Genomic DNA, 71623 nt, shown 5'->3' on the forward strand with positions numbered 1-71623 from the left:
ATAGTTCATTACAACCTTTTCATTAATAATTTTTAAAAATTATATAAGTTACAGCTACAAACACATTATTAAAACTAAATGACGTTTAGTAACGAACTGTGACTAATATACATTTGGTTAGGAAATTATGCACACCCTTTTCCCACTTTTTCCCTTTACGTGTTTGTTTATTTCTAACATTTAAATTGAATAAATTAAAAAAAAATTAAAAGTACAAATATAAACATAATTGTTCACAAAAAAGTTGATATGATACGGAAGTCATTTTCCTAATAATTGTTCCACTACATAATAAATAATAATTGAATAAATTCAAGAAGAATCGAAGAACAAATATAAACATAATTGTTCATATAAAAGTTGATATGATACAGAAATCATTTCCCTAATAATTGTTCCATTACATAATGTATAGTCTTCATTTTTCTACAACGTGAATTCTGTGTCGATGTACCGTATAACTAAGTGAAGGTTTTCCTAGGTAGAAGAATAGAAAGATAAAGGATAACGAAATAAATCTGAATTTTCTTGCTTGAGAAATTTGACCGATTATTTTCTAATTATATAATTTTGCGTTTGTTCTGGTGATGTTCTTCCAGTTGATTGTACTGTTTTTTAATAAAATACAATCACTATTGTATTTAATTATATTTTTCTTTTTAAGTAAAGTAATATAATTGAAGTAATAAAGTCAAGTGGTATAATTATATTACTTTGACTTTAAATGCAGTGTCTTTGGAGCTCAGCAGCAACACTAAAGAAGATGGGGCACCATCACTGCAATACGTCAATGGTTTTACAAAGATGGTACAACGGCTTACCATTAGCCACACAATTGCGGTTCTCCTTTTAACTTGCATCTTGCCACCGACCTGAATAATATTGTCGGATTTTTATCGCAAATAATCCTTGAAATTGACTCTCACCATCAAGATAGTCTCTGAAATTGAAAATCAATCAATATAGTCCCTGAAAATAAGTGTCGTAAATCAATATGATCATTTCGTTACAAATCTGTTAAAAATTCCGTTAAGTGTTGATGTGGCACATAAATGGGTCTCATAAGTCATTTTTCTCATAAATGGTCCTTCAAATTAACTCGTGGCATCAAAATAGTCCCTGAAATTGACATGCAACATCAAAATGGTCCTTGAAATTGAAAATCGATCAATGTAGTTTCTCAAGTAAGTGTCCCAAATTAATGTAGTCATTCCGTCACAATTCTGTCAAAAATTCTATTATGTGCTGATGTAACACATAAATGGATCACACAAATCTAATTAAATTTAAAAAATTACAAATAGGTTTAATAATTTAATAGTTAATAAAAAGTTATGATCCCAAAACCCAGTCCTGCAATCACATCCAATCCCAGTCCACATTCCTCTACCTCATTCGTTGTCTATTCTCTAAAAAATCTCAATACACCCATCTTTACACACTTCGACACCCTTCACCGAATTGAACCTAGATCAAGATCACCTTTGGTGAGGGTCAATTTCATTGTGCAACCTAGACCGACACATTTCGACACTCTATTCGAAGTAGGTCCTACTATAAGGAAAAAAAAAATCTATTGTGCAAAAAGGTATTTAGACAACTTTTTAAATTATTTATTAAACCTACTGACACATAACGTTTTTTTTTTACAGAATTGTGGCAAAATGATCATATTGATTTATGACACCTATTTTCAAGGACTACATTCATAGATTTTCAATTTTAAGAACCATCTTAATGGTGTGGGTCAATTTCATGGACTATCTTGATGTTGTGAGTCAATTTCAGGGCTCATTTATGTGTCACATCAGCACTTAACAAAAATTTTAACAGCATTGTGACGGAAGGACCACATTGATTTGCGACACCGGGACTACATTGATTGATTTTCAATTTCAGGGACCATCTTGATGGTGAGGGTAAATTCTAGGGACCATTTGTGATAAAAACCCTAATATTACTTATTAGAAGTGGAACCACTCAACATATATTGTAATTTTAATTTTTTTATATGAAATTTTGGTATTCTTCAACACACTCCCTCATGTGAAACCACCAAAAAGTGGATCACAAGTGACATCAATCATTCAAGCACAAAATCTAGGCAATGTAGTAAACACGATAATTCAGGCAAAACAAAATAAAAATCCAATTCAAGCCTAGTAAAAAAAAAAAAACCCCCCGCATTGAGATCATGTACAACGAATATAGTTTTAGTTTTTGCATATTGAACATTGTTCTAAAAGTCCCGGCCTAAAGCGGTTTAGTCCCCGCCTAAGCGCTAGGCGGCTAGCCACCGTCCCGATTAATCTGTAGGCGTTTGAAAATCAAGACGGTCTAGGCGCCAGCCCAGCCTTCCCAACCTGCCCAAAACCGCCTAAACCCCCGCCTAAGTTGCGATTCTCACTTAACGGAATATTATTAACTTTCGTTTTACATTTTATTATTTTCAAAATTGTAAAAAACTTGTTGAATACTTAGATGAACACACAATATATGTTTGTTCCCCATGTTTTCATTATGTTCTAAAACTTTATAATCTATGCCATTCTATTTTGTAATTTATGTATCCCAATATAATTATGTATTTTTTAAGTATAAGCAAACACTCATGTATACGATTATATAATAAATTTACTTACATCCACCTAATCTGCCTAGGCCCTGCCTAGCTGTCTAGGAGTTAAAACCAAACCCGTCGACCGAGTAGCGCTAGACGTCTTTTAGAACCTTGATATTATATAATAGTTGGTAATGTGTCTTGAGAAGTTGACCCAAAAAAATCATTAGGGAAGAAATGGAGACCCATGTTGTAGTGTTATTTGCTTTCTCAAACATGTTAGGGGGAAAGTAAGGGAGAATTAAAGTAGGCAGTAAGTGACTTGCATGATTGTAATATAATTGCATGTGTGTCATGTCAACAACATTGATAAATCCAATTATCATCTTTGCTGCTTGAGATTAGGGTCACAAGTCCTTTTCATGGTGTGATAATATGAGGGAAAGCAGAAGTTAGATGCTTGAGATTAGGGTCACAAGTCCTTTTCATGGTGTGATAATACGAGGGAAAGCAGACGTTAGAGCCCTGCCCATAAAAATTGCTTTTGGTTACAGCAGCTCTTGTAGTTTACGTGCATGCGTACCGAAAAGTTAAGCCACATTTAAGGTAATGAAAACCATGAAATGTACATACCCATTCTAGTTAGTGAGTAAGCTGGACTATTATAAACGTATATACATGTTCTTGTGAAATATTTTTGTTTTTTATATATTTTGAATTATACAGATAAATAAGCAATTTTGTCACATACACAGTCATGGATGGAACCAAAAACATTTTTTAGTGGGGCAACTTCAAATGATAAAATTAATGTAAAATTTTGGTACAATGCTATTAGCTTATTATCAAACCACATGATTTTGGGGAAGAGGTATTTAGAACAATAAAATTGTAAACCATTAGCTAATAAAAATTACATGGCTTGGAAAGGTGAAAGAGTAGGAAAAGTATATAATATGAGAGTGTATTTTGAGTTGAGTGTTTGGGTTGAGACTTCACTTCTGAGTACATAAGTAATTTATAGTTTTAATTAGAGCATTTTTCATAGAAAAAAAGTTGAGTGCGGTGGGCATATATTACTAACGGATTATAGTTAGTAAATAATGTTTTATGTGCCTTGTATTTTACTAACGGATTATAGTTAGTAAATGACATTTCAACATATCCGACGTAGGACTAGGACTGCAGCTCAGATTGGCGAATTCCAGCATAAATTGTGTTTTAGGAGTTTTTGCAGCTCGTTTTCTATCCACGATTCTTTCTATAAAAGAAACGACTAGATGAAATCAAATTCTTTGCTTTGCTACGACCTAAGATGAATTTCAAACGTTTGAGATCGTTTAGTGGGTCAAAAACATATTTTAATTATTTTTCGGACGTACTTTCTTGTTTTATTTCCTTTTGTTGTTATAGGGTTGTGGCACTATTTAAACAACTTTTGAAATTATATTTAAGTTATCTTTTAATTCTATAATCAATTAAAATAAGAGTAAATTGTAGCTATGGTCCCTTAACTTTAACTCAATTGGAGCAATGGTCCCTCAACTAAAAATCCATTACCTTTGGTCCCTCAACTTATCAAAACGTGCAGCTATGGTCCCTCAACTAAAAATCCATTACTATTGGTCCCTGAACTTTAATTCAAGTGGAGAAATGGTCCTTTAACTTTAATCCAATTGTAGTAATGGTCCTTCCAATATAACTCGTTTTGACAATTTTTTTGATATAGTTGACGAAAAGAACCATAATCATACACTTTGATGAGTTAAGGGACCCTAATTATATAAATGGTCATTCCAACATAGCTTATTTTGACAAAATTTTGGCAAAATTGATGAAAATGACTATAACTACACATTTTGATAAGTTGAGGGACCAATGGTAATGGATTTTTAGTTGAGGGACCATTGCTCCAATTTGATTAAAGTTGAGGGACCATTTGTACAATTTACTCTTAAAATAAAAGCTTCTCTCAATTCTTTAGTATTCCAAAACTTTATCCAAAAGTAATCATTCGTGATCCCTCAACCTATAAATTGCGCTCACTATCCCTATTGAAAATGGTTCTTGAAACGTGATAATCCCAACATAGATTTTCAAAATTTTGCCAAAATTACCATAAAAATACCTAAAATGATTTATATATTGAATTTTAATTGCTGAATTGATCAAAATTAATTTTTTATGACATATCGATCAAACATTAATAACATAGCAATAAGATATCGACATAATACTTAAAATATGATTATTTCATCAATTAAGATTTTGAAAAAAAAAATTCATGTTAATAAACAAATTAAAATAAAATGAAAAAGAGAAAATCAGGTAAGCATACAATTTGCTAATTGATCAACCCCTTTTCCCACGTCGATAAAAACATGGCCTACCTGTTTGAGACCGCAGCAGAATTATTTCAGTCCCTCAATTACTTCCACCGAGGCCGGCCTAACTTGGTTGCTTGCTTTTATCTCCCTCTGAAACTCTCAACCAACCGACTTGGTCTTTCAGTTTACTCTTCTCTTCACTATTGTCCAAATCACTTGCTTCTCTTCTTCATTGGTTCCATCAACAACAAAAAACAATCTTAAATTCATCACTCTTTCTGTGGTTGAATTGAATTCCCCGTTCTATAAAATCCAGACATGTCCATGTTTGAAGTTTTAACCCTCAAAACCAACATGTTTTCTTGGTTTTTCTTATCCTAACTTCTCTCTGAGTGATTTTCTGGCTTTGGCTTTCCTTGAAATTCAAGTAATCTTAAGAGAAAATGGTAGTTGAGCTGTATTCAGATAACCCTAGCAGTATGGAAGTGATGAGTCCGAGGATTTCATTCTCCTATAATCTCTGCCAATCTGATGTTGCAGCTGTCGAACAGCAAAACCACTCTCTCAGATCCAATTCTTTATCCTCACGAAGTATGAATTCAAGCATGGAGTTCGACTTCTGCGTCAGCGAGAGCTTCGAGCAGGAGTCCTCCTCCGCGGACGAGCTTTTCTCGGACGGGAAAATGATCCCAACTGAGATCAAGAAAAAGTCTTCCCATCAGCCAAAGCAGTTGGATCAAATCATGCCTCCATTGCCAACAGCACCGGCTACTAATCAACGTGACCCGAAAATAACTACGGCGAAAGAGAGCAAGATCATGACGAATAGTAGTAGTAGTAGTGAAGGTGATGAGAAGCAGAGTTCAAAGTCTTTCTGGGGTTTCAAAAGGAGCAGTAGCTGTGGCAGTGGATATGGCAGAACCTTATGTCCATTACCGCTTTTGCCAAGAAGCAATTCAACCGGTTCTTCGTCAAGTGCGAAGCGATCGCTGTTTTTGAAAGAGGGTCAGAATCAGAAGCAGAATTCCCATAAATCTGCATCCAAAAAGCCCTCCTCCTCACAATATTCTTCTGCTCCAATGAGTAATTATCAAAAGCCTCCACTGAAAAAGGGTCAATATGGTTCATATGGGGGCAATGCTGTTCCATTTAGTCCTGTCCTAAATATTCCTACGGCTAATATGTTTGGTTTTGGATCAATCTTTCCCAATGGCAAGGATAAGACCAGGAAGAAATGAGGATATGCATATGGGATTAGGTCATTAACTTTTTTTTTTTTTTTTATTGTCTAATTTAATTTCTTGGGATTTTTTTAATGTGATTTGTGGACATTATCTGTATGTCAAATGTAAAGGGCTTCTGAAGGGTCAAGACAAAGAGATAAAAAGGTGCATGAAGGGAGGGGACATACCACAAGGCATATGCATAATTCAAGCCACATGCTTTGGAGTGCTAAAAGACAAGGTCACCGTACTTTTTCTTGGTTATTCCACATGCATGCTCTTTCCATTGGTCTTTGTTCACATATTTAGATTTCTGTGACATGGTTTGTATTTTTAATCTTTTTCTCACCCTGTATTAGTGAACAGTAGAATTTAGAGAGGTATGATCTTTGTACTGGAGGAGTCTTTGACATTTTCTTTGTACTTGGCTTGGAGTTTCATTATGTTAGCTTGTTAATTTTTATTTTGATGAATTCTACATTTCTGTGTAAGATTTTGTATGTGCTTATTGATAAACATTATAGGCCCAACATGGTCTACCACTTTGTTCTAACTTAACCGCCTATTACTAGGTATTGGGTTTTACCACAAAAGGGATTGATAATTTTAGGGATAGAAACCCTCATATATTAATTTTATAATGCTAATTGGTTTATGGTAGAATCTCAATTTTCTTCATGATAACAGAGAATGTTGTCGCATGTGTGAATCCCAAAGGGCACACGTGCTCCATGTCACCCGATTTATGTTACCCATGTGCTAGAATTGAAAATTCTCCACAAGTGAAGAAGTGTGTTGAGAGTATAAATCCCATGTCGGAGAAAGAATGGATTTTGTATGTGCTTATAAGTAATTAGTCTATTTTATATATTACCAATTAGTTTTATAGAATCTCAAATTTTTTCATGCACACACAAGGTGCATTATATGAATGGGGTTCTCATTAATTTGTGCATTATTTATTCCGAGTTATCGTGAACATGATAATTAAGTCTGATAATCATACGCCTTTTGTTGATCAATCTTGTAAAATATATGAAGGAAGGGTTCCAACGGGAAATCCATTGGCAATAAGAGTAAATTTTCTGATAGATTCCAGTTTCTTATTGTTTTTAAGTAAAACACTTACGCATGCTAGGCATTTGAATAAGGCACTTATTGCAGATAAAGAGAGTGATGAAAAGATAGAGAAGTTTTTTTTTTTTTTTCAAACAAATAAATTCTTGTTTGGGCCTTATTTGTTTGAAGGCGTGGCTAAGCTTGTTTATTGTTGGATTTTTGTAAAAAAAGTGAATAAGTCATTGTATTCTACAGTAAGCGAACTAGGCCCAAGGCATCTGGAAAGAGAAACTAGCCTTATGAATATGCTTTGTTGTTGTTCCAGCATAGGCCTGGCAAACGGGTCGTGTCAGTCGTGTTCGTGTCGTTTTCGTGTAACACCTGTTATCTTAACGGGTCGTGTCGTGTCACACCCGTTATGACCCGTTAAGAAAAATATAATTTTTTTTCTTAAATTTGCACATACCACACATTGCCACATAAATATTACTTAAAAACATTAAAACACATTTGTCGTTTAAGTACTACATCTACACTCGAAAATAAGAGCCTAATAAAAAAATAATACATACACTAATCTATTACAAATTTTAAATGTGCAAGGATATGCAAAATGAAACAGTTTTTGTTTTCAAGGTTGTGAAATCTTTCTCAAAAGTTTAAACCTCAATTTACAAAATCCTCGATTTACATCGATCATCATGAAATTGCATTGGAACTTTGGCTTGATCTATTGCCTTCAAGAGTTATGTTGATGATGTTTTCAGTAAGGTTTTCCACGTCATAACTATCTTCTGCATAAACTAAGCACAGAAAAACCAAACATTAAAAATCATTCAAATTATGAGAAGTTTACCAAAATAATTATGAAAAAAAATAAAACAATAGTACTATACCATACTTTTATTAAGTATAAACATAAGATTTTGTGGTATCCACTAGTGTAAATATTTTAAATTGAAGATCGAATTCAATCATTGTATTCATATAAGGTCAAGGAGTGTAGTTGTAAAAAATCATCAAAATCGGAGTTAAATTAACCGTTAAATCGTGATTTTTCGTTTATAACCGTTGAAAAGTTTTGTCCCGTTACGTGCTCTCTGAATGTTTGTTTTTTGCAATTTTTGGCGTATGCGATCTCGAAATATATACAAACATGTTTGACGGTTGGATCATTGAAACTAGTTTCGTAGAATGAGTATCCCATCAAAACAATAGATTCACTAATACTTAAGAGTTTATTCATACTTTTATTAAGTATAACATAAGATTTTGTGGTTTCCACTAGTGTAAATATTTTAAATTGAAGATCGAATTCAATCATTGTATTCATCTAGGGTCAAAAAAATCATCAAAATCGGAGTTAAAATGACCGTTAAATCGTGATTTTTTGTTTATAACCGTCGAAAAGTTTTGTCCCGTTACTTGATCTCTGAATGTTTGTTTTTTGCAATTTTTGTCGTATGCAATCTCGAAGTATATATAAACATGTTTGACGGTTGGATCATTGAAAATAGTTTCGTAGAATGAGTATCCCATCAAAACAATAGATTCACTAATACTTAATAGTTTATTCATACTTTTATTAAGTATGTTGATGCACAAAATCAGCGAAGACTTTGGTACAACAGAAAGTGTCAGGTTTTGTGACCTTCGCTTGGTTGCTTCGGTCACTAGTGAGGATAAGTACGTAAATGAATAGAGACAGAGAAGCAAACACAGGATGTACGTGGTTCACCCAGATTGGCTACGTCCACGGAGTAGAGGAGTTCTTATTAGTAGTGAAGGGCTTACACAAGTACAAAGGATCAAGCTCTCAATTTAGTGAGTTCTTGTGAATGATTTAACACAAAATGGCATTAGGCAATATTGTGGGGGAATGACCCCTATTTATAGAAAAACTTGTAGCTTTGTCACATTGACATGTGTCATGTTGTGATTGGTTCTTGATGTCGACACGTGCTGCGCTCTGATTGGCTTCTAATCTTGACACGTGTCGAGTAGTGATTGGCCTCCTGGTCGGAGGGGAACTCTTCTGGGTCCTTGACAGTATAGCGTTGGCCGATGCTCGGTAGTTTCGGGATTGGTCAAGTATGGTACAAACAGTGCTCCCCTAAGTTCCCGAGTGAGGGAAACTCCTCGGTTGGGGACTTGCAAGATCCAATCCCTTGAGTAATCACGAAACTTCTAAGTACCGAAGTGTGGTCTGATCTTCATCTGCCCTTCTCTGGAAGTACCTTTCCTCCATCCGGGAATGGTGTACTTAGCTGATGTTGACGCACAAGGTAATGTATCAATTTCACTTGAAGCTTAGTTGTAGTTTCGGGCTTAGTCAAGTGTGATACAAACCCTATAGTAGGAGTCCCCCAAGTCGCCGAGCTAGGAGATTTGCCGAAAGAGGTGACAGACAAGGTAAGCAGTCAAACTTCCAAGTAAGCAACCCAGGATCAGAGGTTTGACGTCGGCTTCCGGTTGATTGTTCTCATTCTCCTTGTCTCTCATTCAACTGCCAGGATAAGGAGAAGCAAATGGATAAGAGATGATATGAGATACTTTTGCTTTTGAAGAAGTAACTTTCCACAGGCTTATTCTTGAACTGTGCTGGAGGGTTTTCTGGTGCCCTTCAGAGTATAAGGCCGACTCAAAAATTTGAGGGTCAAAACAAGTCCATCAAATCTAGAGTACGTTCGACCTTGATGATATGGGATACTTTTGCTGTTGACGGAATAATGAATGTGGTATGGAAAGGTGTCGTGCTGTAGTGATCTGTTTCAGCTCACCGTTGAACCTTCTGCTTCAATCTTTTGCATGGCAGAAGTGGTGTGCAACCTTTGCATTTAAATGGTCCTTCAGAACATTCCTTCATAGTGACTCATCCACGCTTGGCAGCTTCAGTGTAAAGAGCCAATATCTGATCAACTGTCATGAGGTATTTGCCGGTGGAATTCGTGACCTTGACAGCAGTTGAGGATGAGTACTCGAGAGCAATGCTAAGTAAGCAACCAGGCAAAGGCTCCAGGCAGTCAGTTCCAAATTGGAGGTTTGATTTCAGGTTCCGACTGACTGCTCTCTTTCTCCTTGTCCTGCAGGTGTGGACAAGGACAAAGACAAAGATAGGGAGAAAGCATGATATGGGATACTCTTGCTTTCGACCCTGATGATATGAGATACTCTTGTTCTTGGTGTGGCTTATTTGCTGAGGTATTATCGGGGGGAAATAAAGCTGAGTATTTCGAGAGGTTATGTTGAGGGTGCCTTTTCGAATGTGAGAAAGGGTTGAGCATTTTTGCAGGTTTGCCTGTCCGTTGAGGAGGGAGGTCAATGTATATAAGGATTTCCCAATAACAAGTAGTAATGCTATTCCTTTACCCTTCTTGGTCACAGCAATGTAGTGGGAGCTGCCAGCTTCACGTGTTTTAATTTTGTCAGAGCACTTTGAAAAAGTGGTATGTGGTATCTGGAAAGCTGATATTACGTGTGGAGATTACAGACAAGCTTTATCTAAGGAAATCTGGCTCTCGAAGTTCTGAGAGTTGTGCCTCTTCGGTTTTCGAACAAGCAATCCCGTCGAGGATCTGACTCTCGAGATTCGGAAAGCGGTGCTACTCCGGTTTTTGAGAAAGTAATTATGTTGGGAGTCTTTTCTCGAATGTGAGTAAAGGTTGGTCGTTCTTGCCAACCTGTCTTGCCACAAAACACGGAGGTCGACACACATAGGGACTTTCCAGTTGTCAAGCAGTGGTGCTGTTCCTTTACCCTTATGGGTAATAGTAGGGTAGCTGGCACTTCGAAATTCTCGTGCCTAAACTTTGTCAGAGATCTTTGACAAAGTTATATGTGGTACCCGAGGAGTTGATGGTGCATATGGAGAGCGGTGATTGATCAGTAAGATTCACGTGCTTTCTACTTCACCAGAAATCTTCGACAGATTGCCCGTAATTTCCGCAAAGCTGATTGTGCATGTGACAGGTGCTGACGAGGCTGCAAAAGCAGGTGCTTCTTCGATTTCTGAGATCGGCCCTCGTGGTCTCTGAGCAGCCCAGCTTTTGAGAAAGCATTCGCCTCTTCGATTTCTGAGATCGGCCCTCGTGGTCTCTGAGCAGCCCAGCTTTTGAGAAAGCAAACGCCTCTTCGATTTCTGAAGCTCCGTCGAGTGCAGATTTTTATAGAGGCTGGCATTAAGTTCCACAGCACACTTGAATCTCTACCAGTAGAAGCTCATTTCTTGCACTTCTAAGATCTTGATTTGTCTGACCTCTTCCTTCTTCAACACATTTGATAATGTCTGGACCCTCCGACCGTCGTTTTGACTTGAACCTTGGAGAAGAGACAGCCACGCCTTCTCCAGACAACATATGGCGCCCATCCTTCATATCCCCTACTGGTCCTCTTACCGTTGGGGATTCTGTGATGAAGAATGATATGACCGCTGCAGTGGTGGCCAGGAACCTTCTCACTCCCAAAGATAACAGACTACTTTCCAAACGGTCTGATGAGTTGGCTGTTAAGGACTCTCTGGCTCTTAGTGTTCAGTGTGCAGGTTCTGTGTCTAATATGGCCCAACGCCTATTTGCTAGAACCCGCCAAGTTGAATCATTGGCTGCTGAAGTGATGAGTCTCAAACAGGAGATTAGAGGGCTCAAGCATGAGAATAAGCAGTTGCACCGGCTCGCCCATGACTATGCTACAAACATGAAGAGGAAGCTTGACCAGATGAAGGAATCTGATGGTAAGGTTTTACTTGATCATCAGCGGTTTGTGGGTTTGTTCCAAAGGCATTTATTGCCTTCGTCCTCTGGGGCTGTACCTGGTAATGAAGCTTCAAATGATGAACCTCCAATGCCTCCTCCTTCTGGGGTTTTGTCAAGTACTGAGGCTCCGGATAACCACCCTCCGGTGCTTTCTCTTTCTGGGGCTCTACCGACTGCTGAGACTTCCCCTAAGCAACCTTTGTGAAGGCTCCCTTTTGTTTGTTTATTTTGACTCATGTATATGTACATATTTGTGGCTTATCGAAAATATTAATAAATAAGCTTTGCTTCATTTCAACATATTGTGTTAAATACACCAAAGCCTTCTTCATAAAGTTCTTTGAATTTTTGCTTTTGTTGAAACCTGTATTGTTGAAGCTTTGTGAGTGAAGCATGTAGTTTGAGGTAGTGTTCCCTTAATTTCCCGAGTGAGGAAAACTTCTCGGTTGGAGACTTGAAAAATCCAAGTCACTGAGTAGTCACGAACTTTTGAGTACCAAGGCGTAGTAGCATATGGTGGGAGTCCCCCAAGTCTCTAGTCGAGGGAGTTGACGAATGAGGTGTCTTGCTAATAGTCCATGTCGTAAGTACCAAAACTTCATTCTTTTGTTTTCTAAGTGGTAGCCCCGGACTTTTTCTTCATAGATTTTGTTGATGAAGGTTGCTAGGCCCGAATAAGTGGAATTGCAGAAGGTGTAACCGTTGGTGCATTAACATCATAATGGAAGCATCACAATGATGGAAGCATCACAATGATGAAAGCATCATAATGATGAAAACACCATAATGATGAAACATCATAATGATGTTTCTTTGGTGGAATTGTTTTTCATTTCCCCTAACAACCGGAATTGTTTTTCAACATAACACCATCATCTGTAGGTCGAATCACAAAGTTGTCTTCATGAAAGTTGTTCGTTAATTCCTTAACTACAACATATCCAAATTGGAGAGCCATCGGAGCAGTACAACTCCAGAAATCCAGGTATGATGAGTGACTGGTTATTATTTTTCTGTCAACCCGTCAGATTTGTTGTGAGCTTCGAAACTCCATTTTCTCTTGTTCAGATCGGTATGCTTTCTTCATTGAAGTTGTTCCTCAGCTTGTGAACTACAACATATCCAAATTTGAGATCCCTCAGAGCTGTATAACTCAAGAAATTCAGGTATGATGAATGACTGGTTATTATTTGTCTGTCAACCCGTCAGATTTGTTGTGAGTTTCGAAACTCCATTTTCTCTTGTTCAGATCGGTATGCTTTCTTCTTTGAAGTTGTTCCTCATCGACTCTTTCATAACATATCAAAAATTCAGGATGAACTAACGGTTAAATATTTCCAGATCTTCGAAACATCACAACAGCTTCGAAATCTGCAAGAAGCCGACTATCATGTTTGGAGCTTCAACACTTTAATTTCCGTCGCTCAAACAGAAATGGTTCCTTCTTGAAAGTTGTTCATATGCTCAAGAACTATAGGGTGTCCAAAATTCAGCTCCATTGGAGAAGAGCAGAGGTTGCAGAAATTTGATAGATGAAAGGAGGCGGAAGAGGGAGAGAGAAAAAAAAGTCTCTTGGGTTGGATTTCTATTTTGGGGCAGATTCCAATTTTTGTAGCACCTTCATTATTGATGAATTGCTTGTACTTTTGTCCATTATGAAATTTGGGACTTTGGCTTGTTGTTGGATCTATTATAATATGTTTGGGAACATATATAAGTGAATAAATAAGAAGGAAAATTTTGGGCCCTTGTGGGTGTAAAACAAAAAATGTTTATGTTTACCCAAGTGTTTTTGTACAAGTTCAAGGGCATCTTGGGTTTTGTGAACAAAATTTGTTTATTTGGAGCAAGGTTTTGTGTTGAAGCTTTGTAGGTGAAGCTTTGGTGTTGAAGCTTTGTGGGTGAAGCTTTGGAGGTGAAGCTTTTCGGGTGAAGCTTGTTGGGTGAAGCTTTTTAGGTGAAGCTTTGTGGGTGAAGCTTTTTAGGTGAAGCTTTTCGGGTGAAGCTTTTTGGGTGAAGCTTTTTAGGTGAAGCTTTTCGGGTGAAGCTTTTCGGGTGAAGCTTTTTGGGTGAAGCTTGTTGGGTGAAGCTTTTTAGGTGAAGCTTTGTGGGTGAAGCTTTTTAGGTGAAGCTTTTCGGGTGAAGCTTTTTGGGTGAAGCTTTTTAGGTGAAGCTTTTCGGGTGAAGCTTTTCGGGTGAAGCTTTTTGGGTGAAGCTTTTTAGGTGAAGCTTTGATGGTGAAGCTTTTTGGGTGAAGCTTTTTAGGTGAAGCTTTTTGGGTGAAGCTTTTTAGGTGAAGCTTTGATGGTGAAGCTTTTTGGGTGAAGCTTTTTAGGTGAAGCTTTTTGGGTGAAGCTTTTTAGGTGAAGCTTTTTGGGTGAAGCTTTTTAGGTGAAGCTTTGATGGTGAAGCTTTTTGGGTGAAGCTTTTTAGGTGAAGCTTTGTGGGTGAAGCTTTGGAGGTGAAGCTTTTCGGGTGAAGTTTTTTGGATGAAGTTGTTGTTTTTTTTTTTTTTTTTTTTTTTTTTTTTTTTTTTTGGCGCTTGACACGGTCTTCATTTGCTTGTTTTGTAGTGACTGTGGAAGACAGATTGCTTTCTGATTGAGAAGGGTTTCGGCATCGCTTGCTATGAATGTAAAAGAGTGAGGGCTGAGTTGGCTAAATTACCTCTTTATTGAATTCATTGCCAAATGGCCTTCATTACATAGGATGCCGAACGGCTATAGCTCAACACTTGTACATCGTGAGTCTATTTGTAGTAGTACTTCAAGTGATCAGCGTTCCATGGATGGCCAAGGGTCTTGCCATCGGAGCTTCTAAGTGTGTAAGAGCCAGGGCGACTGATGCCAATGACTTCATACGGTCCATCCCAGTTTGGACTAAGTGTGCCTTCACTCGGGACTCTGTCGCAGAGTAATCTTTTCTTTAAGACCCAGTCTCCTATTTTGAAAGAACGAGGCTTGACCCTAGAGTCATAATAGTTGGAGATGCGCTGCTTGTAGGCGACATTCCTCAAGTGAGCTTGGTTTCTGTGTTCCTCGACTAAATCCAAGTTGAGGGTGAGTTGTTTGTCATTTTCACTTTGAATGTAGTTCTGGACTCGGAATGTTGCTTGCTCGAGCTCAACAGAGACAACCGCCTCTGTGCCAAAGGCAAGTGAGAATGGAGTTTCTCCTGTTGAAGTCCGATATGAAGTGCGATATGACCAAAGAACTTGGGGTACAAATTCTGGCCAACAGCCTTTAGCTTTGTCCAAGCTGGTTTTCAAAGTGCGCTTGATTATTTTGTTGATGGCCTCAACTTGTCCATTAGACTGGGGATGAGCTGGAGAGGCAAAGCATAAGTTGATGTTGAACTTAGAGCAGAACAACCTGAACTTCTTGTTGTCAAACTGTCGCCCATTGTCAGTGACTATCGCATTGGGAATGCCGAATCTACAAAGGATGTTCTTCCACACGAAGTCTTCTATCTTTGCCTCAGTAATGGTTGCCAAGGGTTCTACTTCGGCCCACTTTGTGAAGTAGTCCACTGCAACGACTGCGTAACAGACTTTGCCCTTCCCTGCCGGCATTGGGCCGATCAAATCAAGTCCCCACTGGGCGAAGGGCCAAGGGCTGATCATAGGAGTAAGAGGCTCTGGAGGGGAATGAGGAATAGCCGCATATCGTTGACATTTGTCACATGAGCGGGATACTTTGATGGCATCCTGGTGGAGTGTTGGCCAGTAATATCCTTGGCGAAAAGTCTTGTGTGCTAGGGACCGAGATCCAGCATGATCTCCACAGACTCCCTCATGTATTTCCCGAAGGACGATTTCCGCCTCGGCAGGCGTAAGACACCTTAAGTATGGCAGGCTAAAACCTCGCTTATAGAGTTGATCATTGATGATCAGGTAGCGGGTAGACTTGTATCGAATTTGCTTAGCCTGGACTTTATCATTTGGGAGGGTGCCATGAGCAAGGAAATTATAGATCGGGGTGATCCAATTATCCCCCCGTTGTAAGTTGCATACTTCTGCGGCCATGGTGTTTGGTGTTGCCAACAGTTCGACATGAATTTTTCTTCCAATCTTGTCTTCCACAGCTGAGGCGAGGCGAGCCAGGGCGTCTGCATGACTGTTTGCCGCTCGAGGAACTTGGGTGATCTGGTAGTGGAAGTGCTTGAGCAAAAGTTGTGTTTGCGCAAGATATGCTGCCATGGAGCTGTCCTTAGCATCAAAGTTGTTGGTAACCTGGTTGACCACTAATTGGGAGTCACTGAAAATATCAATTTGTTTAACCCCGAGGTGTTTGGCCAAACGTAATCCTGCTAGAAGGGCTTCATACTCGGCCTCATTGTTTGATGCCTTGAATTTGAAACGAATAGCATACTCCATTGCTACTTTGTCGGGCGTAGTCAAGACTAGTCCCGCTCCACAGCCCTGTTGGTTGGATGAGCCATCAACATACAGACTCCATGCTGAGGTCGTTGATTCTACCTTCTGAGCTTCCGGGGGTAATGAAGCCACTGCTTCAGGTGTAGAAGCAATGTCAACCGGATATGTGAAGTCGGCAATGAAGTCTGCCACTGCTTGGCCCTTCTCAGCTGGCTTTGGTTGGTAGGAGATGTCAAACTCACCCAACGCTATTGCCCATTTGATCATTCGCCCTGAAGTGTCAGGACTTTCGAGTATCTGTCGAAGAGGATAATTGGTAAGCACGATGATGGAGTGCGCTTGGAAGTAAGGGCGGAGTTTTCGAGCAGACATGACCAATGCCAGAGCCAATTTCTCAATGTTAGAGTACCGTGTCTCCGCATCTTGTAAGGCTTTGCTAGCGTAGTAGACAGGTCGCTCAATATTCCCATCCTTTCGAATGAGAACGGAACTTACGGCTGAAGCTGATACCGATAGGTAGATAATGAGAATGTCTCCTACCTCGGGCTTGGAGAGTATAGGGGCTTTACTCATGTACTCCTTGAGGTTTTTGAATGCCTCGGCACATTCATCAGTCCATGTAATGTACTTCCTACTTCCCTTAAGTGCTTTAAAAAAGGGAGCACATTTGTCTGTGGCCTTAGAAATGAACCTGGTTAAGGCTGCCACCTTGCCAGTAAGGCTCTGGATGTCCTTTGAAGTTACCGGTTCCTTCATGTCGAGGATTGCTTTGATCTTCTCGGGATTAGCTTCAATGCCTCGTTGGCTAATCATGAAACCTAAGAATTTGCCAGAGCCTACGCCGAAGGCACATTTGTTGGGGTTTAACCTCATTCGATACCTCTTCAAAATAGTGAAAGTTTCATATAGGTTGGTGATGTGTTGGTCAGCATGTTTGCTCTTGACTAACATATCATCAACGTAAACTTCCATGCTCTTCCCAATCTGCTCGGCGAACATTGAGTTGACTAGTCTCTGATAAGTCGCTCCTGCATTCTTTAGGCCGAAAGGCATGACTTTGTAGCAGTATAGTCCTCTGTCGGTAGTGAAGGCTGTGTGTTCTTGATCCGAAGGGTTCATGAGGATTTGGTTGTATCCTGAGTAAGCATCCATGAAGCTCAGGAGTTCACACCCGGCCGTAGAGTCTATAAGTCTGTCAATAAGAGGAAGAGGGAAGCTATCTTTCGGACACCCTTTGTTTAGGTCGGTGTAGTCAACACACATTCTCCACAAGACCTTTTGAAGCAAAAGACTTTCTTTGGTCGGATTTTTCTTAACAAGGACCACATTTGCTACCCATGTCGGGTAATTGACTTCGCGGACAAAGCCTATGCCTTTGAGTTTTTCAACTTCTGCTTTCATTGCCTCGTATCGTTCAGCGTCATAAGATCTTCGCTTCTGTCTCACCGGCTTGATCTTGGGGTCAATACTCAAACGATGACAGATGACATCGGGAGAGATGCCTGGCATGTCCTCGTATGACCAGGCGAAGACTTCAGTGTTCTCTTTCAAAAAAGATATCAATGCTAACCGAAGGGGTGGTGACAATGTGGTGCCAATCTTCACCATGCGATCTGGATAATCTCTTGAGATAGGTACCTTCTCCAACTCTTCAGCAGGTTGGGCTTGCTGGGTGAAAGAGTCATCTCGAGGATCATCGGGTTGATTGTTGCTATCAGGAAGATCCAAGTTCGCTTTATCTAAGCTGGTCTTTGTGACTTGGTCATGTACAGACAGGGTTTCCTTGGGTCCGGGCAAGTGTTGTTGCTTAACTGAAGTGTTGTAACATGATCGTGCACTAAGCTGATCTCCTCTGATGTAGCCGTTGCCATGGGGGGTTGGAAATTTCATCAACAGCATATGCGTGGATACCATAGCCTTGAGATCATTGATGCCTGTGCGCCCAAAGATGACATTGTATGCCGTTGGGCAGTCAACCACTAGGAAGTTAGTGGTAATGGTAGCCGTGTAAGGGCCTGTACCAATAGTAAAGGGTAAATGTATGCTCCCTAAGGGTTGCACGATATCACCGGAGAAGCTTATCAGAGGAGAAATCGAGCGATCGAGCAAGTGTTCAGCTACACTGAGCGCCCTGAAAGCTTCGGCAAACATGATATTGACCGAAGCCCCTGTGTCTACGAGGATTCGTCGAACATCAAAGTTGGCTATGTGAGCCTCCACGATCAATGGGTCGTTATGAGGGTAGATGATGCCTCTTTCTTCCTCAGGGTAGAAACATATCGGATCCCAGTTAGGTTTTTGATACTTCCCTCCCCTGATGTCTTCCACGTGAAACACTTGGTGACCAGGCCTCAGACTTCGTTCACTGTTTTTCATGGCCCTATTGGAAGATTCGGATATGGGTGTGCCGCCGCTTATGGAATATATGACATTCACCTGGCGTTGGTTACGGTTATCCCTTTGAGGGTGAAGAAGGAATTGATCAATTTTTCCTTCTCGTGCCAAAGCTTCAATACGATCACGGAGGATGATACATTTCTCGCTATCATGGCCGTTATGCTCATGGTAGCAACAAAACGTGCCCGCGTTATTCGGGGGCGTGTAATCTGGGTGCCTCGGCTTTGGTTTTGGTATCAGGTGAGCTATGCTGGGGTAAATGGCCGCGCATGTGGCATTCAAGGGCGTGTATGTCTCATACCTTGGGGTAGGGGGTATCTTGACGCGGGTTTGACCCACTGCATTGACTGCCTGGGGGCGAGCGTTATTGTGGCGATACCCTTGGTTATCGGGATAGTGTCCCTTACTCTTTTTACTGAAAGGAGAGTGGTGAGGATGGAAATCCTTCCTCTTGCCTTGAAATTGATATGTCTGTTGATTCGGTGAAGCATTATGCAAGGCATGGGGAGGTGCCACTGCTGTTTGGGAAGTCGAGGTCTTCTCATTTAGGTGAGTCTGGCTTCCACCTCCCACTTGTTGATAAAGGATGGTTGTAGGGGGTTTCTCCTGATATGTCTTTGCCTCGGCGGAGGCATGGTTATAAGCCTGCGCCATCACCTCAGAGTAAGTCTTCCAAGTATTGGCATTGATCATGTATTTAAAGAAACAATCACGTAGGCCTGCCGTGAAGGCTTTGAGGGCAGTCTTGTCATCTGCTTCGGCACACCGGGAGTATTCATGGCTGAAGCGGCCAGCATACATACGTAATGACTCGTCTGGCTTCTGGCGGATAGTGTACAAGTCATCTGCAGAGTGCAAGCGATCGGTTTGGAAAATGTGTTGGGAAACAAATAGTTTCCTCAATTCCTCAAATGAGTCTACCGTCTCAGGTGTAAGACGACAATACCAATTTAGAGCTCCCCCAGAGAGGGTGGAGGGGAAGAGAAGACATCGCTCTTCGTCGGTGTGCATCCGGTATGCCATGGTGGACTCAAAGAGGTTAAGGTGCTCAATCGGGTCCTCTTTTCCAGTATAAAGTTGCAAGCCAAGCTTTTGCTTTGTCTTTGCTTGAAGGGGGGTGTTGAGGATCCTCCTTGTAAGAGGGCCAGGCCTGGGTTGGTTCCAGTCAGGTATTTCAGCCTGACGTTCAGCCTTCAACTTGTTTACTTCCTCAAGAAGTTGTAGGACAAGGGGGTCCTGAGCGGAGTTATGTGTCACTAGAGCTTTCTTTCGTAAATCTCCATCTCCTCTTGGAATTAGGAAGGTTTGATCAAGGGCATGTGATTTTTCCCTGGACTCGCTGTACTGGCTTCCAGGGTATGTCTGTCGGAACACCTCTGAGTCCCCTGTACCCTCATGTCTCTCTGGGACTTGTTGCCCCTTCCCCAAATTGGTGGCCGGCTTGGGCCGTGGCAGGGGACCGAGTCTCTCAGAAATCCTTGGGTCATTAATCTTTGAGCTTATATGGATGGAATTCTCTCGACGTTGCTTCAGGAAATCCCGACAATCGCGAAAGACGGCTTTCGATCCTTCTGCCCCTTCAGTAAAGAGGTGTCTCCCTCCACTTCTCATGGTTCGGGTTGAAGCAACTGGGTTAAGAGAAGCCTCATGTTGATTATCAAGTCGAGGGGTAATCTGTTCCCTATCAGGGATATCTATGTCGAATGCATGTGACCCTCCATGTTGGAGGGCACCCAGTTGATGGTTGACTTCCACGGGGGCAACAAGCTCGCGTGTCTGAGCTTGCCTAGCTTCGTGGAGTGTCTCGAAGAGCTTCTCATATTGCTCCTGGAGGACCTCATTCTTCATTGCTATCTTGTTGTTCTGAGCTTCCAACTCATCGACTTTAGCTTGAAGAAGAACTCGTTTTCCTTCCTTCTTTCGTTGTTTCGCACTATGTGCAAGGGGGGTGTCATTCTGTGTGCTGTGGCTTCCTTCGCTTCCCATGTTGGAGAGGGATGCCTGGTCAAAAGAAAGTGTACGAATGATAGAAACCAGCTTGACACAGCTGAAGAGAGTAGGAATAAGTGTCGTTTCCCACAGACGGCGCCAAATGTTGATGCACAAAATCAGCGAAGACTTTGGTACAACAGAAAGTGTCAGGTTTTGTGACCTTCGCTTGGTTGCTTCGGTCACTAGTGAGGATAAGTACGTAAATGAATAGAGACAGAGAAGCAAACACAGGATGTACGTGGTTCACCCAGATTGGCTACGTCCACGGAGTAGAGGAGTTCTTATTAGTAGTGAAGGGCTTACACAAGTACAAAGGATCAAGCTCTCAATTTAGTGAGTTCTTGTGAATGATTTAACACAAAATGGCATTAGGCAATATTGTGGGGGAATGACCCCTATTTATAGAAAAACTTGTAGCTTTGTCACATTGACATGTGTCATGTTGTGATTGGTTCTTGATGTCGACACGTGCTGCGCTCTGATTGGCTTCTAATCTTGACACGTGTCGAGTAGTGATTGGCCTCCTGGTCGGAGGGGAACTCTTCTGGGTCCTTGACAGTATAGCGTTGGCCGATGCTCGGTAGTTTCGGGATTGGTCAAGTATGGTACAAACAAAGTATAATATAAGATTTTGTGGTATCCACAAGTGTAAATATTTTAAATTGAAGATCGAATTCAATCATTGTATTCATATAGGGTCAAGGAGTGTGGTTGTAAAAAAACATCAAAATTGAAGTTACAATGACCGTTAAATCGTGATTTTTCGTTTATAACCGTCGAAATGTTTTGTCCCGTTACTTGATCTCTGAATGTTTATTTTTTGTAATTTTTGACGTATGCGATCTTGAAGTATATACAAACATGTTTGACGGTTGGATCTTTGAAACTAGTTTCGTAGAATGAGTATCCCATCAAAACAATAGATTCACTAATACGTAATAGTTTATTCATACTTTTATTAAGTATAACATAAGATTTTGTGGTATCCACTAGTGTAAATATTTTAAATTGAAGATCGAATTCAATCATTGTATTCATATAAGGTCAAGGAGTGTAGCTGCAAAAAATCATCAAAATCAGAGTTAAAATGACCGTTAAATCGTGATTTTTCTTTTTATAACCGTCGAAAAGTTTTGTCCCGTTAATTGATCTCTGAATGTTTGTTTTTTGTAATTTTAGACGTATGCGATCTCGAAGTATATACAAACATGTTTGACGGTTGGATCTTTGAAACTAGTTTCGTAGAATAAGTATCCCATCAAAACAATAGATTCACTAATACTTAATAGTTTATTCATACTTTTATTAAGTATAACATAAGATTTTGTGGTATCCACTAGTGTAAATATTTTAAATTTAAGATCAAATTAAATCATTGTATTCATATAAGGTCAAGGAGTGTAGTTGTAAAAAATCATCAAAATCGGAGTTAAATTAACCGTTAAATCGTGATTTTTCGTTTATAACCGTCGAAAGTTTTGTCCCGTTACTTGCTCTCTGAATGTTTGTTTTTTGCAATTTTTGGCGTATGCGATCTCGAAATATATAAAAATATGTTTGACGGCTGGATCATTGAAACTAGTTTCGTAGAATGAGTATCCCATCAAAACAATAGATTCACTAATACTTAAGAGTTTATTCATACTTTTATTAAGTATAACATAAGATTTTGTGGTATCCACTAGTGTAAATATTTTAAATTGAAGATCGAATTCAATCATTGTATTCATATAGGGTCAAGGAGTGTAGTTGTAAAAAATCATCAAAATCGGAGTTAAAATGACCGTTAAATCGTGCTTTTTCGTTTATAACCGTCGAAATGTTTTGTCCCGTTACTTGATCTATGAATGTTTGTTTTTTGCAATTTTTGGCGTATGCGATCTCGAAGTATATATAAACATGTTTGACGGTTGGATCATTGAAACTAGTTTCGTAGAATGAGTATCCCATCAAAACAATAGATTCACTAATACTTAATAGTTTATTCATACTTTTATTAAGTATAATATAAGATTTTGTGGTATCCACTAGTGTAAATATTTTAAATTGAAGATCGAATTCAATCATTGTATTCATATAAGGTCAAGGAGTGTAGCTGCAAAAAATCATCAAAATCAGAGTTAAAATGACCGTTAAATCGTGCTTTTTCTTTTTATAACCGTCGAAAATTTTGTCCCGTTAATTGATCTCTGAATGTTTGTTTTTTGTAATTTTTGACGTATGCGATCTCGAAGTATATACAAACATGTTTGACGGTTGGATCATTGAAACTAGTTTTGTAGAATGAGTATCCCATCAAAACACTAGATTCACTAATACTTAAGAGTTTATTCATACTTTTATTAAGTATAACATAAGATTTTGTGGTATACACTAGTATAAATATTTTAAATGGAAGATCGAATTCATTACTTGTATTCATATAGGGTCAAGGAGCGTAGTTGTAAAAAATCATCAAAATCGGAGTTAAAATAACCGTTGAATCGTGATTTTTCGTTTATAACCGTCGAAAACTTTTGTCCCATTACTTGATCTCTGAATGTTTGTTTTTTGCAATTTTTGGCGTATGCGATCTCGAAGTATATACAAACATGTTTGACGGTTGGATCGTTGAAATTAGTTTCGTATAATTCGTATCCCATGAAGTTCAATGGTGTGTGTGTGTGTATATATATATTTATTTATTAAGTAGATTTAAATCTATTTATTTTGTATGTATAATTATTATAGTTTTTAGGGGTATAAAATTTAATATATATATATATATATATATATATATATAGTTATTATAGTTAATATTTTGGGTATAATTATTATAATTATTATAGTTAATTTAATATATATATATAATTATTATAGTTTTTAGGGGTATAAAATTGTTAAATTAATATATATAATTATTATAGTATTTTTTTAGGGTTATAAATTATTAAATTAATATTCTGCTTATCGTATATCGTGTTACCCACGTGTATACCCGAACAAACCCGTTATCTTAACAGGTGCTTATCGGGTTACCCGATAACGACCCGTTTCGTTATCGTGTCGACCCGAACACCTGTTAATTTCATGTCGTGTCGTGTCGGGTTATCGGGTCGTGTCAGGAATTGCCAGGCCTATCCAGCAGCTCATATTTGGCTTCCTAGAGTGCATCCAATAGTTCTGGAAATCGTTAAAGATGAATGGTGAAAAAACTCTTCGCATGAGAGTTTGAGGCGTGGTAGCTAAGGATCAGCAAGGTTAGTAAATGAGAGATATATGATGTTTGGTTTTACACTTTGTAAGATATATTTTAGTAGTGGTTCAGTTGTTGGCCATAGTGATGGAAGGGCTTTAAATGTAGAAGATTAGTGGTGGGCATAAGGTTGGATTTGTATCATAGGTTATGATGTTCTTCCAATAGCCAGGAGAAAGTGTTTTCACATTGCATGCATTTAAAAAGTTTACCAATCGCCATTATGGTTTGCAGTGAAGGTGAATGATTTCAAGGATAGGAAAGAGAATAACAAGGCTTGGGGCGGTTGCTCGAAAGCTGAGAGAAGAGTTTCTCATGGTTGTAGTTGAAAATTATCCCCTCCCTCTCCTGTTCTGAACTTGGCTTTCTTTTTATACAGGCGGGAAACTCTTTTCTATATTTGTAATAGTAATGCTAGGAAGATCGTCTATTTTTTTTCCGTCGACAACAAAGTAAGCAGTTTCTTTGAAAGAGGAAGACCCAATACAAGTACATCAAATTAGCCCAACAAAATGGGATAGCCAAAGCCCAATCAGCAAAAATGCAGAAAATAAAAAAACATTAATCCTTAACCCGCACAACGACCTCCACCGCCGCCATCACCTCGCTAAGGACCACATAGGCAGTGATTCAACTCCGCGTTGAATTCGATGAAGGAAACGTAGCGCAAACCAAATCAACCTGCAACAACGAAAAAGCCCCAACCAAAATTCGCCACCAAGATCCATAAACCAGAGAAGAGCCCACAGATCTGAACCATGAACACAAGCACCTTCAACGAGTAAATAAAGGTTATAATCTTCTTATGTCCTATGAGTAAAAGAAAACGATGAAGGCTTATTTTTAGTGGGATAAAAAGGAACACCAGAAAGTATCACCCTTGCTTATCCCGCATGGGAAAACTCTAAATAATGAGCTTGGACTTCGGTGCTCCATTGAACTCCCATGGGTTCCATATTGAAAAACAATGAATTATACTCTTAATAGCACTTCACATTTACCCTACTTTTCTCAACTTTGTCCATAGTAAGAATTGCAAAGAGAGCTTTACTTATGGAGGCAAAGAGAGCTTTACATAAGGAAACAAAAACACCAAATATATTTCATAGAATAGTTCACTAGTTTTGAATCATTTTAAAGAAAGACACAAACCCAAACCCCAATAAACCTACCCAAAAGCAAGCAAACCAAAATTTTAAAATTCCAATAATGCTCCCCATAGACTTCTTACTTAACCAAGCCAAAACTACAAACATACATCATCTATAAAAACTTCAAACTGATTTTAGATTCATAAAAATTAATTTATGCAAGATCAGTTTGAAAATTTTCTGCACTTTTAGGATTTTGTAACACATGTTTTTGACACACATTTTGACACCCATTTTTAGGGCCCATTTCATAATTCATTTCAACGATCCAAATAATCTATATTTTCATACATCGTTCTAAATTATCTTCGCAAAAAATTAGACTAATGCAAAACTATGAAGACATTCATTTGTAGTGAAGAAAATGGACGAATGCAGTTTTACAAAGAAACACTAAATTTAATCCAACAATCATAAGGTTTCAGATTTAGGTGATTTTTGGTATACATGATCTTTGAGAAAGATCTCAAAGATAGACAGTTCAAATCATTAAAAACATTTCAGAATGTGCCTCAAAAAATGTGTGTCCCCAAGTCCTAACATATACATATACATATATAATTGATCGTATATCTTTAAGTTACTTGTTTGGATTGATTTTGTATTTGCAGCTACCACGGAAGATAGTGAATGAGAAAATATAGGACAACAAAATGTGTCATCTAACACTAACTTTTAAAGAAGGTTATGAAACTTTATTTTTTTGGGTAGCAGTGGTGTAATTTTTTTTTAATTTAGTTTTGGATGTCTTGACTGTAGGTGTCACAAATCGATCAATTTAGTCCTTGAAAATAGGTATCGCAAATCAATATGGTCCTTCAGTCATAATTCTGTAAAAAAAAAATTTGTTATGTACTGATGTGAGTTTAATAATTTAATAATTAGGTAAAAAAGTTGTAAAAATACCTTTTTGCACCATGTAATTTTTTTTCTTATAGTATGGCCTAATCCGAAGAGAGATCCCCTCTATAAATTCTTAAAGGCACAAGGCTTAACCAAAGCCTAAGAGGGGGTTTGGAAACAATTTTCAACCAACAATAGATGCGCCTCAATTAGAAGTTCATTATTTCAAGGCAGACTTGTCGTCCTTTGCGTCACCAAACCACCAAGGGAGCCCCTAACAAGCTCTTCAAGATTAAGGTTGTGAGAATGTTGATTACCTAAATATTAATGGTGATGTCACAGAAGTCGTCGCCAATCCAAGCTATCACCAAAGGTGATGTCGATCCAAATCCAATTCAGTAAAGGTTGTCGAAGTGTGTAAAGATTGGTGTATTGAGATTTTTTTTCTCTAGAGAATAGACAACGAAGGCTACCATAGATGGAGGTTGAGGAATGTGGATTGATATCGGAGGTGATTGCGGGACTACATTTTTGGGTTGACAACTTTTTTTATTAATTATTAAATTATTAAACCTATTTGTAATTTTTTTAAAATTTAATTAGACTTGTGTGACTTATTTATGCATCACATCAGTACACAACATAATTTTTTACAGAATTGTAATGGAATGACTACATTGATTTGAGAGACTTAATTGCAGGAATACACTAATTGATTTTCAATTTCAGGGACCATTTTGATGTCTCGGGTTAATTTTAGAGACCATTTTGATGTTGTGGATCAATTTCAAGGACTATTTATTATATATATAAAGGAACTTATGAGCCCCATTTATATGCCACATCAGCATTTAACATAATTTTTAACAGAATTATGACAGAATGACCAAATTGACTTGCGACACCTATTTTCAAGAACCGCATTGATTGGTTTTCAATTTCATGGACCATCTTGATGGTGAGGGTCAATTTCAAGTACTATTTGTGATAAAAACCCTTTTTTTATTTTAATTTTTTTATTATCTTAGTAGGTATGTGATTCATGAGGACTCATTATGATTAATGTGTTAGAATATAAGTATGAAATTGAATATTATGGTCGGTCATAGTGTTTCAATTGACATAGAAAAGTCTTGCTTGTAGGATTTAATTCAGATTATCCTGGTCCTTGTGGGACTGGAAGTCTATTTTGCTGATGTACTCATAATATGTTTGGATTCATAGTTGGTATCCTATGGTGATTCTAATAGGAGAATTATTAGGATTGATCTATTATAAATAGTGGTCACTGCTCCCACAAAACGTACACTCAATATATCGAACTAAGACCTATTGTTAGTTTGAGTACTTTTGGTTTGGCACGAACCATGTTTACTAGGATTGATCTATTATAAATAGTGGTCACTGCTCCCACAAAACGTACACTCAATATATTGAACTAAGACCTATTGTTAGTTTGAGTACTTTTGGTTTGGCACGAACCATGTTTACTAGAATGGTGAAACTCTCTTTTAAAAGGATAGTGAAACTCTAATTTTTACTTCATGGGTGGCAGGGGAGGAGCCAGATCGAGTCGAGAGTTGTAGGTTGAGAGGTCTGAGTTCTAAGTTTCATGAATTCTGATCGGAAGAAGATCGATGATAGGAGACCAGAGTATGAATATCGACGTAGAAAGCTTGGAGGGATGACATAATCAATATATTATTCTGCAGACAAGCAAACTTAACGCCTACTTCATGGAGTTAATTAAATTCACATAATGCCACTTATATTAAGGTCTATGTGGCATTTCTTTTCACTTTTAAGTGAGAAGTCTTATGTTCACATTTTTCTTAATGTCGATGTTGATACCAATACATTCCCCACCCTTGAATGAAAATATGTTGTTGTATGTACCAAAAAAATCCACACAACCTACGGTAAAGTTGAATTTCAAGAAATCTAGTAGAAATAATTAAAAAAAAATTAAAATCGAGTTACATGGATATACAAAAAGAGAAAGCTTTAATGAAAGGGTAATGTTAGGAGATTAAATTAGTAGACAAAGTTTGCAAGTTAAATGATGTGTCACTAATAAGAAATATGCATATTTATCAACAATTAAGCAATAATCCAATTGTCAACTTCCATGTATTTTAATTTACAAAATTTTTATCTACAAATTTATTCTCCCTAGTATTACTCATAATGAAAAGAGCTTTTCCAAACTTTTTATTAACAAAAAAAAAAAAAAAAAATCATATAATAACTTTATTTAAAAGACATAAACTTTAATGAAAAATGACTTTCTTGTGAGAGTTAATGAAAACGACTTCAACTTTAATAAAGATGACAAAAAACGGTTAAAAAAAAAAACTAAAAACTAATGCACAAGTTCCGCGTGTCTCGTCACACACTATTTTCTAAATTGAATACTAACTATTTCTAGAACTGAACACTGACTATTTCTTAACTAGTACTATCAGTATTTCTTAAAACTGAACACTGATTATTTCTAGGATCGAATACGAGTATTATCACAATTTCTTAAACTGAACACTGGAAATACCACTATTTACTATTTCTTAAACTGAACACTAGTACTATCACTATATTTTAAATTGAACACTGACTATTTCTAGAACTGAACACTGACTACTTATTAAACTGAACACTAGTACTATCACTATTTCTTCAAACTGAACACTGATTATTTCCAAAACTGAATACAAGTATTATAACTATTTCTTAAATTGAACACTAGTAATATCACTATTTCTTAAATTGAATACTGACTATTTTTAGAACTGAACACTGGTACTATCACTATTTCTTAAACTGAACACTGGTACCATCGTTATTTCTTAAACTGAACACTGATTATTTTTTAAATTCCCCATAAAAAACCACCTTGTTTATGCATGGTCGGTTACATCCTCTGTTGAAGCAGTGAAATATGCAGAAGAGATCTTCTTGATTCAATTGTACCCATAAGTCATTACATTTCAAATTGCAACATCCTTCTCGTGAATCATATCAAAAACCACACTTGAAAACATGCGGTGTAAATATTGACATGCATATAGATTGGACTGAATTATTGTCATGCATATGGTCAACCTGCAGTTTAAATATTTTACAAATAAAAATATATTTTGGAAATAATGAATGGCTGTGGACCTTCTGGTGCATGCATTAGATAGTTCTATTGCCTTTGGATTTTTCTGTTAATTTTTTTTTTGTCGTGATTTTTCTGTTGAATAGTCACGGAGCATACTTGAAAACCAAATGCTTGGAATCGGCTTAATAAATTAGGCTTACTCCCGGCGCATGTATAAAAGGCGCAGTGTGTGTATCATTACATAAAATTATTACGCTTTTGGTTAATATTTTAAATTTCCATTTCATTAATTTTCCTAAAAAAAAAAAATCTTATATAATCCTTTAAATGAACATAAATTTTACTTGTTTTGGCACACAAGTATATTTGGCTAATTTAATTAAGACCACAAAGCTCAATTAATAATATTGACAATTCTAACCCAAAAAGATATTGTCATTTAGTATTATGATCTAGTGGTATTCATCTTCACTTGTAAGTGAGAGGGTTTTGGGTAAGAAACACTAAACTTACGCTCGCTAATAACATATAAAACCATCTAAGTTATTAAAAAAAAAAAAACGGACACGCGTTTTGATAGAAATGATCAATGATCATAACTAATAAATGGACACAATTTTTCCTTTTGAAAACAAGCGATAATTACAATTTAAAGAAAAAAAAGACTTAATCAAAGGTAAAACTTTTCTTCTGCATATGACTATGTGCCCTCTCCCTCCCCCAAAGCGCCTAGACCTCTCAAACCCTCTCTACTATTGGCCTCTTGCTCTGGCTTGGGGTTGGCAGCAACCCATCCCTTCCCTCCTCGCCCTCCTCCCTCTTCCCCTTTCTTCCACCCTCTATTTCATCACTATCTCCCATCTCTCCTTGATTTTCGTCCTTCTTCCTCTTCTCCTTTTTCCACCCTTGTTTCCTTACTTTCTCCCCTTCTCTTCCTCTCTTTCCTCTTGGTTTCCCCATCTCTCCCTTTTCCTCCGACTCTACCACGGTTTTTCCCTCTCCAAACCACCATGGTTGGAGATTTAGTTATCTATTTTTGCATTTAGCTTTCAATTGTTTTCTTTATGAGCATTTTGTGTCTCAAGTTGCTTTGAGCTTGGTCTCAATCTTCCCTTAGTTTATCTCTAATATGTTTTCTTTGCCTTGTTCCTTTCCAAACATCGCTCCTCACCGTGAATCTTCTACCATCTACTCTTGCTGCTCGTTTCATTGAGTGTCTTTTCCTAGGATCTCCTCCTGAGGCATACTTTGGTGGTTCGTAGCATTTAAAGTGCATTTTGCACTATTTGATAGGATTATGGAAGCGCTCCCAGCACGGGTATCTTGCTTACCCCCATTTTCCGTTCATCAATTTGGTTCTTTGGCCCTTCTTTCGGGTGATGGTGATGGATATATGCTGGTGGTGCAGCGGTTTTGGTGGAGGTGGCTGTCTAGGTTTTTCGGTTTGGTTGCTGCTATGGGCTGCTCACTTTGGGCCCTTTTCATTGTAGTTTTTGTTTATGGAGTTAAGCTTTTGCTTGGCCATTTTGGATTCTCTTTTGGAGTTGTTATTACCTTGTATTAGCTTTCTCAATAAATGAAATTTACTTTGTTTGTCCAAAAAAAGAAAAAGAAAAGAAAAAAGGACTTAAACTTGAGACACTATAATTTAATAATAATAAAAAAAAGAAGACTTAAACTCGAGACTCTGGCCCTGTTTGGTGGGCTGAATGTGATAGGTTGTAATCAATTAAAATGAATTTGAGTCAAGTTTGTTGTTTGTTGTGTCAAATGTGAGATAGATATGACTGAACATGATGAATTATGAGTCCATAATAAAGTAGGTTATCTAACCTATCCTTATACATGAGCTCCAAGTTCTATCTTATAAGTCCTTGCCAATCATTTCCAACCCCTTACATAAACATTGCCTTTTGTTTTTTTAGTACAAGATATATTTTAGGCTAAATAGCCAAAATGGTCCCTGAGATTTGCATAACTTATCACTTTGGTCCCTGAGATTCGAAATCAATAAAAGTGGTCCTTGAGATTGTCCATCATCCATCATTTTGGTCATTCTGTTAAAAATTCTGTTAAATGTCCCGGAGCTCTTGGCCGGAAGTTTGGGCAATTTTCAAAGCTTCGTAACTCAATCGTTTCTTAACCAAATTCGACCCATATTATATCAAAATGAAGATAGGAAATTGTAGAATAAGATTATACCTATTTGGAAGCCCAATGGTTGCCGGAGATGGCCATAAAATAGCCTCAAAGTTGACTGATTCGAGCAAAAACTCGAAAACTCGTCGAAAACTGGGTAAACTTTAAACGTTCATAACTTCTTCAATACTCAACGAAAAACAAAAATCATACTTCTCGACGAGACGAAGAGAATAGTATCTTTTTTGATGGCTAGATCACCGTGTTTTGCCCGGAAAACGGCTCGAAAGTGGCTAACTCGAGACCAAGACGGCCACTTTCGAGCCGTTTTCTGGCAAAACCAAGGAGAGTTAGCCGTAAAAAAATGTATCATTTTCTCCGTCTGGTCGAGAAGTATGATTTTCATTTTTGAATCACTTGATTTCGTTGAGTATTGAAGAAGTTATGAACGTTTAAAGTTTATCCAGTTTCCGGCAAGTTTTCAAGTTTTCCCTCGGACCAGTCAACTTTGAGGCTATTTTCAAGCTATCTCCAGCAACCATTGGGCTTCCAAATAGGTATAATGTTATTCTATACTTTCATATCTTCATTTTGATATATTATGGGTCGAAATTGGTTAAGAAACGATTGAGGTACGAAGCTTTGAAAATTGCCCAAACTTCTGGTCAAGAGCTATAGGATACTTAACGGAATGACCAAAATGATAGACGGTAGACAATCTCAGTGACCACTTTTATTGATTTGGAATCTCAGGGACAAAGTGATGAGTTATGCAAATCTCATGAACCATTTTGGCTATTTAAAGGAGGGGAGAGTTTGACTAAACCGTATAATGAGCAACCTAATTTGGTATCAAATTTGTTAAATTTAAACATAAAATCTTCCACTTACAAATGAAGACTATCAAATCGTAATACGAATAGCAAAATTGCCATTTTTAATCTGTTTAAAACTATCAGTAGTACTCTCAACAAGTCCAATCTTTTCAGGCCATCTCCAACTGAAGGGTCCAGAGGGCCAGAGGGCCGAAAATAGCCCTAAAACCGTCTCCAACCGAGGGCTAGGCCAGAGGGCTCTGGAATCTGGGAGGGCCCCACGGGATCGGAGAGGGCTGGAGGGCTGGAGGGCTGGCTGCTTTCGACCAGCCAGCCAGCCCTGGGCTGGCTATTTTTTTTTTTAATGTTTCCTATTGCTGTCGGTTAAAACCGACAGCATTGAAGAGCTTTTTTTTTTTAATAGTTCTACTATTAGTGTCGGTTATAACCGACACTAATAGTTTGAAATATTTTTGAATGTAACGGCTAGCTGACTCAGCTAGCCGTTGAACTAGCCGTTGGTTTTTTTTTTTTTTTTTTTTAAATTTATTTTAAACATTTTTTTCTTCTATAAATATGGTGAAGTTCTTTCAATTCTTCACTTCATTTGCAATATTTCCTTCTTCAATATTTTTCAATATTTCCTTCAATATATTTCTCAATATTTCCTTCAATATATTTTCTAAGATTTCCTTCATCTATAATATTTGTTTCAATTTTTCAATATTTCCTTCAATATATTTTCCAATATTTCCTTCATCTATAATATTTGTTTCAATTTTTCAATATTTCCTTCATCTATAATATTTCTTCATTTCATTTGCAATATTTCCTTCAATATTTCCTTCATTTAAAAAAAAAAAAAAAAGGCCTCATCTGCAATGAAAGGTAGGGCTTAGACCCGAAAAGAAGATGAAGCTCTTTGCAAGGCTTATAGATGGATCTCAGAAGATAGTGTGAGGGGGATTTCTCAAACAAGTGAAGGTGTTTGGACTCGTGTGTCCAAAAAATACTTAGAGTTCTACGAATGCACCATTCCACCGAATACCCGAAACCACAAAAGTTGTTCTTCAAGATGGAAGAAACATCTTCATCCAAGTTTGAATAAATGGCATCAAGCACTATTAGCAGCAGCAAGTAGACATGAAAGCGGCGCCAATTACTATGACGAAGTTAGTGTTTTTACAGTTTATTTTAAATGTTTAATTATATTACATTAATTTCGTGAATTAATTTCCTAAAATTTTTTTAATTATATTTTCTAGGTACGCCAAACGGAGGAATTGTATATGGAGGGCAGCTCAAAACCCTTTCAGTTTCACGGTTGTTGGGAAATTTGTAAAGGGTGGGTGTTATTTGAAGATCCACTTCAACATAGAGTGGATCCTTTGGAAGCTGCATCCCCATCTGTAGATATGAATGAAGATGGATCTCCTACCATTCAACAAACAAGGGTAGAAAATCCGACTCCGTCTGAAATTTCTTTACCTAGGCCTATGTGACGAAACAAGGCCCGAAGGTTGAGGGAAAAGGGCAAGGCAAATGCTGATTACGCCGCTCAACATGAAGTGGCGGCCTCATTTCGATTACTGGCGGAGCAAAATGCCCGTGAGGCGAAAGAAAGGAAGTGTAGACATGAAGAGCGAGCCAAACAAATACAAGAAGAGATGGATGATAAGAATATGGAAAGGAACACTTCGAATTACACTCCAATGAGTAAGGCCTATTTTGATAGGAAAAAAAAAAGAAATTATGGCTCGGCGGCAATTGTTTATCTCTGACTATACTCCTACAATGGCGGATGATGAAGATAATATTGATTATGGATATTAAATTTAAGTCGTTGTAATTTTTAAATTTAAGTTAATGTTGTTTTTAAATTTAATTTGTAGTGTTTAAATATAAGTTGTTGTTTTTAAATTTAAGTTGTTGTAGTTTTTAAATTTAAATAATAAATTATGTTTGGCCCTATGGCCCTTTGGCCCTCGGTTGAAGACGGTTTTTTGTGACAGGGCTAAAACGAGCCCTTTGGCCCTCTGGCCCTCGGTTGGAGACGGAGGAAAACATGGCTCTGTACTGTTCATTAAAATATTAATATCTTGGGGAATCTTGGAGGGCCAGAGGCTCAGCCTTCGGTTGGAGATGGCCTCATGTACATAAAATTTGGACATTATCTGCGGTGCGTGGGATTTGACGTTCCCGGCAGCGAGTAAAAGATGCATTGAGAGTATCGATTTTTAGAAAGTTGAAAACACGGGCTCCCAGTGTGCAAGACAGCAGACAGACGTAGAACCAACGAAATCTCCAATTCTCCAATTCCAATTTTGTCCCTATTCTATTCCCCAAAACCCCCCAAACAATACCATTATTATATTACAACCCCCACATATTCACAATATTTTATTATTCTCTCTGTTATGTTTGACTAGCTGTGCACTCTACAGTGCGTCTGGGGTGTACAGTTGTCGTCCTCCTCTTATCCTGCGCACGCGCCACTGTCACTGACCAAAGCCAAAGTCTCTTTTCGCAGTGAAAATGGCAGAGAGGAGCCTCCTCGAGCTTCTCCATGTGGTTTTCGATCTCTAGGGCTTCCCGAGAACATACGACGTGTCGTTTGCAGATTTCCTTTTCTCTCGATCGGCGCTTTTCGTGGTCGTTATTCCATCGTCGTCATCCTCACCGTCAATCTGAATCTCTTCAGGCTCTCTCTCAGCTGCTGCTTTTCTCTATCCATTGCGTGCAAAAAAGGAATACATTGCGTCAGACGTCGTCGTTTTTGCAGTGAAAGGTTGCTTTTGTTGCTCTGCACTTGCAGGAGAGAGAGAGAGAGTGTTCTGTAGTCGCTTAAAGGAGTGTAGTTATTGTACGGACTGTGTGTTTTCTGGTATGTTTTTGGGTGCTTTCAGAAACAAAAATTGGGGGTTTGGAGGAAATGTGAGTCCCTTTTTTGGTGAAATGGGGTTTTTTTGAAAATGGGGACTGGGGTTGGTAGATTTCATCAAAAGCTCTCCACTTTTTGGGCTTTGAAAGAAAAGGAGCTTTGAGGTTTTTCATTAGTGGTGGTGGGGAAGAAAAATGAATGATTCTGCAGGGAAAACGGCGTCGTCTTTGGTGATAGCAGAGAAGAAGATTCATAGGCCGGGTGGTTGCGTTGGCATTTTCTTCCAGCTCCTTGACTGGAACCGCCGGTTCGCCAAGAAGAAGCTCTTCTCCAAGAAATTGCTTCCTCCATGTCAGTCATTTATCTTCTATAAAAGCTTCTTTTTATTTCCTTTTTAATTAAAAAAATAATTAGAAATATAAAAAGTTCGGTGACATTTTTGTGTGTGTTAATTTGATGGATCAGCTCGAGCAAACAAGGTTTCCAAGAAGTTCAGAGATGAAAAAATGCCGATTTCCAAGCTACATTTGGTATGCATCTTATTGTAGCTTGTAAATTTAGATTTATTTGTACTTTTCTTGGTGGGTTTGATTGTTTTAATTCTCTCTTTTTGTTGGGAATGCTGTGTGTGTTTGAATGATAGATTGCTGATGAAAACAGTGGGGGTTTCCTAAATGCGAAGAAAAACGGGAATCCTAGTGTTGATTATGAGCACAAGCATGAACTGCGTGCTCCGAGTTTGGTTGCTAGGCTTATGGGTCTTGAATCCATGCCTGCCACACGCGAGCAGCCCAAGAAAGCTTCGTTTGCTGATGTTAGTGACAGTGGAGAGAAGACAATTGTGAATAACTGTAGTGGTAATGATAGAGAAGAACTGAATTTGGAGACACAAAATGGAAAGTCTGAAGCAAGGCCTCAGAAGCTGCAGAAAATGGGACCGTATGAGAAGAGGGCAGTGACTAGGTTTGGAGCCGAGGCACTTCAAATTAAGAGTGTTTTGTCGTGCTCGAGAAAGCATCACCCAAAGCTTGCTTCTCCAGTGAAGAGTCCTAGGATTTCCTCTGGGAAGAATGCTTCGCGAAACTCTCGGTTGATTGGTGCTGCTACTAGAATTTTAGAACCTGGACTGCAGTCTACGAATAGAGCAAAAGGTGCCCTCACTTACTCACCTTCGTTTCAATATCCTCCGGTGTGTGAGGTTGTGGAAGATGGAGCAACAGTTCAATCACCAGAGATTTCTAAGCATGCACGTTGTAATGCTGGTGCGTCCAATTCTCTGATAGGCCAAACTTCTTGCAAAAGCTGTGGTAGTTCAGTAGATGTTGTGGAATCATCGTCAAAGGTGGAGGCACAACAACCTGCTTTCCCATCCTTTGCTTCAAACATTATCAATGGCTCTTCGATGGTAGCAGAACAAAGTAAGCCGAAGTCATCCATATCCTCCTTTGGGAAAGAAAAGGATGCAATTTCTCAGGGAACTCGGAACCAACCTGTATCAGTTTCTGGTCAAAAGGGAATACGATCCCTGGGTGAACCTGTCACAGAAGGGAAGTCTCTACCACCAGAAGGTCTAGCTTCATGGCAGTTGTTGTCAAATCAACCATGCAAACCTCAGAAGGGAGAAGCATCTTCGATTACCTCAAAGAATAGGTCTCAGATGCAGCATCGAATGTCACTAGGAAGAGAAAGGATTCCACCCAGATCCAAACTAAATAGTCTTGATGGAAGAAGAGACTCATCTGCTGCCAATGCTGTTACAGGGACCAAAGACTTTGTTGCCTTGAACCGAAATCTGAGTGGTCGTTCCCGACCAAGGGTGCTTACCAAAATGAACGATTATAAGTTTGACACAGAGAAGGAAGCTTTTAATGGAAAAGATGAGTATCCATCACAGCTAAGGACCACAATACGGAAAAGGAGGATTATCAATGGTAGTGGCCAAGTTGAAAGTAGTGGTTTTGTTGGTTCAACTTCCACAAGACGGGGGAATTATCAGTTTGATGTGCCAACTGGAAAAAGATTAGGAAATGGTGTTCATTTTATGAACCACACTTCTGCTAGGAATAAATTAGCAGGTCAGAGAGAAGGTAACAGAGCAAATGGAAATAAGGGCACTGATGTTATTTCATTCACATTTAATTCCCCTATCAGGAACAGGACTGGAAACCCTACGGGAATGCAAGGTACAAACATAGACAATTGCATAAAGGCACCTCCCCAAGAACCATTGCCATTGAGTGGAGATGTTATTGGTGCCTTTCTGGAACAAAAACTGAGGGAGCTTGCTTGTCAAGAAGATGAAAACATGGCAACAGGTGCTTCATCCAAGAGGTCCACTGCTATGATTCTCCAAGAGCTAATATCTGCCTTGTCTGCAGATCATTCTATTTCTTCTCATGACGGACAGATGGCCAATACAGATATAGCATCACCTGTAAGTGTCTTTGTCTATTCAACTGTTTTTATTGACATAGCATTACTTATACTTTTTATACCAAGAAGAATATGTTGGAAGTGTGACTATTTGAGTCTGGGAACTAGTTGGAATGAATTTGACTACTTTGAGAGATGATATTTGGGTTTTTACTTTTTACTGACATTATGAAACCCGAGAACTTTAAATAGGAAAAAACTTAATGACTACAGTTATAGGTTTCCCTGTTTTATGTATTTGATAACTGGTTGGGTGGTTTATTTCTCATATTATGATCCAAACCTTTTGGTACTAGTATTTGTCTAATATGATGCGTTTTAGATGTATTACTGAAGTTCTTAATTTGAAACAAGCAGTACAGTACTAGGTTAATTAAATGGTATCTGATGTATGACATATGTAACTGTCCATTAGAGTTGGCCAATACATGGAAGATCTCTCATGGATGATAGTTGAGCACTTTTCGTGTTTGTATGGTTTAGTCATCTTAGGTTGCATCGCTGTTTAATCCCAGATTATATATGTCCCATGCATCATAAAATAGTTTTGATTTCAATTTCGGGGATACTAAAAAAGATAGGGAAAGTATTTCTTTATTTTAGTGCTGACCTACATTAAATGAGCTTAGATATTTGTAACCTCATGTAAATTGAAGATTCATACACAGTTATTGCTCCTGTTAGTGAGATTGGATGTTCATGTAATCGTAAATGGGGGCCAAAACGGAACTTCCAATTTTATATAATTTTAATTTTAAAAACTTTATTCTTGTTTTATATGGTAGGAGGTTGCATTTCTGTGTATTGCGGATACAAAACAGAAACTGTTCTGACCTGGGATGACTAAAATAAAATGGATACATCATTGTTGCTGGGTGGATTTTCATTAGACTTTCTTGAGCGTTCTAAGTACTCATATAGTGCTTCCACCAGGGTAGTTTGAGGTATACTAATGCGTTCTTTCTTAATTATGAGGAATTTGCCTGTGGATTCTGTTTATCAAATATCAATTCACGTGCCATGGAGGGCTTTTGTCCACGCATACGCCAATCTGTCAACAGTAATTACTTTGGCATCTACATAATGGAGGTTGTCTGTGCATGTGCACCATGTTACTAGTAATTTAGATGAGTGGAATGGAGAAGAATTCAGGTCTTGGGAAAGCTAATTAAACAAAGCATGCTGCTGCGTGATCTATTGATTTAGTTTCCTCATGCTTTGCTTAAAAATACTATGAGCAAGAATTTCATATTACATTGATAAACTAGTTACGGTGGTTTGGATATGTGAAACGAAGGCCTACTGACATTCCGGTTGGAAGATGCGATTACGAGACAAAGGTTCAGCGTCGGAGGGGTAGAGGAAGACCTAGGAAGACTTTGGAAAAGACTCTACAAAAAGACTTGAAGTACTTGGATCTAACGGAAGATGTGGCACAGAATTGAGTGCAATGGCGTTCTAGGATTCATACAGCCGACCTCGCTTAGTGGGAAAAGGCTTTGTTGTTGTTGTTGTATTGATAAACCAGGGGCAACCCCTGGTTGTTATATTCAGAAAGTGACTATTGGTAACCTATAAGCAAGTGAAAAAGTTATCAACTTCAAAGGACGTGCATTCATGAGTTGGTTGCCTGCATGTTTACTGCCATATCTTGTGTATGTATTACCCTATTAGGAACAATAATATTAAGGAGATGCTGAACCAATAGGGAGTATGAAGGGAGAATGGAAAGAAAGGTCAGGAAGACGAACAAGGGGATACCTAGGCTTTAATATTACATGATGAAATTTCTCAGTATTACTCAAGTTAGCATCTCTATTCAATCATTTCCCTGTATGCTTTCTATTTGCTTCTCCTGCAACTTTTACTGGTTAAAGTTTCTGCGGAATATCGTAGATGTTAATACTCGATTAGCATTGGCATGCAAAATTAGTTGTTTATACACACTGTCCTTTAATGATTTAATCCTCATCGCCAACTTCTCTTGTAAAAGTAGGAATTATTGTTAATCTCAGTTAATGAGCCTGCATTGTGCCTAACTTCAAATCTTTCTTGTGTTTTATAAAAAGGTGTTTTGGTACATTTCTTGACTCTTTTAGCTTCTGTTGTTCCTCATCAGGCTTGTGGAAAGACAGATAGATCAGTTGGAATCTTTCATGATGGTCATCATTTGAGCCCTGGGTCGGTTCTTGAAGCTTCATTTTCTTCGAGTAGTCTGGATGATAGCTCAGGTAGAGTACTTGAGTAATAGTAGAAACTGCTAGGCAAAAACAGATACATAATTTCCTTTTCTAAACCGAGGTGGTAGAGTACTCGGATAACCCCCTAATCTAAATGTGATTTGTTTTGTTTTGATAAGATCCTTGAAATGTGATTTTATCTTCGTCTTGCTTCTGATTCCAGGGCATAGGTCCTTCTACCCTCACTCTATGGATTACTCTGCTGATCAGTTGCAACTTGGACATGATGCTGATATTGTAGACTCTGCCACTTCAGCGGACAAAAATAAGACTGGCGGTGAGATGATAACTGCTCTTTTCGGCAATGTATCAAGAATGTTGCATAGCATCGATGCTGGTGGGGAGAGATTGAGTGGAGGCAAGCTCACCAATGCAAATGAAGTTATCTTGAATGCCGAACTGTTGTTTGGAGATGTGACTCTTCACAATAAGGGGAACATAATGGAAGGTCTTTTCGTCAGTCCCTTGCTTCTTGATCTGGAAACTATTGCTGGCACCATGATGACGAAATTCCATGTGTATAGTAGTTTCAGGGGCGTCAAAGAACTTACTGAATTCCTATTTGGCTTTGTCGTTGAGTACTTGGAATCAAAATATGACCGATACTGCAACTCCGGATTCAGATTTTGGAAAAAACTCCCCGCAGGCATGAACCACAAGTTGATGATTCAAGAGGTTCGGGAGGAGATTCAGAAGTGGACGGATTTGGCTGGAATGATTCCTGATGAGTTGATAGAATGGGATATTAGTCATTCCCTGGGGAAGTGGACGGATTTTAATATCGAAGCGTTTGAGGTCGGTTCTGAAATTGACGGGGACATTCTTCAAAGTTTGGTTAATGAAGTTGTGATCGACCTCTGCGAGAGCAGGCTGCTGGATTCCTTTTGAAATTCATGTAAAACCCTAGCAACCATTTTTTTATATTTTTGAGTTCGTAAGATCATAGATCAGCCATGTCACATGTTAAGTTCTGTGTTAAACCAAGCAAATGTATTCTTTTGTACAAATCAATGGAAGGCTTAGGGTTTAGTTTAAGATCAGTTATCAGGTTTTGCCAGTTTGTACGTGCTAGAATTTTGCACTTTTTTTATTTTCCCGCTTTTGAGTGTCATAAAAGTTGGTCAACCTTATCAATCCAACTGCTGATATAATAAATAGCCGAAAAAAAAAAAATAGTAGATAGTGTTTGATAACCTGAAGTACCAAAAGTGGTTTTAGCAAAAAGAAAAAAAGGAGGGGTATCATTGTGAAAATGAAAGTTTCATTATGTTCACCTGGCCTTATATGAGAAGCATGGTTAGAGCATCTTCTGTTTTTTGCAATTTTAGACTAAAGAGGCTGCTTTTTCTTTCTTTAGCTTCACTTATTTATTTATTTTTTCTTTTACAAACACAATTTAGGCCTAGTTTGTTATTTTTTTTTCACCAAAAACTGATTAACTTTAAAGTTAAGCAGTTAAAAAAGTGCTGTAAAAGTAAAATATACTGCTTACTTTAAAAGCAATGGTCTCTAGACATCAGTTTTTAAAAACTGGCTGTAAGTTACTTTTAAAAGCTGCTTTAATAAAAAAAGTAGAGTTGAGCCTTTAGAATATTTTAAATTCCTGTTATTTATTTTAAACAATGACATTATTTATTCTTGGACAGAACTTAGTTTCAACCGCAGTTCTTGCTGCTAGCCAATCACAGATGAACATGTGTTCAATTTGTGATTAAAAAATCAATTATTTGGACACGTGTCCATCCGTGATTGACCAGCAACCTGGGCTATTGCTTATTTTTTAGCAGCCAAGTTCTGTTCGTATGAAAAACATTGTTAAGAAGGATAAAGAACAAAACTTGGCTTGGCTAATCACAAATGGACATGTGTTCAAGTAATTGATTTTTTAATCACAGATTGAACACGTGTCCATCTGTGATTGGCTAGTAGCTGCTGATTTTTCAGTAGCCAAGTTCTGTCCAAGTGAAAACTGTCCAAGCGGTACCTCTAAGCTTTTGCATTCCATCAAAAAACAAAAGTGGTAAGAGCCGTTACAAGTAAAAGTTCCATTCAAGTAGATATCTGGACCGATCAGATCAAAATTTTTACTACCATGATTTGATCAATCATCTTCAATTAAAACAGAGGATTTGCACAAACAACAAATCAAGGGGAAAAAAGTACATCCAGGAGTTGAAACAATTCATCAAACTTTATCATTGACTAGTTACATTCCGAAACAAATAAAAAAAAAAAGAAAAAAAAGAATTTTAAGTGGTATTCGAATTCCCAGGCCATGAAACCACAAACACCATATTCAGCAAAGAAGACCCCCCAAAAGCACCAAACTTTCAGAACTGTCTGTACCCCAAAACAGTCTTTGGCATTGCTCTGCCATTGCCGTTGGCATTCCTTCCGCCCCTGTTTTCGCCGCTAATAGCATTAGCGGCGGCGGACGACAACCCCTTCAACTCCTCCATACTCGCGTAGCTCTTCCTCCCCATGACGCCTCCACCATTGTTGTGCCTCTTCTCTCCCGCGATCGCCGATTTACTCCCTCTTGAATTCGACAGAATCCCGTCCGCCGCTTTCGTCCAACTCTTCGCCGGCGGAGTCATCTCCTGCATCGACGGAAGCCTCGACGGCGGCTTGCGGTTCTCTTTCCGCAACACGGCTGAGAAATCAGGCACCGATTGAGCGAGAACGGAAGACCCTTTTCGCGAATCGGTCAGATGGGTCTGAAATTTGACTTGTTTCTTCAATGGGGTCGGTTTCGATTCGGGTTCTTCGGACTCCTCTGGGCTCATATACTTCCTCCTTAGCCGCGATTCTCTGAGTTCCGCGTAGGCTCTGTATCTGGGTCCTCTCTCCATGGAGTAGCTCTCGGTGGCGAACCTCAGGGGGACTGGATGCTGATCTGGGTTAGGGTTCTGTGAGAGAATGAGAGCGATGGGGTCGAGGGCTTGGAATAGCGACTGAAAAGCTTGGTTTTGTAGGTGGGTTTGTTGCAGAGAGCCGTTAGTCTCTGCCATTGTTGAAGAATTCGAGGTCAGCTGCGTTTTGTTTTCTTCTTCCTTCTTCTCTCTCTAAAATCTCAATCTTTCTCTCTCTAGAATCTGAAATTCGGTCGTTTTTGGGGTGGTTCGTATGTAGTTTGTGAATTCGGTTTTACTTAGTTTGCAATTAAAGGTTTTGTATTTGCAACGGTCGAAAAATGGAAAGAGACTCTGTGTTACCATTTTGCTTGCTCTTTTTCTCGCTTCCAACGTTCTGAATTTTGAATCGCTTTGGATACCCTATCGACGGTCTGATTTGACTGACTTTTCCACGATGACTTTTTAGAGCCGTCTGATATTTTATTCCTTGTGCTGTGTCAGCGGCAGGGGAACTAAAAATTAATCAAGGGAAAGTGGCTAATAATTCAAATATTTGGTTCTAATTTTGCTATGTCAGCGTACTTAACGGAGCTGATGATAAACTTGACGGAGGGGGTAAAATGGGACTTTAAACATCGGTCATGAAGGCAAGATGAGTCACTTTATCTTTTGGCCAACAAGGTGAGATTTGCTCATACTAATAGACTTTCATACAACTGTATTATAAAAGTGTGCATTTAAGGGCTCGTTTGGTATACATGATTGGATTAAAATAAATAACTTATTAAATTAAAGGTAGGTTGAACGAAAAAAATATAAAATTATGAGTACCTAAAGAATAAAAGATAAATTACTCACGAAGAAAACTTATCCATTTCAATCTTCATTAAAATGGTTGGATTAGTAGGGATAGCTAATCCTCTTTTAATTCCATCCCGATGAAAAACCAATCACTTCCGCCTTCAATATACCTTGAATTTGAGAGTTCTTCGTTCCAATCCAATCGTGTGTACCAAACGAGCCATTAATCTCTCTATTTTAAGAGGGCAATACATCAATTAAGATTTTGGCATATATTGTTAGCTCTTCATATAAGGTGCCATGGCATTAATATTGTGCAAATTACATAACTGTTTCGGAAGAAATGTGTCACACACAAAAGGAATTGTGCAAATTACACTTTGTGGTATTTGTATTTCTGCCTCAAATTGAAACCAGTGATGGTCTGGTCAAATCCATTGAGCACCAGGGTACTTACAGCTTCAACCCCTTGTTCCAGTGCTGCATCAATCTGTCCACATATATAGCAGATATTGGTCGCACCTTTAAGATCAAAGGTCGAAATGCACACACGTCGAAATGAACAGGCACCGTAAATTGTGTATGCGTGAACATTTGTACACGCATCATGCGGATGCAACCAATTATATAGAGACAAAGACATAAATATTTTGAAACAACCATATACCTGATGTCTGTCTACGGTATTGAATCTCTGTAGAAGATAGGCTTCCATGTCCACAGTTCCCGGTGGATTTCCGATGCCTGAAAACGTAATTCAAATATTTTTTTTGATTTTCCACCAAGGCAAGCAATAGACCTTGTATTGAAACTCGTACTAGGGGCAGTACGAGTTGCGGTAGTTTTGTTTTAGACTTAATAACAAACCATCCTGATTTTCTGGTGGATAAAATACCAACCCATATTAGACGGAGAAAGACCACTCGAACCAATTCAAACCCGTAGTTTCGGGCGGCGTTGGTTTCTCACCGGAAGTGGGATTAGTTTCATTCTATTTGTTGAATGCATACATATTGTAACATACACCACAAAAGCAGTACATGACATTCAGTACAAGTAATGGAACCCTTCCTTCACCGGATACAGATTGCAAAAATTTGAGAACATGACTTTTAAGACTTGTTCTTTATGTTACTTCAACCTTTCCTTAAAGTGCAACAGAAATTTAGATAGTGGATTCCCACGTTAATGGCATGGCCAGAACAGAGTTTCATGATATGGCCTTTGGGACATCACAGGGTTTAGGTTTTAAGTACCAAAATTATAAGAGAACACGTATGAGTAGTGGTACTTAAAGAACAGTTATATGAGCCTAAATTGACGCAAAAATGCAAGCAGAAATGATGAGAACAAACCGATTCTCCGCTATAATTCATGTAGGCTTGAGGCTTCACCAACGTAATTGGTACTTCTCCGATGGAACCTGTACTGATCCCGCAAAGCAATCTGAATGAACAACAAAACACAAGAGAATGTGGAGCTGAAAAACAAGGACTGAAGCGCTTAAATACCACTGAAGACCCACCTATTCCAACCAAGGCCTTTGACTGAATTGTATTCATCGCAATGCCTTCTGTTTTAGCAAATACCATCAATCATCTCGAAACCAATCTAATGTAGGGCATTGAAAAACCATTCAACTGAAACAGTTAAATTAGTTTATAAGGTTAGAATATTACATTGTGCCTAGTCCCCTCCTCAACCCACTACATTTTGGGTTCAAACCTCCGCCTTCCCCTTAATATAGCTTAGAGTAGTAACATCGCTTGTAACATAAAAACTGGTCAAGTTTCGACATTTTTAATGCCTCAGTTGGCTAAATTTTGAGATTATTTGTTTTTGTTTCCTGGAATTATTGTATCTTTATGGACAAACACACATAATTTTAAGCAGAAAATATGTACGCTCCCAAGAAATAAAAAATAACAGATAAGCTGGGAATAACAAGGATATGATAAATAAATGGAAAGAAAAGTAGAAAGAAGGAATGAAATCACGAAAAAGATAGATACCGAACCCGGCTAAAAATTTTGGAGGTTGAATTTGAAGTTGGGGGAATATGAATGTCAGGAAGTTGCGGAGGGAAGGAGGTGCAGGGAGGTCGTTTATGGTTTGCAGATAGAGGGAGGTGCTTCAGAGATGGAGTAAAATACCAGCAAAACCTCCGGAATTTCACTTTGGGTTGGCCCAATGCACCAACTTATTGGTGGGTTGGGCCTCTAGTGGTTATGATGGATCTTATATAGTGCAAGTACAAATCGAGCGAGTTTTTTTTTATAATGTATTGGTGGAGTCAGAAATTTATCGAGAAATGTCAATTTTAGGTAACTAAGATTAAAATAGAGAGCATTATATATAAAGATGAAAACTTTCATTATATTTTAAGAAACTCAACCAGTTTTTAAACAATTTTAAAGAGATAAATTAAATATAATTAAATTGTCTGTAAAGGGCATTGATTAGTCAAATAAAACCGTCACCTCTTCCACCCATCTCTCTCTCTCGTCACTGACTCTTTTGACTTTTGAAATCTCTCCAATTTTGTTTCTTGATAGCTGATACCGTGCAAATGCGAACCAAAACATATGGATAGAAGGAGTTAACAAAATCATGCGTTTGTGGGACTATATATATATATATAATCATATAGTATTTGAAACTGATTTTGTAAAAGTGATCGAAGATGGGTTGAACTGATTCTGCAAAAATGACTGAGGACGGATCGAACTGATTATGCAAAACTAAATACGCAAAAAGTGGTCAAAGACGAGTTGAACTAATTTTGCAAAAATAGTCGATAACAGGTTGAACTGATGCTGCAAAAATGGTCGAAGACGGTTTGAACTTATTCTATAAAAGATGGTTGATGACAGGTTGAACTGATTTTGCAAAAAGTGGTTGAAGACGAGTTAAACTGATTCTGAAAAAATGGTCGATGATGGGTTAAACAAATTTTGCAAAAATGGTTGAAGATTGGTTGAAATGATTCTGCAAAAAGTGTCGAAGACGGGTTGAACTGATTCTGTAAAAATGGTCGACGACGGGTTGAACTAATTCTGCAAAAATAGTCAAAGATCGGTTGAATTGATTCTACAAAAATGTTTGATGACAGGTTGAACTAATTCTGCAAAAATGTTTGAGGACAGATTAAACTGATTTTGCAAAGATGGGCAAAAATGACAAAATTACCCTTGAGTAGCACCAGAATTCCCACACGTGAGTAGTGGACAATCATCCCACAATCAAGTCAAAAGTACCCAAAATAGGTATTTATTCAAAACCTATTTCATCCATCTTCTCCAAAAGGTAACCCCAAAACATTCATTTTAAATTATGTTAATTAGCTAATTAATAGATTTATTATCTAATTAATCTATTAATGGCTAATTAAATTACCAATTAACTACAAAATACACTCAAAAACACCACAAAGGGCTGGTCACCTTCTCCCCCAAGGAGGCCTGCCATGCCTTATATATACTACCCCATTTTCTCTAAAAACCTAGGTCTACAGTCTTGCTAAATACTCAAAATTCTCCAAACACTTTTCCCTCAAAATTCTAACTTTGGCATTGGAGGTTCTTTGGCCAAAGCCTCACATTCATCGTGGGCACGTGAGGCTATTGGCCTTGATCTAAGGTGTTATTTGTTTTGTAGGTGCAATTTTGTCTAAGAACAAGGAGGAAGAAATTTGCATCTATAAAGTGGTGCTTTCATTGAGAGTTGAGTCCCACACTCGTAAAAGACTCTCATATCTAAGAGATGGAACCATGGCGATCCACGAGGCTAAATGTGACAATAAGTGGAGTGGCACCACCACCACGAGTTTCCACCATGGGAACCACTGCGGTGGCTACCACGGTAGTCATTCACGGCGAGGTCCATGGTGTCACCACCACGGCTCGAGCCGTGCCATCCAAGGCCCACGGCACCAAGGTCACGGCCCAGGCAAAGTCATTCCACGCCTAACGTGAGCCCAACGCTTTTCTAAGTCGAGTCCAAGCCTCACACCCGTGTGCGCCACACGTAGTGCAACCCATTCAGGTGGCCCAGCCTGCTCTCGCCGAGCAGCCCACTCTCGCAGCCCACCCTACTCCTGCCGAGCAACCCATTCTTACGGCCTAACCTGCTCCCACCAAGCAGCCCACTCACAAGGTCCAACTTGCTCCCGTGGCCTTCTAAGTAACTCAAATCGGTCCAAGATTAGTTCAACAGTCTCGATTCCAAATTTTCAGATCGACGATCGAACCGGGAGCATTTGCATCATATTTTTTTGCGAATTTGACATTTCCCAACTTAAATCTCGCGCTCGGAGTCTACCACACTTCCACTGCTCAATGAGATACATTCCTTCCAAGCTCTTCCAACTTAAATAGAGAACAACACTTGTCTCGACAAGTTATAGAGTTGACGAGCGCCCTCGCGTAACAGACGACCTTGGTGAATCAGCTATTGCAGCTCACCGAGATGCAATGTGCCCCTGACGAGAGGTCCCAAAGTAGAACAAGGGCATACGAAGAATCTCTCCAGTAGCGTCCCAGCAACCAGCCACTTGATCAGTCATGAACCGAGCGTTCTAATGGAGTACATTCCCGACTGGACCCCCGAGATAGCGTATACTCCCGTCTTAATGCGTGGAGTAGCGTGCATTCTTAGTTAGGCCCACAGAAAAACATATATTCATGGATGGGGCCACACTCCGATAATCGACATGAGCAACCTTCTAGGCAAAATGTTTATTCGCGGCAAGGCCCGCAAGGAGCATCCTACACCTCACATCAAAGTAGGCAGCACAACGGACTGAGAGAAGCAGTCACTCAATCTAGCTCAAGTTCAACCAGTAACCTGCGAGTTATCTGCTCGTTTGCTAGGAACATACCACATGCACCGCAGCTGCGCCGTAAATGAGCCGAACACATGGATAAGCAGCCTAGACCAGCATGTCACGACCGGGGTAGCCGAGAGCTCTGCCACCCCAATAAAGGAAAATTCAGGAAGCAGTAAAAAAGCTTATGACCGAGTGATTACACGATTTCCTGTACAACGAAGCTATTGACAAGGCACTCCGATGATACATGACCAACATAAACGAGTCATATTTCAATGACAAGATCGATGAGACATGACTACCCCACATAGATTGTCGAATACAAAGACTACTTCTGTTTCGACAAACGCAGCAACTCAGCCTAATGGCGCGCCAGGGGTAAACGAGTACTAGAAGACACACCAGCCTAACTACCAAGAACCGGGGGCAAGCCTTATTCTCAACACTCCAGACGATTCAATACTGAAGCAGTACATTATCAGTAACTGAGCATCACGGACCTAGTGGTCCAATCCCTCTTGCTCTGCATAACCTGGCCCAATCCCTGCTTTCATAGTTGTGCCTACTTGTTCCATGGCTCTCGGTAGCCATTGACCTATCACCATGGCTCATAACTGTGCCAATCTTGCATCACGGCTCCCAGTCGTGCCAATTTTGCCATGTTACTTGCGTCAACCAAGCCTCAAAAGGGCACACGACGAAACACCTAATGATGGTGAAATAATTCTAGGAGCAGCTCATTGTGCTTACACCCTTACATGGGTTCCACAAGCAGTTCGAAGTCTCAAGCAGTTCACCAAAAAAAACCTCGTAGGCTAAGGATTATTTTAGTTGTCTAGCAGTCCAGCTTTCCTTAACTACTGTCCACAACAACTGCTCAAAACCCTTTATGGGTCTGCTCTCCAGTGCAAGAGGATAAACTAATTACTCTCCAGTGCGAGAGGGTAAACCAATTCCCCAACACCCATGTAGGTTTGCTCTCCAGTGCGAGAGGATAAACTAATTGCTCTTTAATGCGAGAAGATAAACTAATTGCTCTCCAGTGTGAGAGGGTAAACTAATTCCCCGACACCCATTTGGGTAAACTCTCCAATGTGAAAAGGCCACATAGCTCAAAAGATCGAATGCTTGAAGATCAACTAGGCAACAAATGGTTAGGGGGCAACAACCATTTTTGCACTTAACAGTTCGCTCATCTGACACTTCATCTTCAACAGCTCTGATCTTGGCAGCTCCACCCTTGACTGCTCCATCTACGGCAGCTGAGAAATCAAACTTAAGCAGTTTCCTCATTTTTGGAAAGCAGCCCAGATGTGGCAGCCCAAACCGTTGCCCATGCCACGCCATTTCCTCGGCCAATGCCGAGCCAATCCTTGGCTTCAATCAAGCCAAGTAGCACAAGCAATGGCCCTTGCCACACCGGCTCCTTGGCCCATGCCAAGCCGACTCCTGGACCTTGCCAGCCGACATGCCGCACTACCTCGACGGCTGCCCCATGGCAGCACCTCCCAAGAAGAAGACAAGGAGAATTAAATTTTTCTTACATCAGTGTGGCACGAAGAAGACAAAGAAATCAACGGAAGACGGTTCTTTGCACGGGCAAGCAAAGAAGAGTGCTAGGGGATGGGGAACAAATATCCTCTAGCTTTGTCTCTTTATTGTAGGGATAAATAATTGCCCTCCGAAGTTGATTTAATCCCCTACTTAAGGTAGGCTTAAATAGGTTTTGAAGGCGATTTATTTCTCTTTCCTAGAAGAATCTAATTCCAAGTCCAAGAGAGAATCTGCATCAAAGTTGGAGATCTCTACACCTGCTGCCCTTTCCTGCGAGCAGCCCAGCAGGTGTGAGGGTATTTGTGGAGCAAAAAAGTAATCAAGAGATGACATGTGGATTTTTGGGCATAAAGGATAAAATTACCCTTGAGGAGCACATAATTCCCACATGCGAGCAGTGGACAATCATCCCACAATCAAGTCAAAAGTGCCCAAAATAGGTATTTATTCAAAACCTATTCCATCCATCTTCTCCACAATGTAACCCCCAAAACATTCATTTTAAATTATGTTAATTAGTTAATTAATAGATTTATTACCTAATTAATCTATTAATGGCTAATTAAATTACCAATTAACTACAAAATACACTAAAAAACACCACAAAGGGCAGGCCACCTTCTCCCCCAAGGAGGCCTGCCATGCCTTCTATATACTACCCCATTCTCTCTAAAAACCTAGGTCTACACTCTTACTAAATTCTCCAAACACTTTTCCCTCAAAATTCTCCAAACACTTTTCCCTCAAAATTCTAACTTTGGCATTGGAGGTTCTTCGGCCAAAGCCCCCCCATTCATCGTGGGTGCGTGAGGCTATTGGCTTTGACCTATGGTGTTATTTGTTTTGTCGGTGCAAATTTGTCCAAGAACAAGGAATTTGCATCCACAACAGGTTGAACTGATTGTACATATAATTTCAAAACTGATTCTGCAGAAATAGTCGAAGATGAGTTTAACTTATGGCGCGTATTATAAGTTTGTGTGCTTCCTTCTCTTTCTTCTTCGTCATGGTGGATGATTTAGAGAACCTTCCTCCTCCTCCTCCTCTACCATCGCCATTGTTGTTGTTCGATATCTCCCCAACAGATATATCTTTTTGCACTGTTTTTGCACTCCTTCTCCTGCCCGCACCTGATCCCTGTCGTCTCTCTCGGCGGCTCCCTTCGCTCCCACGGATTTTCAACCTGATTTGATTTTTCCTGATTTTTTCTTCTTCTTTGAGAAGATTTCTGATGATTCTTTTTTTTTTAATAAATAAATTGATTCCAAACCAACAAATAAAACGAACCGAAAGTTATGATGTTGTAGTAGGCGGTAATGTGTGTCCGGCTGCCCTTTTAAACAAATAAGGAAGAAAACGTAATTTGGTCACTTACGCACTAATAGAGAAACTGCTTTTAATGTGTTTTACACTTGTAATAAAATTTGTCTCTTTTTAAAATGTTTAAAAAATGTTGTCTCAATCTAAAATTAAATACTAAAAGTATAGTTTATGTGTACTTTTTTTTCTAAATAATAGCCATAATATTGCATCTAAGTCAATGAGATGGCGGCCGGCCATTATAATTTACAGAAAGTTGACAACTCTTAATGAAGAGAAGAGTTGTTGTGGCTTATTTGAAAGGGTGCTGCTGAATGGATGTACACCATTCAAAGAGAAACAGCAGCCTCTATAAATAGAAAGGCTTGCAGGGTTGATTATCTAATTCATTATGCAAGGAACGTCGTCATTGAAGGTACTCTGTCACAGCCCGTCACAAATAATTAATTTTTCGATAATGTGAAATGACGGTTTTATCCTTGGACGGGGAAATTGTCGTGTGTGTGTATGACATATTGAGACTTAAAGATTATTTTGTGGTTTAGGATGGGTGACCCACGTGGATCACACACACACACACACACACAAACCTCATTCTCTTTCTTCCTCCCCGTACACTCTCTCTCTCTCCTTGCTATTCGTACGGACAAGCTTCAAGATCACCCCAAACTTCACAGATCGAAGGTTTTGGGTGCACCATTGTGTTCCTTGTGGTGCTAAGAGTTGATTGGTACCCAAAAGCTCGTTTTTCTCATCCGGGTAACTCTGACATCGGATGCCATTAAATTAAAACAAAGAAATTTAGTGCATTTAACCCATTTGTAATTGCAAAATTTATGAAATCAGAGAAGATGATAGAAAATTTCAAAGGTGCAAGGGAACCTGGATTGGTCACTAGCTCTGAGACCATCTTAATGTTAGAAGAATTTCATACCATAAAGTGGGATATTGAAATTCGTGATGAATGAATGATGAGACTAAGGCGGTGGCAGAAAATATGAAACAGTGTGATCTGCAGTTTGCGTTAGTGTATTAGAGGTTGTATGGTGTTTTTTTTTTAATGATCATTAGCAGCTGGAAATGGAAGAGAATTTGATCTCTGAGTTGCAAAGAGAAGATCGAAGAAGAAGAAGAAGAAGAATGAATCAAAGTGGAAATGTCACTGAGAAATCTTCGCTGGATTCCTTGTGGTTCGGTTATAATGAAGCATGAAGAGTGTGTGAGCAAATATAGCCGTTGCTAGCTCACACCTCAGCTAACAACTGGACACATGAGTTGCACATGGGCAACTTCACTACATCTGTTGAAAATTATTGGTGATGTGAATGCTACTTCTCCTATAACAAATCACATAAGATAAATATTAGTATATGATGATAATTTTCATTGCCACAATTAATTAGATAAAATAAACAAATACAATAAAATACTTATCTTTTCTAGGGTGCGATTTTCCTTTGGTAAGAGGTGGAAATTTTTATAGCATTTGAGAGAATACACGATAGGGTTCTAGTCAACTTGGTGTGGTTTGTAGGAAAGGAAAAGATTACTTCACAATAATTCTTAGCCTAAGCCTCAAAGAAAGGATGACATTATATAGGACAAAATAAGCTATAATTAACAAGGTCACATTGGCCAAATAATAGGAATTTAAGGAGCATTATTGCACAATCAAATGCCAACATTATAAGCCCCTTTAAATGCATCAGTTTTGATTTTACAAATAAAAACTGTAAAGAAAGTTGGGATTTCATTATAAAACTAATTGGCAATACAGGGAGTAGCCCAACCTCTTATAAGCTCATACAAAGTCTCTCTTCACATCAATGTACTCTGATACCATGAAGAAAGTTGAAGTTCCACCATAAAACCAATTGGCAATATGGGGAGTAGCCCAACCTCTTATAAACCCATGCAAGATCCCTCCTCTCATCAATGTGGGACATTCTCAACAAACTGAAATCAGGATTTTAAAACAAATTGAATAATATTAAAGTGATCAGTGAAGAGTTGTATTTTGAAATACCCAATTAAAATTCCAACAACATCAAATTACAGGTGGCACAATATACACCATTTAAATATTTTCATTGTGACCATCCTTACAAACAATTACAAACTCAAAGACATTCTTCAACTCTAAACCTGAAAACCAGTTCTCTTCCAATCTGCAAACCATCAATCCTTGCAACTACAAAGCTTATGGTTCATGGTTCAGCAGTTTGGAATGATTAAATCCGCATTCAAACTGCACAGCAGCCACCATTTCTATATAATGGGTAAAATACTGTTTACTACCCTCATGTTTCATGGTTTTCAACATTTAGTACATCAAGTTTTTTTCGTCTCAGATTCATACCTAAAGTGTAAATTTTGGGACAGTCTCATACATCCGTTAGTCAAACTGTTAAATCTGCCGTTAATTATGACGTGACGCCTATGTGGACAATGACTGGACGTCACATGTCATCCACATTTTTTTTCTTTTCTTTTCTTTTCTTTTCTTTTCTCTCTTCTTCCTTCTTCTTCTTCTTCTTCCTCCTATTGCAACTTTTTTTTTCTTCCTTCCTCCTTCTTCCTTCCCATTCTTCCCCTTCTTCCTTCTTTTTCCTTCTCCTTCTTCTCCTTTTTCTTCTTCCTCTGAATCTGGGGAAGTTTTTTTTCTTTTTTTTATTCTTCTTCCTCCTTCTTCCTTCTCCTTCCTCCTTCTTCCTTCCTCTTCTTCTTCTTCTTCTTCTTCTTCTTCTTCTTCTTTTTCCTCCGAATCTGCCCAGATTCAGTTTTTTTTTTTTTTTTCTTTTTTCTTCTTCTTCCTCCTTCTTCCTCATTATTCTTCTTCCTCCGATTGCAACTTTTTTTTTCTTCATCCTTCTTCCTCTTCTTCTCCTTCTTCCTTCTCCTTCTCCTCATTCTTCTTCTTCTTCCTCCGAATCTGGGGAAGTTTTTTTTTTCCTTCTTCTTCCTCCTTCTTCCTTCTCATTCTCCTCCTTCTTCTTCTTCTTCTTCCTCTGAATCTGGGGAAGTTCTTTTTTTTTTCTTCTTCTTCTTCCTCCTTCTTCCTTCTCTTTCCTCCTTCTTCCTTCCTCTTCTTCTTCCTCCGAATCTGCCTAGATTTAGGTTTTTTATTTTTTTTTATTTTTTACATTTCTTCTTTCTTCTTCTTCCTTCTTCTTCCTCCGACTGCAACTTTTTTTTTTCTTCTTCCTCCTTCTTCCTTCCCCTTCTTCTCCTTCTTCCTTCTTCTTCCTTCTCCTTCTTCTTCATCTTCCTCAAAAAAAGAAAAAAAAAATCCTTCATCTTCCCCAGATTCGGAAGAAGAAAAAAAAAAGTTGCAGTAAGAAGAAGAAGAAGAATAAGAAAAAGGAGGAAGAAGGAGAACGAAGATGAAAAAAGAAAAAAGAAAAAAAAACTGAATCTGGGTAGATTCGGAGGAAGAAGAAGAAGAAGAAGAAGAAGAGAAGAGGAAGGAAGAAGGTGGAAGAAGGAAGAAAAGAAAAGAAAAAAAAAACTTCCCAAGATTCGGAGGAAGAAGAAGAAGAAGGAGAAGGAGAAGGAAGAAGAAGGAAGAAGGGGAAGAAGGGGAAGGAAGAAGAAGGAAGAAGGGGAAGAAGGGGAAGGAAGAAGGAGGAAGGAAGAAGAAGAAGGAAGGAAAAAAAAAGTTGCAGTTGGAGGAAGAAGAAGAATAAGAAAGAAAAGAAAAGAAAAGAAAAACGTGGATGACACGTGGCGCCCAGTTATTGTGCACATAGGCCCCACGTCACAATTAACGGCAAATTTAATAATTTGACTAACGGATGTATGAGACCGTCCTAAAATTTATATTTTAGGTATGAATCTGAGACGAAAAAAACTTGATGTACTAAATGTTGAAAACCACGAAACATAAGGGTAATAAACAGTCTTTTACCCCTATATAATTGATAAGTTGTGTCTTATAATTGATGCCTTTCTATAATTAAATAATAGCCATTGATATTGCATCTAAGTCACATTTGGTTGTATTTGTAGTCACTTTTTATTGAATCTTTGTTTGGTAAATTATTTCATGTACCAAATTAATATTCAAATTTCAAAGTGAATTTCGATTTTCGTGGATTGAATGCATCTAAGTCAAAAGTTGATGTGATAGTAATATACAGCGCAATAAAACGATAAGATTTTGCATGATAAATTATTGGTATTGGTGGTTAACAAATTGGGTTTAAGTTTAGGATTATTTCATACGATGCAAACACAATACATTTATGGTAAATGAACATTAGAGTATGTAATGCATTATAATAGCCATTTAGTAGTGGTATTCCCCTTCATTTGTAAGTGAGAGGTCTTACGTTTGAATTTTTAAAATAGAGTTCGCATAGATGAGTTGAGCTCCAAGCCCTAGAAAGGTAATTTTTTTTTTAAAGGGGATTAGCTGGTGGTTTTATCACAGCATTCTATCCTTCTGGGAATCGGGAAGACTCACATAGGCATTTCGGCCTCTCTCTATAAAGTTAATTGATTGCGTTATTGGGTAGTTTGATCGGGTTCAATCAATTTCTTTTTAAAAACTGTAGAATTAAGTCGGATCGAATCACAATTTTCAAATTCAAAAGTTTTAGAATATTCGAATTCCGAGTAATCACATAAATTTTGAAGGCTTTTTATATTAGCACCCCAGAAAATGTTGAATGCACCCCACATTAAAATTTAATATTAATGACTTATTTACTCTACTATGTAATAACAATTTTGACCTTATTAGGTTTAAAAAATAATAATTTTTTATAAATACACTACAAATCTCTTTTAACGTATTATTTATCTATTTCATCTATCAAGATCCCTCTCATTCTCCATTGTTGAATAAAACTCTAAGCAATGAAACTATAAACATGTTGATTGAGAAAAATTATTTTTGACGAATGGAACATGAAATCGGTGTTTCGAAAGCTTTGAAATCATTATTATTGTTATTGAAAAACGTTCAAATGAGTCTAAACATTTTTTAAAATCATTCAATTTGAAATCATTCGGCAAACTAAAGTTCATATAGTTTGAAATCAATCAGCAAAATGAGTGTTATAAGATTTGAGAAATGTGGGATGTATAAAAAATGTGGGGTATGTGTAGAAAATGTAAGATGTATATTAAGAATGTGGGGTGTGAGGGTATTATGGGGAAGGAAGTAGGGTGTATTAAGATAATTTTTAATTGAAAAAGTAAATGTGGGGTGTATTAAGTACGTGAGGTTTATTTAACAATTTGTGGGGTGCTAATATAATATTCTCGAACTTTTACAAGTTTTTTAATATTCTCGAACTTTTTCGTACTTACAAATTTATTGTTATTTCTCAATATTTGGTATACCGTATATGCTTATATATAAATCTAGTTTATTTTGTGATATATGCTTTTCATTTTTAATATATAAGTGTATGATTAAAAGTGCATTCAAAATTAACAATAAAATACAAAACTTGATTGCAAAACATAATTTTGGTAAATAAATATAAAAAAACCGGAATATTTTGGAACGTTTCATACTCTTTTTGGATAAATATTTGATTTTTCCCTTTTGTTTGCAGCCTTCCTAAGATGTTATGTAATACATTGTTTGGTCAAACAAATGCCTTTTGGTGTAAGATAAAAAGAAAAATGATTGGATTAGTGACTTAGTGGGAATTGGAGATGGTGAAATGTATTTTCTTTATGGTTGCTGCATGTGCCATGAGTTATATATTGGATTGTGACATATAATACACTCACACGTGTGATGTGTGCAATTTCTTTTTATAAAATCAATTTCTAACTTAGAACAATTAATATTGACCACCCTTAATCCTAATTCTAGATGAATTTGGACCTATCCGAATTCAAATTGTGGAGATCTTAGGATCCTTACATTCTAATCATTTATCGTACATCGTGCGGTTAATTTTTATTTAAAATTAAACACAAATAGTACCTAATGAAAGATGACCGCATGATATACTATGAACAGTTAAAATATAAGGATCCTAGGATCCTTACAAAGAAAATCAAGAGAAAATCCTCATCCTCTAATCTCAAAGCTAATGCAAATTCAAATATTTTGCATCCAAAGCTCTTTGTCACTTTTCTGTGGTCTATGTTAGGGTTTGACACTTGTCAACTGCTAACTCTACACTTAAACGCTCTTTAACTCACTTAACAGCACTAAGGAAAAGAAAACATAAAACCAACCCATGGGAACATTTCTAGTTCTTCACTGTCAAGCACGGGCAGTGGTCATGTCAACAATTTCATGTTTGACATATTTCCCTACTTTTGGTTTTGAAGAAATGCATAGACCAACCAACCTATATTTTAACATCTTCCCACCCTCAACCCAAAAAATAAATAAAGAGACCCATTTCCATATTCCATATGAATATTGCATTGAGGGAGTGAATCCACTCTTTTTGTGAGCATGCAGGGTCATATAAGAATGTAAGGGCCTGTTTGTTGGGCCAGTTGGAACATATGTTATGACAAATTAAAATGAACTTGAGTTCATCCCATTGTTTATTGTATCAAATTGTGAGATGGACTAGATTATACATGATGGGTTATGAATTTAGAATATAGTGGATTATCTAACTTATCTTATTACACAGATTACAAATCTTGTTTTACAAAGCCTAACCTATCCTTGATGCCCATTCCTATCTAGCCCACCAAAAGAGCCCTAATAGTATAAAAAGGAAGTCCTTTTGTGATTCCCTAATATATATATATATATATATATATATATATATATATATATATATATATATTAATATAAATTTGTGAAATTTTATCATGTCAATTGCATTGTGAGGATATGTTCATGACACTTTGTAATTGCATGCCTAATTAACCCTAATTAGCCCAATAAAAAAAGTCTTTTGCAAGGTATCATTCGAGTTGCATTGCAAGGATAAGTTCATGACAAGAAAATGGCATTGTAATTGCATGACTTTCAAGTTTAGAAGGGTATGTTCGGTCCTAGCTCAATCTCCACCCCTCCAAAACCAAATTGAATTCCATGGCTGTCTATCTATACCGATCGTTTATCCCCTCTTCACTGAAGGCGCTCCGAGATGTTATCAAGACAAGAAATGATTACCTTCCATTGGAGAGAGAGGTGACAAGCCTCTTGACTCCTTGAGTAATAACAAAACGGTTGGTTCTGAAAAGCTCGAAGACTTCCACGCTAAGAAGGCGGCTTTTCTAAAAGACTTGCAAGAACTCAAGAGCCATAGGAGAGTTGTCGTTGAGAATTTCTGAGATGCAAAAGCCCTCTGCGACCTTGTCTCTGGGGTGCATGGTTGAAAAGTTGAAGTTTTAATAAACGATGACAAAGAAGGAAGAAGCCTTGAAGCAAGTAGCATTAGCGACAAGGTTTAAGGTGTTTGAGTTTAATATTAAAACTTCAACTTTCCAACCATGCTCCTCAGAGGCAAGGTCGCAAAGGGCTTCTGCATCTCAGAAATTCTCAACGACAACTCTCTTATGGTTCTGGAGTTCCTGCAAGTCTTTTAGAAAAGCCGCCTAGTAGCATGGTTGCAACTCTCTTATTGTTATGTCTCAATATTTGGTATACCGTATGTGCTTATATATAAATCCAGTTTATTTTGTGATATATACTTTTCATTTTTAATATATAAGTGTAAGATTAACATAAAAACAATAAACAAAGTGCATTCAAAATTAACAATATAATACAAAACTTGATTGCAAAACATAATTTTTGTAAATAAATATAAAAAACTGGGGCCAAATTTTTTTCTTGGTTCCTGTGGTGACACGGTACTTTCAATGTGACCCTTGTGGTGAAAATGTTATTAATTAAACTCCTATGGTGAGCCCTATTAGCAATTGAGGTCCAAATCCAAACTTCCGTTAGTATTCTGTTAAATAAACTCATGTGACTATCACGTAGATGAGTCAAATTTATCATTTCAATTCAAATTACATCCTATTCCATGGACATCTAGCATGACTTAGGTATATTGTATACGTGTATTCTTTCTGGGTGAGTTATGACATGCACTTGTTTCTTTAGTGAGTTGGCATCTAATTCCATTGTACAAGGCAAATTGAAACAAAAGGGGACATAATTTACATTAACCATTCACGAGAGAAAAAATAACTTCATCATTTCTCATACCATAATGTATTTTGCACACTAATGACAAAAGCATATATCCAACCCGGAAAAAAAAAAGAAAAAAAAAGAAAAAAAAGACAAAAGTATGTCTTCCACAGTATATTGTGGTTCATCATGACAATAAGTCATTAAAAATGTCTTCCACAAAATAAACAAATAATCTAGATTTTCACAAAACAAAATCAATTCCCTTTTCTTCATCATTTTTATTTGCAAGGTATTGTGCTTTTTCATCTGTTGATTTTGCATGTTGTGCATTGGGGCCATTCTAGAAGGTCTCCAAGGATTTTAAGCATTTGATGATATTGCAGAGGTCATTTCAGGAGGTCTCCAAGGTGCATTGAAAGGTTGTGTACTGCAAGACTATAGCCTGCATCAAACCACACTACGAATTAAAGACAAAATTGAAAGGCATATATGTAGACTGGTACAAATTGATCGAAGAATTAAAATTTAAATAAGATTAAGTCTCTAACTCATGATCAAAGACGTGTTGGCATTGAAAAAAAAAAACAAAAGTTTATTAAAAGTATTAGGATTTCCAAACGAAATCATACCTACGAAATTAGGCGCAACTTCACCTTCACCTCTTCTCCTAGCCATTGACATGGTTTTATAGGTTTAGTTTCACTGCGTTTAAATTTTTTTATTTATTTTTTATTTTTTGGTAAAATCTAATTTCAGTTAAACCCTAAGTCATACTAGATGTCCACTGCATACAATGTAATTTGAATTGAAATGACGAATTTGACCCCTCCATGTGATAGTTACATGAGTTTATTTAACGGAAGAATAACAGAAGTTTGGATTGGACCTCAATTGCTAACAAGGCTTACTACGAGGGTTTAATTAACAACTTTTTCATCACGAGGGTCACATTGAAAGTGTCGTGTTACCACATGGACCACGAAAAAAATTTGGCCAAAAACGGGAGTATTTTGGAACGTTTCATACTCTTTTTGGATAAATATTTGGTTTTTTCCCTTTGTTTGCAGCCTTCCTAAGATGTTATGTATACATGGTTTGGTCAAACAAATGCTTTTTGGGTGTAAGATAAAAAGAAAAATGATTGGATTAGTGACTTAGTGGGAATGGGAGATTGTGAGATGTATTTTCCTTTTGGTTGCCGCGTGTGCCATGAGTTATGTATTGAATTGTGACATATAATACGCTCACACGTGTGATTTGTGCAATTTCTTTTTATAAAAGGAATTTTTAACTTAGAAAACAATTAATATTGACCACCCCTAATCCTAATTCTAGACAGATTTGTATCTCATCCGAATTCAAATTATAAGGATCTTAGAAATTTTTACCTCCTAATAATTTATCGTACATAGTGCAGTTAATTTTTTATTTAAAATTATTATAATTTACAGAAAGTTGACAAGTCTTAATGAAGAGTCGTGGCTGATTTAAAAGTGTGCTGCCGAATGGATGTAATGTACACTATGCGAAGAGAAACAGCAGCCTCTACAAATAGAGGGGCTTACAGGCTGCTGATCATCTAATTTATTACTTCTTTTTTTTTTTTTTAGAAATTTTTTTGGTATTTCGGGACTGGGGCTTCAGTCCAAATTGTTGGGTTTTCTATATTATTTTGAATTTAGGGCTGAAATTTGGTCAGCTCAACTTTTAATATACTGTGATACTTGTGGTTCTTCCATCTAATTTATTTTTTATATTATTTTGTACTTATCTCACAGATCAGAACACGGCATCTTTACCAACTACCAATGACTTTTCCCCATTATTCTCTTCTCCTTGCCTTGGATTATATTTGTGGAGTGAATCCCACATACCCAACCACAACCCCCATTTAAACAAATAGAGAGAGAGAGAGAGAGAGAGAGAGAGAGAGAGAGATGGCAGCTGCAATGGAGGATTCCATTAATGTTTCTGAGGCATATCCAATGAAAGGTGGAGATGGCCCCGACAGCTATGCCAAGAACTCTATCGAACAGGTTCTGCTAATTGATGAAAAATCTTTTTTTTTTATTTCTTTTTATTCAGCCTTTACTACTTGGAAATTCTTACGAAAATGTTTTCTTCATTAGTTAACTTGGAAAAGTGAAAAATTTCTTCCTTCGTAATCCTTTCTGTTGGTATTAGGAAATTCCAAGGAAGTTGCAAAATCTGAACATATTAGCATTGTAATGTGATTTGTGCTTTCGCAGAAAGTAGTTGTTGATGCTACCAAAGAACTTCTAAGCAAGGCTATTAAAGAAAAGCTTGAACTGGACATGTTTTTACCATTCAACACCTTCCATATTGCAGATTTGGGTTGTTCAGTTGGGCCTAATACATTTTTTTCTGTTGAAAATATACTTGAAGCTGTGAAATTTGAGTATCAAAGCAGAGGGCCGAGTTCTGAAATCCCCAAATTTCAAGTTTTCTTCAGTGATAAAACCCTAAATGATTTTAACATACTCTTCAATTACCTCCCTCTGAACAGGAACTATTATGCAGCGGGTGTGCCAGGTTCTTTCCACGGTCGCTTGTTTCCCAAGGCTTCCATTAACTTTTTTCACTCTTCATTAGCCCTTCATTGGCTTTCTAGAGTACCAAAAGATGTAATGGACAAAAACAGTCATGCTTGGAATAAAGGACGAATCCACTACTCAAATAACCAAGACGAAGTATTGAAGGCATATCAATCTCAATATGCTGACGACATGGACTGTTTCCTCCGTGCCAGAGCACTTGAGACTGTGCATCGAGGATTGATTGTGCTTAACCTACTAGGACGCCCTCTTAACTGTATTGAAATTGTGGGTTTTGACATTTTTGGATCTTGCCTCGTGGAGATGGCTACGAAGGTAAGCAATATTCATCAACCTGCATACACCGGTCTATTAACTTGGTTTCTAGCTTTTTTTCTTTCTGAGTAGAGGTATTTAACGGATTTTGAATGTTTAAAAAATTGATCAATGTCAAGGTAACTGTAGAGTTTTTTGTCACATATTTCATATTGCAAGTATTGTTGCTTTATGCAGTATTTCAGAAGATCGTATCTTAGATATATATATATGGGTGCATGATTAATACTATATGTTTTTCGTTGACATATAGGGGGTAATTAGTGAAGAAAAAGTAGATTCATTTAACATCCCTTCCTACTTCGTGTCTCCCCAAGAACTGGAAGTCATTGTGGAACGAAATGGATGCTTTAGCATAGAGATATTGGAAACCTTACCTCAGCATGTCTTGAGTGGCTCTCCCAGTGCTCCTGCTATGAGAGCTTTCACTGAGGGACTGATCAAGCAACAATTTGGAGAAGAAATCTTAGATGATCTCTTCAGCTTGTATCACCAGAAACTTGAAGAGCAAATGTCGATAGCTGAGTCAAAGAAGGCAGTTGTCCTTTTTGTTGTGCTTAAACGCAAGACTAATTGATTTGAACATTCATTGTTTATTTGTTTGTATTCCTGAAACTTTCTGTTTGTTGGTTATTTAGTATTGAAGAGTAGATTTTAAGTGAGCTTCACTCTGTATAACAATGGAAAGATATTAGCTACCTATACTCGACAGTGCATCTGCAAGTGTCATAATGTCCCATACTTTGATTCTTATCACAAAATCGTCAAAAAAATCCGTTAGTAATGCACAAATGAAACCCACTATGTCGATGAAATGAAACCCACTCATGAGTTCCATGATGTGTCCAACAAAAAAATAATGAAAAAACTAAGGGACAAATCTTGTTTATGTCAGGGGAGGGAAGAGGATAAGAACCTGGAATGCAATGGGTTGAAGATGTAGTTCCAAATTGTCCTACAAATAATATGCTTCCACATGTTTTAAAAGTAGTCTTTTCAAATTAAAATTGCACGATTTAAGTTACAATGTTTACAATAATTACGGTTGATTAGGAATCTGTAGTAGTTCTATTTTAACACCACTTTTATCTTAGTTTGACTACATAAGAGCTAGATGAGGGTGAAGAACGAACAATGTTGTTTACTGCAGCATGATGAAGGATCGTACCCAGTGCACAAGGCTCCCGCTTTACGCAGGGTCGGGGAGAGGTGAATGTCGGCTAGCCTTATCCCCATTTATGGAGAGACTGCTCCCAAGTCTCGAACCCGAGACCTGCAGCATGATGAAGGATGGTTACATGAAATATGGATATGTAGAAGCAGCTAAAGAACACATGGCTTCAGAACGGGTCCAAACAGAGTGTTATCATCATCAGGCTTCAGAGCGATTCCGAACATATCAGTACAAATAGAGTCATATAAACGGATTTGGAGAGCTGGAGCAGCAAGTGTATAATAAACAGCAACTTTGGTCTTTTTGAACCGGAACTAATCTTTTGGGCTCGTGAAAGACCTAAATGATGGTCAAGAATCGAACAATGTTTTTTACTGCAACACGATGAATAATGGTTACATGCAATATGGATATGTAGAAGGAGCCAAAGAATTGTTTGAAAAGCATATGTGTCCAGCCTGATATTGTGGAGCCTTTGCTAGGCTCTCTTATAAAGCTAATAGAGTGTTGGGCGTGCCATTGTTGGCCAAGACCAACAGATTTTAGATTGCTTTAGGTGTTTGAGTTGTTTATTTACGCCGTAAGTTACATAAGCTTTTTAATCAACAGATTGTTTATGGAGGGGTTAAGTCCATAATGAGTTCTTTTCTATGCCTTGAAGACAAGGACCTATAATTTTGTGTTAAATGTGAATTGATCATGAATTAACCAATAATAATTTGAGTTTCATTATCATGGTTAGTTAAAAGAAATAAAACAGAGAGGGAAGACAAACAGATATTGAGGAGGTACTTAAACTGAAAAGCTTGCAGTAATTCATAGTGTAAATAAAAATGACAGTACAATGTATGTAAAAGTCATAATTGACGCAATGAGTAATGAACATAAGAGTTTAAACTAAGTTTTAACCTATCCGGGCAAACTTCTTGCAGTGGAAAGAGTACAAACTTGAATGGAAAACAAAGGAAATAACAACAAAGAAATCGATACTACAAAAAGATGTAGCAGAGCTAGACACTGTAAAGGTGATGACTGGACTGCAAAAAGAATGCAAAGAAACTGACAGAGTTTTAAGAGTCTTTTTTAAAGTTGAGTTGAGTGTCCTTTTCTCCATGCTTCCCCGCCGCTTTTATAGAGTTTTATTCTCTGTGATTAAACTTCTTCCTTCTCATCCAATAAATTTATGCAATAGGTTGTCAAGCGGTAGCAAACTGTTGATTATTATTACAATAACTTTTCAAACTATTCTCACGCATCAGAACACGTCATCGTTATCAACTAGCCACCTTAGACTTTTCCATTAGTTTTTTCTTATTGCCTTAGGATTATAGAGTGAAGTTGTAGCCAATAAACTGCACATATAAATAAGAATGATTCCCACGATACCATTCACATACCCGTAACCAGTTAAAGAGCAAGAGAGAGAAATGGCAGCTGCAGTTAGTGGTGAAGCCACATGAGGGCGAGGAGTGGCGGCTGCCACTCCCCTCGCCGGAGATGAAGCCCAGGAGCAAGTACCCGTCCTTCCTCTCGCCGGAAATGAAGCCCTGTTTTTTGTTGCAGCTGCACAAATGCTGCGCGCGCAGTGGCGAGCCATAGAGATGCAAGGAGGTGTGATCGCACCTCCAGGCATCAGAACTCGACTCTAAGAGCGATAAGCCGCCCCTCCGGACGTCATCCCTAAGAACCTGCACTAAAACTGTGAAATTTCACATATCTTCTCGCGAGGAAGAAGAATTGTAGCACATTTTAGTTTATTGGCTTTAAGAGGAATGGTGCCGTTATGTTTATTGGCTTTAAGAGGAACTGTGTCGTCATGTTTATTGGCTTTAATGGAACGATGTTGTTACGGGTATAGGCTTTTGACTTAGTTATATCTACAACCCACATGAAACTAGTTCGGCCCAATTTTTGGGCTCTTTTTCGTTTTTCTTTTTATTTCGTTTAATATTTTATTAAAATGAAGGCATTTTGGTGCTGTGATTATCCCTCGATTTCATTTTTTTAGTTGTTTTAATTTTGTCAAGTTGCTACTTAGTACTACAATCTAATAGTCTTCATCTTCACTTGTAAGTGATAGGTCTTAGGTTCAATTCACGTAAAAGGGGAATTTGAACCATAGTATTGCTAACTCATTATGAGGCTTAGCCTACTCTCCCACCCATTAATGATAATATCATTTGTTCAAAAAAAAAAAAAAATAAAAAAATAAATATATATATATATATATATATATATATATATATATCAAGTTGGTTATTGTGTCTTTTGTTAGATATCTCTAATCTACTTTATGAATTTAATGATAGTATATAATTCAGTTAAGAGCCATAATTTTGAGAATGTTAATCAAATGAATATATTAATTAGTACTTCAAGTTGGTTATTGTGTCTTTTGTTAGACATCTCTAATCTACTTTATGAATTTAATGATAGTATATAATTCAGTTAAGAGCCATAATTTTGAGAATGTTAATCAAATGAATATATTAATTAGTACTTATATCGTCGATATACATTCCACTAAAATGTATACATGTTAACTTTTCATCAGAATACCACACTTAACAAAAATGATGTTCTTTTCATCTACTTGTACCATCTCTTTAATAGAGATGACACTCACATGTATTGGTGGACTCTACCTCTATTAAAGAGTTTTCCTTAAACACCAACACAGTGCCCCCATCAACTCGCATGAGCAACACCACACCGCAGCTGACACGACCACCATCACTGACAAACAGATCGCTTGCTAGGACACATCTAAAATTGGCTACTTGCATTCATATTCATATTTGGATGAGGATTTTCTAAGTTCCAAAGGAATGATGCCAAATTATTAGGGAAAGTAACACAAAATATGAACGACATTGTAACTTGTTTATATTGACAAATTATGAACGACTTTAATTTTATTTACTATCTAAAATGATGTGGGTGTCGATATTTTTTTGGACCTTTTACCTTTTGAAATTTCGCCCCTCCTCTCGAAAATTTCTGGCTTCGCCACTGTAAAAGTTTTTTGGTAATGTTTCTGAAGCATACCCAATGGCAGGTGGAGATGGCCCCAACAGCTATGCCAAGAACTCTATACGGCAGGTTCTGCTTATGTAGCCTTCACTAGTATATATTAGGAAATTCTCACGATGCGTTTTTTTGGTTCAACTAGTAAAAGTTGCAAATTAAACTATTCATTTATCATAATATTTTTCCATTCCTTTCTGTGCTTTTGTAGAAAGGAGTTGTTGATGCTGCCAAATAATTCTAACCAAGGGTATTAAACAAAATCTTGATCTGGACATCTTCTTACCTTGCAACACCTTCCATATTGCAGATTTGCGTTACTCGGTTGGGCCTAATACATTTTTCTCGGTTGAAAACATACTTGAAGCTGTGAAATTCGAGTATCAAAGCCAAGGGCTAAGTTCTCAAATTACCGAATTTCTGTTAAGATCTGAGTAAACTTGTATATACAAGAATTGGATTTTGAAAGGGAGCTGAAAAACAGAGAGAGTGAGAGACAAGAATATTCACAACTGTAATCTCTACTAAACTGCAGAGAGCAACCTTTCATTCATATTCATTCCTTTCTCTTACATCAGACATCATCACCGTTCAAATACATGAGCCAATGTGATTATGACACATGGCAGTACAAAGCATATGAGCCATTGAAAATGAGTCCTGATTTAAGACCATACACTTGGCACATGAGCACAAGTTATCACAACATAAAACAGCTACACAATAGAACAAAGATAAAGTAAATAAGTAAATCATTTACTAACATGAAATTAGTAAGTAATTTACATTTCAACACTCCCTTCTAAATTGCTAACTGATTTCACACCCAGTAAACTTCTCAAGTTATTGAATCTGTCTTTGGGAAGAGCCTTGGTAAAGATGTCTGCAATCTGTTCTTCACTCTTGCAGTAAATCAGATCAATGACACCTTCTTGAATTGCATCTCAAATAAAATGAAACTTCCTGTCAATATGCTTGGTTCTTTGATGAAACACAGGATTCTTAGACATAGCTATAGCTGAAGTGTTGTCACAGAATAATGATGTTGCTATAGCTTGCTCTTCTCCAAAGTCCTTGAGCACAAACCTAAGCCAAATGGCCTGAGATGTTGCTTCAGCTGCACTAACATACTCTGCTTCTGCAGTTGAAAGTGCTACACTGTGTTGCTTAACTGAAGCCCATGAGAATGCCCCACTTCCAAATGAAAAAAGCATACCCTGAGGTGTTTTTCATATCCTCCTCAGATCCACTCCAGTCACAATCGCAATAGCCAATCAGCAAGGCAGATTTTCCATTCAAATATTCAATTCCAAAGTCAATTGTTCCTTGAATGTACCTTAGGACTCTTTTAGCAGCTCCATAATGTTTCTTGGTAGGCTTGTGCATAAATCGTGCAAGCACACTAGCAGAGAACATAATATCTGGTCTAGTTGCTGTTAAATACAGAAGACTTCCAACAATTTTTCTGTACTCACACTCATCTACAGGTTCACTTCCATCTTCTCTTCTCAATTTATCAGTTGCAACCACTGGTTTGCAATCTTTGAGCCCAAATTTATCCAAAAGAGTTAGAGCATATTTTTTCTGATGTATAAATATATTCCCTTCAGTTTGAGTTACCCCCATTCCAAGAAAGTGATGGAGTAAACCCAAATCTGACATCTCATATTTGCACATCATTTCAGCTTTGAATTATTCCATCATTTCTGCACTGCTCCCTGTGTACACAATGTCATCAACATAGATTGACACAATCAAGGTACCAACACCTTCCTTGCTTCTCACATATAAAGTTGCTTCACTTGAGCTTCTATGAAATCCATAGTGAATTAAATATGTGTCAATTTCACTATACCAGGCCCTTGGTGCCTGTTTTAGACCATATAGGGCCTTTCTCAGCTTAGACACCTTGTCTTCAGCCCCTTTAATCACAAAACCATCAGGTTGATCAACATATACCTCCTCATCAAGAACACCATTCAGAAAGGCTGATTTAAAATCCAATTGCCACAGTTTCCAACCTTTCTGTGCAGCTAGTGCAATGAGTGTCCTAATAGTATCTAACCTTGCCACTGGAGCAAAGGTTTCATTAAAATCAATCCCTGGTTTCTGTGTGTAACATTTGGCTACAAGCCTTGCTTTGTGTTTTTGAATGGAGCTATCAAGATTCAGCTTTGTTTTATATACCCACTTCACACCCACAACAGGTTTGCTACTAGGTCTGTCAACTAATTGCCAAGTGGAATTCTTTTCAATCATCAATATTTCTTCTGTCCTAGCCTTTTTCCAAACATCATCTTTGACTACCTCACTGAAATCTTCAGGTTCAATGATGCTCATGTTGCATTGAGCATATATGATAGGAGCATATTTATGCGAGTTAATTGGCTTGTTCTCGTGCATTTGAGTTGTGTTTCCTTAGTTATTTTAGTGTTTAAAGTCACTTTTGTGTGTTTTCAGATTCCAAAGTCGAAGTGTGCAAAATGATGTAATTTAGAGCCTTTTGGAGCAAAAGGAATGGATGAATTGAAGACTTGAAGAAATAAGGATTCCTAATCGACGAAGGATTCCTAATCGACGAAGGATTCCTAATCAACGAAGGTTTCCTAATTGAAGATGGATTCCTAATCACATGAGGATTCCTAAAAGAACAAGGATTCCTACTCCAACAAGGATTCCTATTTGAAGTAGGAAAGTTAAGCCAAGGTTTCCTATTTTGGTTTGACCTTTCCTAATTCTAAAAGTACTCATGGTCCAGCCACTTTGAGGACACATATGCATTTGAGGACACAAAACAAAGGCCCTAGAACTCTTAGGGACCTTTGCCGCACCCTTCCCAAACTTCCATCCCCTTGCCGTGCAATGGATCCACTTCCCCTTCAGTTTTAGGACATCAAACCTTTCCCTAAACCTTTCCCACATCACAGCCGCATTTCCTTGCCCTTTCCTCTTCCTTGCCGTGCAAGGGAGAGGGTTCTTTCCTGATTTTATACATTAAAACACATTCCTAATGTGTTTCAAGGTGTTGCCGCATATCCCTTGACCTTTCCCTTAATTTCTGATTTTGTTTCCTACTTCTAGAAGCTTTTGACTTAAATTTCTATTTACCTAATTAGCCTAGGGTTTTTAATTTCCTAATCCCTTTAAATAAACATGTGTGTGCAGCCACAAACATCCCCATTCAGTCCCATTCACGCCAGAAACATCATCACTCTCTCTGCCGCACCTATCCTTCACCATTCACCATATTTTCTGACCCAAAACCACCCTAGCCGTCCCATACACCTATCCCAGCCATAAACCCATCGTTCTACACCATCCATAACCCCCAAAACTCACCCATTCGCGTGCTGCAGCAAGGAGAAAGAAGGAAGGACTCTTGGATGCTCAAGCTTCATCGTTGGTGCATTCTAGGTGTAATTCGTTTTATGATTTCAATGTTTAATTTCTTTTCCTTTCGTTTTGCTATGAACATGAGTGGCTAAACCCCTATTGGTTAGGGGTAATTTCGAAGCCATGACTATGTATGCAAGTTGATTTGATAAATTCCAGTTATTAGTTCTTGAATCGTGAATGCAATTGGCTTAACTGTGCGAGTAATAACTTATTTGTGTTTGTTAATTAGGGGTCGACACTTAATTGGCTTGCATGAATATGTTGCTAGAATATAAGGTTGTTTCACATAATCGTCACACACTTATATTCATATGTAGTGAAGGTCGTTAGTCATGATCGCGTTAAGTCCAATTCCTAGCATGAGTGACATGATGTCATAGTTGCAAGTGCTTTGTCAATGCTTATAGTTTTCATTGAACGTAATGATCTTTGATTGTATCTTTATTATGATGTCATGTAGGGAACTTTTGAGGAATGCTTTGGGTTGTCGAATGATGTCATCCAATCCAATAACACAAGGAAAACTTGAGAATTAACTAGTGATGTCACGGTTAATTTGGGGCATTGTCATTCATAATTCAATGAAGGAATAACTGGAAATCGAGTCGTTTGCATACTTGTCATGTGTGGAGAAAGAGCCTCTAACTAATCCATCATCCATTTAAAATCCCAAAATCGTTTTCAAATCTGTTTTGTTAGTTTATTTTCGTCCAAATCAAACCCCCATTTATTTTGGAGTCCTAGATTAGTTAGAAAGTGTTTTGGTTTATGTTTTTAAGTGTTTTGGTACAAGTTAAAACCCAAATTCGTCCAATTTGGTGCTTTGTGTTCAAAACTGCCCAGAAAGTGTTTTTAAGGTAGTTTTGAGTCTTTTGGTTGCTGTTTTGAGTTTTTGGTTTGTTTTAGTGTTTTAAACTTTAGTTTTGCATTCTTTGAGTCTAATCTAGTGTTTTAAACTTTGTTTTTACGTTTCTAAGTCAGTTTTCAAGTGTTTAGCAATCCCTCCTAATCCTCGGTCCAGAACGATCCCTACTTACATACTTTACTACAATTGACAAAAAGAGGGTTTAATTTGTGTTCTTATATATTTACGCATCAATATACATCACTCAAACTCTTCCATTTCTGTGGGGTATGATCATAAACTTCAGAGATTGGAACTGGAGAACCAAGTGAAACAGGTTCTTGAGATGCTTGTAGATCTCTAGTTGATTGTGATCTTAGAAGAGACTGCATTGACTGAGGTGAATCACTTGAATCTGGATCAAATTCAGATATCCTTAAGCTTCCTTCATCATTCTAAAGATTAGGAACTTGAACTGATTCATTAGTTTCCCAGTTCCATATTGCTTTCTCATCAAAGATTACACTTCTTGATAGTTCAACCTTTTGAGTTCTCAAGTTGAAAACTCTATATCCTTTTTCACAATTTCCATATCCAACAAATACTCTCTTCTCACCATTTTCCTTCAGTTTGTGTCTTTTCTGTGAAGGAATGTGAATATAACACAAGGAACCAAATATCTTCAAATGTTGGACACCTGGCTTCCTTCCATTAAATGCCTCAAATGGAGTTATTTTGTTCAAAGCACTTGTTGGACATCGATTTTGCAAATACACAGCTGTGTTGACAGCTTCAGCCCAAAACTTCAAAGGAATCTTCTTTTCAATCATCATAGTTCTTGTCATTTCAATTACTGTTTTGTTCTTTCTCTCTGCAACACCGTTTTGTTGCGGAGAGTAGGCAACAGTCAATTGCCTTTCTAATCCCATATCTTCACAGAACCTTGAAAACTCTAGAGATGTATATTCTCCACCCCTATCACTTCTGAGTTTCTTAATTTGATAGCCACTTTGTAGCTCAACCATGGATTTAAACCTTTTGAAAATGTTGAAGACTTGAGACTTGTGCTGCAAGAAAAATACCTAACACATCCTAGTGTGGTCATCAATAAATGTGAGAAAGAATCGGTTGCCTCCTAGAGTAGTTCTCTGCATTGGGCCACATATATCAGAGTGAATAAGTTCTAGAGGTTGTGATGCCCTCCAAACTTTTCCCTTGTCAAATGGTTCCCTGTGACCCTTCCCTGTAGCACATCCAGAGCAAACATGCTCAGAGACTTCTAGTCTAGGTAAACCCTGCACCATTTCCTTCTCTTGCAGAAGCATCAAACTA

At 37.9% G+C, this 71623-nt stretch overlaps 5 protein-coding genes, 2 long non-coding RNA genes and 1 pseudogene across 9 annotated transcripts in view; 6 read left to right on the top strand and 2 right to left on the bottom strand.

Moving 5' to 3' along the window:
- The first annotated feature begins 4953 nt into the window (after positions 1-4953).
- Positions 4954-6663, top strand: LOC126583912 (uncharacterized). The gene is made up of 2 exons (XM_050248458.1): positions 4954-6145; positions 6242-6663. The coding sequence occupies exon 1, from the start codon at positions 5331-5333 to the stop codon at positions 6123-6125; it is 795 nt and encodes a 264-aa protein (XP_050104415.1). The 5' UTR covers positions 4954-5330; the 3' UTR covers positions 6126-6145; positions 6242-6663.
- Positions 6664-12750: 6087 nt separating this feature from the next.
- Positions 12751-14374, top strand: LOC126583913 (uncharacterized). 3 transcript variants are annotated; one of them, XR_007609879.1, is made up of 3 exons: positions 12751-13086; positions 13262-13961; positions 14284-14374. It is a non-coding gene; the product is annotated as an uncharacterized LOC126583913 (long non-coding RNA). The 3 variants fall into 3 exon arrangements; XR_007609877.1 differs by lacking the exon at positions 14284-14374 and adding an exon at positions 14186-14269; XR_007609878.1 differs by lacking the exon at positions 14284-14374 and adding an exon at positions 14144-14260 and having other exon boundaries at positions 13262-13947.
- A 19791-nt stretch (positions 14375-34165) lies between these two features.
- Positions 34166-40561, top strand: LOC126582772 (uncharacterized). Its single transcript, XM_050246961.1, has 5 exons — positions 34166-35199; positions 35314-35378; positions 35492-37282; positions 39401-39512; positions 39685-40561. Exons 1-5 carry the CDS (start codon positions 35043-35045, stop codon positions 40407-40409), a joined length of 2850 nt encoding a protein of 949 aa, XP_050102918.1. The 5' UTR covers positions 34166-35042; the 3' UTR covers positions 40410-40561.
- A 1290-nt stretch (positions 40562-41851) lies between these two features.
- On the bottom strand, positions 41852-42532 carry LOC126633958 (uncharacterized). Its single transcript, XM_050304471.1, has one exon. It carries the CDS (start codon positions 42530-42532, stop codon positions 41852-41854), a length of 681 nt encoding a protein of 226 aa, XP_050160428.1.
- A 920-nt stretch (positions 42533-43452) lies between these two features.
- LOC126583422 (uncharacterized) lies at positions 43453-44279 on the bottom strand. Its single transcript, XR_007609745.1, has 2 exons — positions 43845-44279; positions 43453-43667 (listed from the first exon to the last, which is right to left on the bottom strand). It is a non-coding gene; the product is annotated as an uncharacterized LOC126583422 (long non-coding RNA).
- Positions 44280-60631: 16352 nt separating this feature from the next.
- LOC126583862 (loganic acid O-methyltransferase-like) overlaps positions 60632-71623 on the top strand; it is a 23064-nt gene continuing 12072 nt past the window's right edge. The window contains exon 1 of the mRNA XM_050248393.1: positions 60632-60860. The gene's annotated coding sequence lies outside the window, so the exon portion shown is untranslated. The remainder of the gene's footprint in view (positions 60861-71623) is intronic.
- Positions 60809-62554, top strand: LOC126583863 (loganic acid O-methyltransferase-like). The gene is made up of 3 exons (XM_050248394.1): positions 60809-60995; positions 61209-61850; positions 62104-62554. Exons 1-3 carry the CDS (start codon positions 60897-60899, stop codon positions 62425-62427), a joined length of 1065 nt encoding a protein of 354 aa, XP_050104351.1. The 5' UTR covers positions 60809-60896; the 3' UTR covers positions 62428-62554.
- Positions 64596-71623, top strand: part of LOC126633959 (loganic acid O-methyltransferase-like) — a 9411-nt pseudogene continuing 2383 nt past the window's right edge.

The sequence above is a fragment of the Malus sylvestris genome, chromosome 9 (genome assembly GCF_916048215.2).
Source record: "Malus sylvestris chromosome 9, drMalSylv7.2, whole genome shotgun sequence".
Taxonomy (NCBI): domain Eukaryota; kingdom Viridiplantae; phylum Streptophyta; class Magnoliopsida; order Rosales; family Rosaceae; genus Malus; species Malus sylvestris.

Excerpts from the sequence above, each read along its gene's own strand:
- LOC126583912 (XM_050248458.1), top strand. The coding sequence starts at position 5,331 with ATGGTAGTTGAGCTGTATTCAGATAACCCTAGCAGTATGGAAGTGATG.
- LOC126582772 (XM_050246961.1), top strand. The coding sequence starts at position 35,043 with ATGAATGATTCTGCAGGGAAAACGGCGTCGTCTTTGGTGATAGCAGAG. Across the intron at positions 35,200-35,313 it reads CAAGAAATTGCTTCCTCCAT|CTCGAGCAAACAAGGTTTCC; the intron begins GTCAGTCATTTA and ends TTGATGGATCAG. Across the intron at positions 39,513-39,684 it reads TAGTCTGGATGATAGCTCAG|GGCATAGGTCCTTCTACCCT; the intron begins GTAGAGTACTTG and ends TTCTGATTCCAG.
- LOC126633958 (XM_050304471.1), bottom strand. The coding sequence starts at position 42,532 with ATGGCAGAGACTAACGGCTCTCTGCAACAAACCCACCTACAAAACCAA.
- LOC126583863 (XM_050248394.1), top strand. The coding sequence starts at position 60,897 with ATGGCAGCTGCAATGGAGGATTCCATTAATGTTTCTGAGGCATATCCA. Across the intron at positions 60,996-61,208 it reads CCAAGAACTCTATCGAACAG|AAAGTAGTTGTTGATGCTAC; the intron begins GTTCTGCTAATT and ends GTGCTTTCGCAG. Across the intron at positions 61,851-62,103 it reads TCGTGGAGATGGCTACGAAG|GGGGTAATTAGTGAAGAAAA; the intron begins GTAAGCAATATT and ends GTTGACATATAG.